This window comes from Oreochromis aureus, linkage group 13 (assembly GCF_013358895.1).
Source record: "Oreochromis aureus strain Israel breed Guangdong linkage group 13, ZZ_aureus, whole genome shotgun sequence".
NCBI lineage: Eukaryota > Metazoa > Chordata > Actinopteri > Cichliformes > Cichlidae > Oreochromis > Oreochromis aureus.
Genome location: NC_052954.1, coordinates 9,452,957 through 9,523,827, shown reverse-complemented (window position 1 = coordinate 9,523,827; position 70,871 = coordinate 9,452,957). Strand labels below are relative to the sequence as shown.

The 70,871-nt window shown below is 41.6% G+C and overlaps 4 protein-coding genes across 11 annotated transcripts; 3 read left to right on the top strand and 1 right to left on the bottom strand.

Annotated features, from left to right (window-relative positions):
• The first annotated feature begins 13,547 nt into the window (after positions 1-13,547).
• Positions 13,548-25,264, top strand: LOC120443274 (spermatogenesis-associated protein 48). 2 transcript variants are annotated; one of them, XR_005615300.1, is made up of 11 exons: positions 13,548-13,732; positions 13,851-13,910; positions 13,998-14,095; positions 16,905-16,972; positions 17,385-17,523; positions 18,639-18,706; positions 18,804-18,845; positions 19,141-19,248; positions 20,322-20,402; positions 22,071-22,316; positions 23,480-25,264. XR_005615300.1 is itself a non-coding variant. In XM_039621569.1 (10 exons), exons 2-10 carry the CDS (start codon positions 13,877-13,879, stop codon positions 22,207-22,209), a joined length of 777 nt encoding a protein of 258 aa, XP_039477503.1. In that variant the 5' UTR covers positions 13,548-13,732; positions 13,851-13,876; the 3' UTR covers positions 22,210-22,861. The 2 variants fall into 2 exon arrangements, 1 of the variants encoding a protein (XP_039477503.1); XM_039621569.1 differs by lacking the exon at positions 23,480-25,264 and having other exon boundaries at positions 22,071-22,861.
• Positions 25,265-26,517: 1,253 nt separating this feature from the next.
• ikzf1 (IKAROS family zinc finger 1 (Ikaros)) lies at positions 26,518-43,307 on the top strand. 5 transcript variants are annotated; one of them, XM_031737930.2, is made up of 8 exons: positions 26,518-26,834; positions 31,237-31,290; positions 31,465-31,578; positions 37,355-37,624; positions 39,121-39,288; positions 40,556-40,681; positions 41,113-41,244; positions 41,677-43,307. In XM_031737930.2, exons 1-8 carry the CDS (start codon positions 26,546-26,548, stop codon positions 42,378-42,380), a joined length of 1,857 nt encoding a protein of 618 aa, XP_031593790.1. In that variant the 5' UTR covers positions 26,518-26,545; the 3' UTR covers positions 42,381-43,307. The 5 variants fall into 5 exon arrangements, with proteins under 5 accessions (XP_031593790.1, XP_031593789.1, XP_031593794.1 ...); XM_031737929.2 differs by having other exon boundaries at positions 41,110-41,244; XM_031737934.2 differs by lacking the exon at positions 37,355-37,624.
• Positions 43,308-46,555: 3,248 nt separating this feature from the next.
• Positions 46,556-50,088, bottom strand: fignl1 (fidgetin-like 1). 3 transcript variants are annotated; one of them, XM_039621347.1, is made up of 2 exons: positions 50,029-50,088; positions 46,556-49,350 (listed from the first exon to the last, which is right to left on the bottom strand). In XM_039621347.1, exon 2 carries the CDS (start codon positions 49,331-49,333, stop codon positions 47,420-47,422), a length of 1,914 nt encoding a protein of 637 aa, XP_039477281.1. In that variant the 5' UTR covers positions 49,334-49,350; positions 50,029-50,088; the 3' UTR covers positions 46,556-47,419. The 3 variants fall into 3 exon arrangements, with proteins under 3 accessions (XP_039477281.1, XP_031593810.1, XP_031593811.1); XM_031737950.2 differs by having other exon boundaries at positions 49,943-50,083; XM_031737951.2 differs by lacking the exon at positions 50,029-50,088 and adding an exon at positions 49,607-49,834.
• Positions 50,089-50,786: 698 nt separating this feature from the next.
• Positions 50,787-57,003, top strand: ttl (tubulin tyrosine ligase). Its single transcript, XM_031737923.2, has 7 exons — positions 50,787-51,564; positions 51,765-51,843; positions 51,941-52,173; positions 52,336-52,471; positions 52,591-52,860; positions 54,120-54,263; positions 54,401-57,003. The coding sequence occupies exons 1-7, from the start codon at positions 51,396-51,398 to the stop codon at positions 54,600-54,602; spliced, it is 1,233 nt and encodes a 410-aa protein (XP_031593783.1). The 5' UTR covers positions 50,787-51,395; the 3' UTR covers positions 54,603-57,003.
• The last annotated feature ends 13,868 nt before the right edge of the window (positions 57,004-70,871 follow it).

Below are 70,871 nucleotides of genomic sequence, written 5' to 3'. Positions count from 1 at the left end.
TGTTACAACACACCAGAATAAAAAATCGTAGGTCGTTAGCAAGAATATAGAACTTGACTGCATGCTGAAGTGGCAACACTAACCCCACTCAAGTAAATTTAAGTAAATGTAAGTGTTTGGAAAATGATCTACTGAAAGTACATTTTTTGCACCATATTCATTCACTCATGAGCTGCTGTAACATGAACCAAATGGCTGAATTGCCACCTCAGCATGCAGTCAAGTTCTATAGAGTCTTGCTAATGACCTACTAATTGTATTCAGGTGTGTCGCAGAAGGGACACATGGAAAGGTTACAGGACACTGGCCCTCGAGGACTGGAGTTTGAGACCCCTGCTGTACAGTATGTTGAGCCATTAAAAAAAATTATTTAACAGGGGCAACACATGTTACCAAACATCAGTATACCAAACATATGAAGTGTAAACATGGCAAAACTGCCAATTTACATCTACATCGCCAAGGTGGGTTATGTAAACCTTATATAGATATAAAAACATAAATGACATATTAGAGAAGAAGGAGTTAAATATGGTCACAGACCCAGTTTGCTGTTTAAGATGTGCATTAAATGTCTTTAATAATGAAGATTATAGCTGTCCATTTTTTTGCCCACGACTATTGTGTATGATCTATAGGTACGACTCTTAATTTTTGACACACTCCTCTAAATGTATATCTCAGCCTACTATTTGCTTAAAACCACGTAAACTAGGGTGAAAACCCTTTGGAGCCTTTAAAACTGACAATAAGGCTCCTCCTGCTGTTTTGTGTAGAATCATTACGTCACATAGCAGAGCTAAACACGACATAAACACAGGTAGTTTCATTAATATGTCAAAACAATATGAATGTTTTTTTCACAGGCTGGCTCTTCTTCAAAGCTCAGTATAAAAGTGCAGTTTGATTGAAGCTTTAGATAAAACCTTTTCAGCACCATATTCCATCTAAAGTTTTAAAAGCACCAGTTTACTGTCATGATTTCTCTTAGACTCACATAAGCCTAAGTCAATGGGCCTATCTGTCTGCAGTCTTATCAAAGGCATTAAAAGCTTTGGGAGACAATGATTAGACAGATGTGAAAATGTTCTGTGAGAAAGAGGAGGAAGAAAAATAGGAAAGAAAAAAGAAGTTACCTGGCTGCATTCATGAAACTCAAGTGTTGGGAACTTTGATATAAGTGAGAAAAGCAGCTCATGATATCTCAGTTGGCTTTGCTTTCCCTTAACGCCCCACTCATCTACCTTCACACTTATTAGAAGTGAGTAATTACGCTGGATCATGTTTTTTGTTGCACGTTTGTCTTGAAACGGGGAAAAGCTAGATGACAGCTGAAGGTTATGAATATTTAATATCACATTTGCGGCATTTATTTCAATTTCAGAGGGAGCAGCGAGCTTTTAACTGGAATCGCTTTAAATAAAAGAAAGCTTGTTATCTGTAAGTGCATTTAGGCTTTCTGCTTAATGCGGGACTGTTATCAACAGTGCGGTTCATTAGTAGATTTCTGATTCTTCTTTCAGAGGGCCACGGCCCTTTGAATTTCTGCTGTGAGAATACTGAGTAAATTCCAGCCTTCTGTTTCTCTGACGGTGAATTTATTCCTCTGTTCTGCACATTAATTTCACCGGACAGCTGCTAAATGCCAGTAAAATGCTCTGAGGATTCTATTTGCACCTTCTGAAAGGATTTCTAAGCACATCACCTCAGATCCATTAAATCCAGCTTTGAATCTCTTGACACTTATGCGAGCCGTCTTTGGAGCCACATGTAACATTCCCATGTGATTACAACGCTCCTTGATCAATCTGAGTGAATCACTTCATGATTGAGCGCCCGAGTCTCAAGAGTGGAGGGCCTCAAATTGTCCTTTATAGATCTGGTATTATATCTCCAGCTCCCCTCTGCCATTAGCTGGATATTCACATTTTCAATTTCAACTCACTGCCTTGTCTTGCCTCCAAATGAGGTCACCGTTGCAGCGTTGACTCGCTTCCCATTCATACCGCTGTGCCACACAACTCAGCCGCTGACAAACACTGCACTTAAACGCTTTTTAAGAGCTGTTTTATTTTTTTCTTGTGAGATTTTTCTAAGTCGCGTAGTGTATGGGAAGCAACCCATAGCTCGGTTTTGTTTAAGAGTTAAGAAGTAATCTAAGCCTAGGAGCAAGCAAATCTATTTTCTCTAAATGACATGGGTTGGACAGGAGACTGCAGGTTCAATCTGGGCCTATCCATCACAGACTGTTATAGGCCAGGTAGGTGAGTGATAAGGCTTTAGAGTGTCTCGGAGCACAGTGTTTCAGCATTTTATCCACAACAGGCAGCCCACGCCAATGTGACCTGCTTGCTGAACAATTTCAAGGGGGTGGTGTGTGTGCGTGTGTGCATGTGGTGGGGGGTGATCCTCAGTACAGCAGAGCACTCCTGAGCCGTGCACATCTGCATAAGCTGCTGTTAGACTGGAGATGGCACAGTGAATTGTTAGGTTATCATAAAAGAAGCCGCTTTTGTCTCTGCCCTGCGGAATACTAAGTGTTTGTATTTGCAACACAACATTCATCCTGGGGTGTTCTCATTTTTTTTCTCAAGCCCTGCTATGGTAATTCATCATCCAGGTCTTGATTCATACTGGGAGAGTGGCCGGTGAATGTATTAGCCACCAGCTCACATGCTGCTGTTCACTCCCTTGGGATATTTTGATTATGAAAACTATAGGGATGTCAGACCGCAACAATGCATATTTTGTTTGCTGCCGCCCTAAAGAACACAAAAAGTCCTGCCGGGCAGTGAAGGCTGAGACTGTGGGTGACAACTCTGCGTCTCTTTTTCTTTCTTTTTATAATGTTTAAGGTTCAAAAGCAGGTAATTTCACCTTGGTCAGAAGGGATGGAAACAGTAGAGGCGGGCACTGTGCAGGTGGTTTAATAATGGAAACAGAGGTCTTGAGGGACAAGTCCATCTTACCGAGCAACAGAGGAAGTCCATTACCTTCGGTGTATCTTTGCCTAATGCAGTGTCTTATTTGTAATTGAAAATCACACGTGTTATTACGCAGAGATCAAAAGCAGAGATGCGGAGTGGTGTCTTCAGACACCTCGAGGCTGAGAAAAAAATATCTCTAAAAGCAGAAATGATACGAAACAGCCCAGCATCCTTAACAGATGAGCTAAAGTACCTTTTCCTCAATGTAACCTGTTATCTGTTCATTTCATTCTGAAGTCGATGTTAAGTAAAAGTGCATAAAGTGGATATTGTTACAATACCTTTATCATACGGTTCCTGTTTTTCTTTGTTTGGGGAGCTTTTAGTTATTTCACGTCTTTATTTTTCCTTTTTATTTTGATTTTAGTCTTAGAAATTGTGTCTTGAGCAGTTAACCTTGTGTATCTGGTAGGTCTGGAGACCTACAGTACGGTGCAAGTCTTGGGGAAATTTTATTTGTTTGTTTGTTAAGCCACTTAACCCTACAAATCCTTCAAGCATAAAAGGCAACTCACTCGAGTGATGAACCAGTGTCTACACATAATAAACAAAGTAAGGAACTGGTTATAAATTATATTATTACAGCAAACCATAGTCTTAATTTTTCAGAATGACAATGATCCCAAACACCAGGCATTCATTCCCAGTGTTAAAGTAATGCATTACTGTAATAACACAGTAATGTAATATGTTACTGTACTAAATTCAGTAATTACATTACAGTTACAAATATGTTGTTATTCCTGTTAGCATTTCCAACAATCAGCTGATTTCAACTCATGCTCGGGAGGAGAAAAATGGTGGCTCATGCAGCCATTTAAGGAGTGAAGATATGAACATCAATTTATTTTTATTTCACAAAAGGACAGTAGTGTGATGGTAAAGCGGAAACTGCATCCAGGACAGGGACAAGTGCATTATACTGCTAACACAACATCAGATCTTTGCAAGCTCTTACATCTGCATAGACAGTTTGCTAACACAAAACTAGCCAACAGCCCAAAGTGATTTTAAAGCTGAGTGCACGCTGACCCCAGCCCAACAGCCAGACCCTGCTCATCAACAAGTAGCAAAAAGAGTGATGAACACTCAGACTTGCAGCCTCCATTTCTACCTGTTCATGTTTCTAAAGTAGAAAGACTGTAGCGATTGCTTTGAAGAATTACCACGTGTATAGAGATGTGTGTTAGTGTGCACTGTAGCCTCAGATTTATATTGTTGACTATTTGTGACAGTCCCTTTCAGGTCATTTCATAGAGTAACGAGAAAGTAATGTAACGAGTTGTGTAACTAATTGCTTTTCCCCGCGAGTAACATGCTGCGCTGAGTTTTTTAACAAGGTAATGCATTACACATTACTTTTAAGAAAAACTAATGTTTGAGACATTACCTTTCCTGAGTAATGACCCCACCAATGTGCATACCTGGACATAAAAAATATACAGTGGAACACGATCAGTCCCCAGAGCTCGATATTCAACATTATTGAAGCAGTGTGAGCTCATTTTGATAGAGAACAGAAGAAAAGGAAGCCAAAAAGGAGTTTTGTATTTCCTTCCAGGAGCTTGGATAGCTATTCCTTAAGACGATTTAAAGACATGACAAGAAAGCTTGCCTAAGAGAGTTCAGGCTGCGTTGAGGAATAAAGGTGGTCATCCCAAATATTGACTTTCAAGCTAATTAAATTAAAACTATGTTTGCCTTCTATACTCAATTTCTATGTATGTTTTCACGATTCCCATTTTCCTAACAAAATATAAAGAAATGAGGGGTGGCTCAAGACTTTTGCACAATACTGTATAGATGTACTGAAGCATCCCATGTTTATTCCTAAACACAAATATGTGAATATGCAGTTTAAAAACAATTTCAGTTGATTAAAATCTGTCACAGATGTGCATGATTTACATAATTCAATATAATCCTTAGTTACTGCAAAGTGGACCTTTGTGCAGCTCCCAAGTCCATCCACTGTCTGAAAGATGCCATTTTAACTCCTCCCCCTTCGTGTAAGCCATTTGATTCGTTGCCCCTGAAAAAGGCAGATGGGTGAAGCATCACTCAGAAACAAACTATCTGAACTCTGAGCTTTTTCTAAACCACTATTTGAAGCCACATTGTAATCTAAACATCCACATTGTAACAGTAGCACATACCCTGTTTGTCCCTCAGTCAGCCCTCAGCATATATACAGTGCTGCCTTTCCTTTGTCCTTTGCCAAGACATCAGTTGTCCTTCCCTGTTTACTCTTGTGTTTTCCCCTTATGGCTCTCTGCTCCCCTTGTGTATTTTGGATCTCAGCTTTTGTTCCCTTTTGCATTTGCTATTTGGACTTTGTTCATTTGGACTTCATGTATCGGCCAAATAAAGGTTTGACTTTGTTATTTCTGTCTGCTTTGGTGTCTGCATTTGCATCCTCGTGTTTAACGCCTCTCCAGACAGAAATGTGGAAAAAGGAAAGATCTGTAGTCCTAATATAATTTATTTAGTTTGTATCAGTATCAGTGATGTATCAGTACCACCATCTTTGTTAGCATAATGTTTGACTATTTAGATCTACTGCGTGGGTATTTGTTTTCTTGTACGTTAAATGATTTTAAATAGTTCATTTAAAATAATTGCAAACATGCCAAGCCGGAATCATTTGCCTAATTATTTACTTGTTGATTATTCCTTGTGTTCGTTTGCGTTTATCTTTGAATACTTAATAGCCCTCCATTTTTGGAAGCTTATGGTTGCGCTTCCTGATAAACTAATTCATTACTGTAATGATGTGCCTGAGTCACCCATTCAAGTGACAGAATTGGCCACCAGTTTTTTTCCCCCTGTGCAGCTAAAGCGTTCTCTCAAAGGAGGGCAGACGCCACCGTTATCCCAACTTAGTCATGATATACAGCTGCTTGTATGTCTGCTGCAGTCACCATATTCATCACTGAAAGTGACATTGCGTTATGCTGACTCTCCCCTGGGGAATGTTAACATTAAACCATCATGCTCATGCGTCTCCATGATAGCTCGGAGAGGGCTTTGCGGGGGAAAGAGGGTGTGTGAAAACTTCCATATTAAAAGCATTATAAGGAGCAGATTTTTCACTCCCACCTCCCTCATGAAAAATGTACAGCGGCATATTCATTACTTCATTGAGCTAACTGAGTGTGACAAGCGGAGAGCTGCAGCAACCGAGGGCAGGGAAGCAGCGCTACAATAAAGCCTTCGGCCACTCTCTGAGGACATGGCTACCCCTGCTGCTCGTGGGAGCTACATCTATGCACTCTGTTTGGATTTTTCCAAATGGTTGAGGGTGCCACACACAGCATGACACAGACTACACTGCAGCCAATTTGCCCTCTAATCTAATGCATTCATGGTCAACGGGCAGTAATCAATTCAGTGCCTTTACAGTGTGATGAATTTGACCCACGAGTTATGACTTAGGGCCCTTGTGCTATAAATATGGTCATGCATTTTCAGCAGTTTACAAGACATACGGACGAAATCCCAGCCGCGGATGCTTTATGCAACAAACGTCGATGGGGCTCTGTTGTATGAACTCTATTGCATATCATGCATACAGAGATGGCTGGATAGAGGAATTACTTTTATGAGCTGTGGCCCCACAGGTATTGCTGCCTAATATATCAAAGCTTTATGCGGGAGTGATACGAACACTTGCAGACATTAATATCTGTCTTTCATCTCTTCCCGTTTATCTGTTTAATTTTCTTGCAGCTCCTTCTTACAGTGATAAACGATGCTGTCTGTCCCCATTCTAAAGCGTCCTCTCCGCCCCGTGATGATACGCTCCCCACGTGCCAGGTGGCCGCCTCACCTCCTAGCCCTGCCTGTATGATCCTGAGGTGTCATACCGACTCACCCTCAACCCTCTAATTAACAAAAATACTGGCTCTGCTGCCCCGGAGCAGCATCGGCCTATATTGTCTTCAGAAAGCCGGCGCTACATTTGGGAGTTTGCTTTGATGACCCTCTGCAGCGACAGCAGCATCGGGGACAACAGCGGCTCTTAATCCAGAGCAACAGTTATTTCTCAGATGAATGCAGACTGTGCAAATTAGTGGCTGCCGCACTATAGCATTGGACCTGGCACCACAGGCGAGATGTGAGATTTAAATTATTTCTGAGACTGTGGAGGAGTCTAGAGAATGGCAGACAAGCTGACTAATAACACAGGATTCAGTAACAAGGGCTGCTCCGATGGTAATGACTGCTTGCTCCAGAAATATCTGATTCCCTGCAAAAAAGAAAAAAAATAATACAGTCATCTCAAGCCTAGTCTGGTATTTAAAATCCTGCAGCAACAAAAAAAACCCTCTGAAATAATTGGGAGACAAAAGCATTGGAAGGAATACAGTGTGATGCAGTTATAACCTCTCATAAGGGAAGGATTAGTGGAATCCAACTCCAGTCATGTGGACCTCTAGACCCACATATAACCGAATTCCTACAAAATACTTGAAAATCCGCACACTTCAAGCCACAAGACTGTTGTGACAAATGGTGTGATTTAAAAAAAAAAAAAAAAAAAGTAATTTCAAAAAGAAAGCCACAGAAGATTTCACAAGTGTCATTCCTGCTCTCCTTTTGTGGAGGAGCACTGTGTGGGAGTTGGGCATATTCACCAGTCGGTTATCAGAATAACTCTAATTAGGCTATTTTTAACACATCCTTTTCAACAGCTCTTGGGTGTTTACATTTCCTAATGACAGCCCGAGTAAAAATCATCTATCAGCAAGCATCACCATCATCACCACCACTGACACATTAGCATCAGTTCTCTCCCAAGAAAAAAATGCCACCTAGCCAGGGTGCCTTCAGTATTCATTATAAAGCACGCACGCCGCATCGTGCCTGTAAATTTGTGGGGCATTTATTTACATTTGTACATTAAATTTCAGACAACTCGAGGAGGCTAATTAATAGGCAGCGAGGCACATAGTATTCCTGTGCTTTTTGGCTTCAGTGAATATGAGACAGCTCTTTCAAAGCCTGCACATTCACCAGATTACAGCCTTTGTAAAAACACTTTTTTGCTTTTGCTGTGTGATTTACATAATTTTCATTTAGTTTACTGTCGGCTTTAAAAAAAATAAAAAATAAAAACAAAAACAAAACAGAGCCTACATTTGAAGTCTCTCTGTCGGCTAAAAGCACTTCAGGCTTGGAAAACAACTTGTTTAGCCTTCATGAGCAAAAATAAATAAATTATTTAATTTAATAAATAATTTTAATATGTCTTCAGGGACTTTGGTCAAAGTCGGTGTTGGACTTGTGGTCACCTTGGTAGTTCTGAATTCATAATGCATCATCATGACAGTACAGCTGAGACTTTTATTTTTTGCTGTGATATTTGTGGACTGTCATTGAATTCAAAAGGGACTGTGTTGCTCTGCTTCATCTTACGTCTAGGCTCTACTGCTCCATCTTGTGGTTTCTTGGGGGAAAAGCGGGCAACTTTTAAAAAGGAGGGGGTTAAAACGGCTCCTTACCAATCACGAGAAGTAATGTGGCGTTCTCCGAGGAGGAGACACACAGTTCACTAACCCTGAGGCTGGGCCAAGTCTTCCCTTTATCATTTGCCACTAAAACAACATTTGTGTGGAGTATTTTTCCAGGGCATGACTGACTAAATGTTTTTATGTGGTCAGAGTGATAAATTAGTAGGCGTAGCTTGCCAAAATATAGCAGCTCAGAGGGAACATTATTAGTTATGAATGCTCCCCTGAAGTGAATCAGCGTGGTGTGGCATCCAGAATGGATACCAGGGGATGTTTATTAGACCTTTGCTCTATTATATTATTACAAATACAGAATATCGTGCTCAGGTATGTGGAGCTGCACCTCCACGCTCAGCACACAGGTCTACATGTCAGTAATTTGATCCGAGCAGGAAACGAACCCAGTCTCTGGGCAACGAGCGCTCACTGCACAAACTCACAGAAGCCTTCAAGGAATTTCCTCCCAGGCGGTAATGACTGCAGTTTTGGATCCCTTCGAGCCTTTTTCCTCAGAGCTTCACGTCATCAGACGGCTGAACTCCAGTTTGCGCCGAGATGGTGGGAGAGATAGACCGAAAACTGGACACGCAGGCTCTCTTAGACTTCAGCCCCCTGCTGAGCGTGTCACCCTGGCTCCTTTGCGAGATGATGTCCCCCTGTTGGACCCCTGCTGTGGTCAGCTGAGTGCTGGGGCTGAGGTAGTCCTGGGCCTCAAAGATCGAAAGAAATTCATAGATTTTGATCATGTGCCCTCTGCTCTGTGGGTCCCTCCCGGTTTCAGAGAGAGGCCTCAAACAACCCCAAACCTCTCAGTGGTATGTGTAGACCCGAGCGAGGACAAGGCCTGGAACTCCAGGAGGATCCCCCATGCGGCCCTGAGAGCAAGACTGAGTGGTAAAAAACAAACAAACTGAAGCCTATTTTAAATACTGTGCAAGTCAGAGCCTTTAAATTAGATAGTGCATCTATTGTTGAGTGGTAAAGGCTTGATTGCTAACAGGGCAACTACCCCTAGAGGCAAAAAAATAAGCTGAAATTTCATCAAATATGAAGACCTTTTGCTTTTCTGTATCTCATATGGGAGTAAATGCTCCTTTAAATTTGTGCTTCGATGTTTGGAATTACATAACGTTTGACTATATTATATATGGATATTGTCTCAGTTGTTTTTCACGATGCACCAAATGAATAACCAACAATTGAAAAAATTAAGTGTCAGTTTAATACGCTTGCCCCCCAAAGGAAAATCTGCTGAGCTGTTGCATTGTGAATACAAATTAAAAAATGTTTAAAGAGTAAATTATCCCTTGGCTGAAAAGCTGCAGTATCACCACGCTCTCTGGTCGAGTTTCAAGGTTGTTTCATCAATCTTCTTGTTTTTGTTGTAATGATTATGGATGATGGCTGCGGCAGGGTGACAGATCGAAACACTAGAGATTTTATTCTCATAAAAACAATTCTAAAAATAAGTTAAATAATGAATAAATGTATAAAATCTTAATATATTAGACTGTACAGAAACAGTAAGCAAACAAACAAAACATAAAGCACCCAAACGAATCAAGTTATTAGTTGTAGCTACCTGCTGTTGGGTGCTGCAGTGCCCCCTTCTGGTCACTTCATATTAGTGGTTTTCATGCAGGCACAGCGTGAAGTTCAGTGTGGAAGCCAATTTTGCTCGAAAAATGTTAGACACCTGTTCAACTGCTCATTAATGTAAGTCTTTAATTAGCCAATCAACACATTGACTATTGTATCATTACATCTAAAAATACATAGGAGCGCGTTTGTGTAGCTTTAAGTTGAAACTGAGCATAGGGAAGAAAGGTGATTTACTAGTGTCTGACAGGCTGGTCTGAGTATTTTAGAAAAATCTATAAGTTTTACAGAGAAACTGAAAAAATAAATATACAGTATTGCAGCATTCTTAACAAAAATTCCTTGTTTAAGTTACAGTGTGTAGAATCTCACCACTAGATGGCAGTAGATTGCAGTCAACTGAATTCTGTTTTCTTACCCCTTCCAATTCAAGCGCATGATCCAAACTGTGGTGGCCGCTGCAGAACAAATATGTTTTATTTCTTTAAATTGTCTTTTTTAAAATTATACTTTTCACAGTTTAGTCAGCCAAGAGTAATCAACAACATTATACTGCATCCCGTTACAGCCATAGCCAGCTGGTGAGCGCAAATGTTTGTGTAAAAAGACATTTTTACACACACTATAATTTAGCATATTAAAACAACATAAACACTTCGCAGTAAATCAGGAATTTAAAAAAAGAATATGTATCAATAAAAAAAAAAATCAATTTTACGTTTTTACCCCCGAGTTAACTACTGTTCATTTGTTGTGAGCGTTGGCTGTTAGTCCACGGTTTTCCTCAGCTGTCAGAGAAGTGTCTACGTTTATTTACTCTGGAGGAGGCTTTAACACTTTTTGAATGGGTCCATTGAGTGAGTGAAGCTTCTGTCCAGTGATAGTGATACTGAGGTGAAATGTTGAGGATATCTTGACCTTTTCTGTCGATAAGAGCTGCTGTGTTTGCTGCTGTTGGTGAAATCTAACTTCAAAGTTGATCTAACGTTGTCAGACTTGGACACTTAGTGAATAAGATCTTGTCGTAAATACCATGAAAGCATGAATCCCTACATTTTGTATCAACAGTTCAGGCTGCTGGTGTTTCTTGGCACACTTTGTGCCCCTTACATGAGGATTGTTGCTGACCATGCTCATCACTTTACAACTAAGATTGACTCATCTTCTGATGGCTGCTCTAGCAGGATAATGTGCCATGTCGCAAAGCTCAGATTATCTTGAACTGGTTCCTTGAACATTACATTGAGTTTACTGTAGACAAATGGTCTCAATAGTCACCAGATCTCAGTCCAATAGAGCACCTTTGGGGTGATTCACATCATTGATGTGCAGCTAACAAATCTCCAGCAACTGTCAACAAGGCCACCAAAAATGTTCCCAGCACCTTGCTCAATCTGTGCCGAAAAATTAAGGCAGCTCTAAAGGCAGAAGTCCTTCTTTCACCCCAACCGGTCGCAGCAGATGGCCGCCCCTCCCTGAGCCTGGTTCTGCCGGAGGTTTCTTCCTGTTAAAAGGGAGTTTTTCCTTCCCACTGTCGCCAAAGTGCTTGCTCATAGGGGTCATATGATTGTTGGGTTTTCTCTGTATTTATTATTGTGCGATCTATTGTACAATATAAAGCGCCTTGAGGCGACATTTGTTGTGATTTGGCGCTATATAAATAAAATTGAATTGAATTGAATTGAATTGAACTACTAGTAAAAGGTAACTAATGAAGTGGCCGGTGTCTGTATCTATTGTTACCCCTAAAAATGATTAGCTAGTAAGTTTTTTTTGTTTTATAAAATATTAAACAATACAGGGCAGCACGGTGGCACGGTGGTTAGCACTGTTGCCGCACAGCAAGAAGGTCCTGAGTTCAATTCCACCATCAGGCCGGGGTCTTTCTGTGTGGAGTTTGCATGTTCTCCCTGTGTTTGCGTGGGTTCCCTCCGGGTACTCCGGCTTCCTCCCACCGTCCAAAGACATGCAGCTTGTGGGGATAGGTTAATTGGATAATCCAAATTGCCACTAGATGTAAATGTGCGAGTGAATGTGAGTGCGAATGGTTGTCTGTCCCTGTGTGTTAGCCCTGCGACAGACTGGCGACCTGTCCAGGGCGTACCCTGCCTCTTGCCCTATGACAGCTGGGATAGGCTCCAGCGCCCCCCGTGACCCTGAAAAGGATAAGCGGAAGCGGATGGATGGATGGATTAAACAATACATTGCTTTAAGATAAATATTGCTGCCTTGTTTAGCTAGCATTGGCTAGTGCTAAACACAAATTGCTTGGCTCATCATTTTCTCAGCGCAGTACTTTTCCATTTCCACTTTTCCAAGTTAAATTTGTTTCATTCACTCTTTTTTTGACATTTAAGCTTTTGCTACATTTTTACAGTAAATACGCAAACATTAATGAAAGCCTTTTGTTTACTGACGCACTTAAAACTAGTGCGTCAGTAAACGCACTAGTATTGGATAGAACCTAAACGATCGTTTAGGTTTTATCCAATACCGGTGCCAAACCGGTACTTTTGAAACGGTGCCGGTGCTTAAACGGTGCTCAAACCGGTGCTTAAAGAATGGAGAACACAAAATTGGTCCAAAAACCTCTCATGTTTAGCTGTTTTTTTGTAAAAAGATAACAATGTTAGCCTTTTCTGCAGCTATAGGGGATTTATGGCATCACTCTTGGCTGGAAGCAGTGCTTAAACAATGGAAAAAACACAAACTTTGTCCAAAAACCTCTCATGTTTAACTGTTTTCCACTTTTTCTTTGGTCATTTTAGCCTTTTTGGCCAGGGTGAAGGGAGCATCTGCCATCAAACAAGAAGACAGCCGCATGTAACTACGACGGTGTTTGCTAGTTCACCTTACATGCATTAATGTAATAACGTGGTTAGCCTACTCAACATAAATTACACACGAACAACATGAAGCTACTCACGCAGAGGAGAACGGCTGCTGCTGCCATCATCATCCGTCATCATTTCTGCTAGGCTGACAGGGCTAGGGGCCAGGACTCTACTCTTCGGGTTTTTGGGGGATGTTGCTAACTCCAGGTCCGATAACAGGCACCACACCCGCAGTAGATGTGCACGGTGTGAGGTCTCGCAGCAAGCTATCAAACACAGCACATTTCTCGGCTTTTAAAAGAAACGCTATGCGTCGCCAGGTGTTTCATCAGATTTGAGGTGTTACCTCCTTTGACAGTATCACAGTATCAGCTTAAAGCACTTGTTGCAGGCTGCTGAGTTTGCATCTTTTGCTGTGAAGTACAGCCAGACTTTTGATCGCTTTGCCTTGGGCATTTTTAATCTGTAGCTCTGCTCTAAAAGAACGTACGTACCTGGCCCCGCCTACTATCCTCGGAAACGTAAAATGATTGGCTAGAATTGGCTCAGGGGAAAAAAAGCACCGAAATAAAGCACCGAAATGTGCGCTGCTTTTTGGTCTGGTTACTACCGTTTATGTCAGAACCGGTACCCATCCCAACTGCCAAAGTTAGCTTTTGAAACAACAGCTCAGCTCATTTCATGTCATAATATGGTTTTATAACATATATAAAGGTTATTCTGCAATTAAATTATTACAGCAACTGAAAGCATAAAATACCTGGAGCAGCTACTAAAGAGCATCGGTAATAGCTAGTTGGTATGTACATCTCCAGGCTAAATACTGTATAATTAAGCTTAAGCTGGCATTTGTAGGCTGTTGTGTGCTCTGTGCCTGATGGGTAATTAAAGGCACCACATTCATACTCAATTCACAGAGACTGGGAGCTGGTCAGCAGGGACCATGGCTGTTATTTGCTCCAGGGCCTGCTTGCAGGGTAATTTGACCTTGAGGGCAGATACTACTGTGCATAGTTATAGTTCACAATTTGTCAGAGTATGTATTGTTGTTGTGTCATCCTAAGGTTCAAGTGATCCTGTTAAAATTCAACCTCACTCACTGAGGACACCAACAACAGTGACGATCAGGAACAATCTGCCTGATACACATCCTGGAAATCAGGTGAGTGATGACTGACTGAACTGGTGTCCGTACTGAAGTGCGACGGTGTGACATCTTCAATTTGCTTGTTTTTGCCCAAATGAGAAATGAAAGACTTCACACATTAACAATTCATCAGTTTTCCCTCTTCAGTTTTTCCTCTGAGCACATTAAAGTTTTGTTGATTTATATACTAAATCTTACTACAGTGCAGATGCTGGAAACATTTTGGTTGAACTAATGCTGTTGGCTTGCTTACTATCATTACACTTCATCACATAACTGCTGAATTAATCACTTTCCTATCATAACACAAGCACATATTAAGTATTAAATCAGAAATGCGTGCCTCACTTACAGTCTCATCACACCTCACATAATACTGCTATTATGTGGGCAGGTTTTCACTTTGAGGACATAACCTTGCTTTATTATTTTGTTTCTGAAACTGCTAATTGAAATGTCCATAATTACCTTGACACACATTATTGTTGTTTAAGAGAGGTCTCGCAGTGCTCAGTTATAGCAGATAGGTATTTTGTTCAGTGAATAGAGACTTGATTAAAGCCTGTATTTAAGTAGTGTGAAGTTCAGGATTACAGTGGTGATAATACATTTTTAGTATGGAAGTTAACACATGCGCAGTGAAATCAATGGACCTTCTCAACTCTTTTCTGGCCGTACAGTGATTGATGGCCAGAATATAAAAAGCTCCAGGATGACAGATTCATGATGATAGTGTTTTATCAATGTTTTATTGAGTCATCTTCTCTTTTATGTATCTGCTAGTAGCAACGCTCAAGGTCATACATATTCACATATTAGGTTTCAATACGATCCCTGATATCTACAACAAAATAATTGGAACAGCGCAGAAAATACTGCAGGATGTGTAAAACAAATAATTATATCAGACAGCAGATTCCATACAGCCAATGTTATCTGCTTAGATCGGCAAACAGCCGATATTGGCTTATTAGTTATTTGCTGATCTAAGTCAGTTTACAGCAGATGATGATAGAAACACCCTGATGTCCACAAGAGGGCATGATGCAACTTCTCTATTGGGAACACAGGCTTTTGGAACGCTACAGACATCCCAATCAGCTGATCCGAGCAGTCAGCCAGAGCTGAATTCACTACGATAAGCCTTTTAGTCTTTTTTCCTCTCCTGTACTGCGTTGTGCTAGTTTTTTTTCCTCTTGCAAATATAGTAATGTAACATCCTCCACATACTTCTACTAGCTAAAACGATTATAATTAGTTCAAACAGTCCTTTATACTGGAAGCTTTCACCAGAAAGTTCAAGATACAATATTATCACAATACTTCCCTCATTATTCGATGTTATTGCATTTTTATTTATTTATTTTTTACATTTTGTGATATGCTAAGTATTACAACAGGTTTTGCAAGTTAGGTCCTCAGAGTTAAACTCTGTCAGTATCTGTTTTATCCAATAAGATAAACTTATCTCACTTCTGCCATATCACACTTGCCATAAATGTTGACATAAGATGAGCCAGTCTGCTATCAGTCCACTATCAGTCTGCTATCAGTCTGTGATAGGGTGGGGTCAAGTTGGCAGTTACATGCAGTCTGTTTCTGATAATACCGAAATTAAGTGTAATAAATTGTTGATATAACATAGCTTATGCTGTCTGCATAGAAATAAATACACATTGAACAGAAATGTATATTTAATATATGTTATATTTGCATCCTTCTTGTTCAAGAGGAAGATAACCAGAATACAACCAGACGGCAGCCAGTTGAGTCGAGTCCCTTGGAGTTGTGCTCATGCAGACTGATAACAGAAGTTGCCTTCTATCTGGTGATCTTTGCAATCGCCTTGCAATCAAAAGTCGTCATGAGTGTGCACGCCCTCAAGCTCTGAGCAATCATTTGGTCACCGCAAGTTGCATGTAAAACAATTTAATGTGGTCACCAGGCAGCCATCATTCTTTGTAGAAAGAAGGATGTTGTCCTATTTCTACACATGTGACTGAAATTAGTTGGCTTTGAATTAGGTGGTAGCTAGGATGGTTTTTTGGTGGAGTCTACTTTATACCCTTGTTTACTCTCCCTCTTTAACTAATGGAGGAAAAGCCAGTTTACCTTTGCTTTGCATTTGCTATTCCTCTGGTTTTGCTGTGTTTTCAGCATTGTGTCTACATGCCTCGTTCTTTTATGCACGAAGCTGCAAAACCAATAGAATCTGAATGCTGCCCGCTGATGTGTAAAAACGTCAAATACTGCGATTGACTCACTCGAACGCACTTTGGAGTGAATATAGGAATTTGCGTGTCTTTGTTTTGCATTAGTCATTTAGAGAACATCCTGATATTTTGTGCTTTTAGGCACACTCAGCTTTAGGGGTGGTAATTACAGCCTGTTTGTTGGTCACGACTGAAAGATCTCGAGCACTACTGGATGGATTTCCATAAATTTTGATTCAGACATCATTGACCCCCGTAGGATGAGCCTCATTATCCATTTATGTTTACTTGATGAATCTGAGCTCAGATGAATTTTCACAGATTGTGTCAGATTTTCTGCATTTATCAGGGGTAATTTGAAAGATCATTTGGCTGGTGCCATCGCTAATTAATGGTCTGATGCCAGGTGAGAATTTAAGTGAGAAATTATGGTTTTTAATAGCGTTTTTTAAAATAATGGTTTTCAATAATGTTGAGTATAATTATATTAATAATAACTGATAAAAAATAAAACATGCACTCATTATTAGATGTGTTAAAAATACATACGGGGGCCTCATGATTTCCAGTTGAACATGATACTGATAAATCTTCTGATATTGCTTTTTAAGGATCCAGGAGTCGGGCCAGATATCTCACCTGCAGTTCGACACTTCAGATACACTTCTGCAACACAGAGGTCAGAACACAGGCACCTTTAATTGGCTCCTTTCAATAACAATAACATTGAACAAAGCTTACCTCCTGATTACTGCTATGCGAAGTCCACACACGATGTGGTTGCTTTGAGGGTTATCGGGAGGGAATAGGTTTGATTTTGTGCTCCGTTGATGTCATCAGGGAACAATGCGTCCTCTTGTTGTGTTAATTACTCTTTAATGAAATCATGCAGATGAACTGTAGCCTTGCTTAAAGCCTCGGGGAAGAATCGGCTCCCCAGTTAATAAGCTGTCTAATATATTTTGTGCAACGAAGGAGGCTGGTTAAGAATTCAAATTAAAGCAAATAACTTTCGGGAATCAAGTTAATCAATTGCACTCAAGGCACTCGGTCCACGTGTCTAATGGCCAGAAGTCCTCATTTCTCTGCAGGAGTTATGAGGACGTTGGATGGATTACAAAGGTACCGCGGCACTTGAAGGCACCAGAAGCAACCCTGGAGAAACTGGCAGACCCAGTGAGTGAGCGTGCCTCACTGAGGCGCTACAACAGCCGACCTCAGCTGTGGCAGGTGAGCCATGGAGAGTGTTCGCATGTTGGCAAACACTGCCGAGGCATGAGCTCTGTTTTCTTGGCCCCAGCAGAGGGCTTCTGGGGGTTTAGATCATTCCCACAACTGAGGGAAATTGGATTTTGGATGCTTATTGTTTCTCAAAGGCAATTTTCATAATAACCCATGCATAGGTGTGCTAATATTTTGTATTTGGTTTTAATAAAAGCGATAAATGTGATGAAGAAATGCAGTTCATCACCTGTCAGTCTTGACCTTTTGGCATACAGTGTGTGCAGCAGGGAGAGTGAAAGAAGCAGATATGCAGAAAGATGCTTAATATTTCTTTCTTTTTGTATATCTTTGTCCTTTACGTGAAAAGGCCAAAATATATCTGGTCCTCCTCTCTGGCATTGATGCCGTGGATGCTGTTACATCCAGCAGCTACTTGAACTAACAAATTAATTTTATAGCATGCCTCAAATTTCTGACATTTCAGTTCTTTTACAGCCTATAAAACATGACATCCAAAGGAACAGAAATGCTGTGAGCGGGGCTGCAGAATACAGCTAGCCTCGCATCTGTTTAACTGCTACAGCACAGAAAAACTCCCTCGCTGTGTCTCACGTTCTCTGCAGTGTTTTGACATATATATATATATATATATATATGTGTGTGTGTGTGTGTGTGTGTGTGTGTGTGTGTGTGTGTGTGAGTGCATTTTCTTTTTTCCCACCGCATTGATCCAGTTTGTGTAGCACCCCGCCAGCAAAAATGACTGAACACACCCTGGTGAGCTACACTGTAGCACTGGGGTAACATGTTCCTTCATTACAGTGAACACATGCACTCCAGTTTATTTTTGAACCAGTTTCACATTGGACTGCTGTTTCACAGTAGCTGAAAACCCCATCATTAGTCTTTTTGTGGGATCAGTTAGAATCAGAAAAATATTCACAGGCCTATCCTTTAATTCTTCACATGAGTGCAGTAAAGATTTGAGTGTTTGATGCTTTAGTTTAGAGGTTAAAACATAAACACTGCTGCTCATGTGTTGTACCTATAGTGTTAAAATAAAGCTGATCTGTAGATTGGAAAATTGTGATGAAGCGGTGATTGTTTCTGTTCTTTCTAAGTCTGTAGGAGCCGAGTGGAACAGGCGACAGCTTCGACTGAGGAATGATGCCAAGAAACCAATATCTTTGTAAGCTTTAGTTCATCAGCAGGAGCTAATTTTCTCTTTTAGTCCCTTTTATGATGCAAATTTGTCACGCACCTTCCTGTTTTTTTGGTTTGCTCAGCTGCAGTACATATCCAAGATCAGGTCAGATCCCTCTGTACACGTGAGTATTTTACGTTTGATATTAACAGGTGCCACCAAACAGAGTACTGTGCAAAAACTTGGGGTCCTTTAGCTCTTTAGTCCCTGCCACATTTATTCTGCTGCATCATGACTTTAACCTGCAGCTACCATGAAACACTGAGCAACTTTAAACAGAAAATGTTTTAGGTGGTCATGTTTTGATCCAGCTATTTTCTTAGTTGTGCAGTATTTTATTTGAATCCAGCTACTCTGCATATTTTCTCTGAGCGCTGACCTTCGAGTTCATTACTGAGTGGGCTCTCATGTATGTGCAGTGGCACCGTCGGCTCTGAGAACATGGATAACATTGACAACATGGATGAAGACTTCCACCCACTGACAGTGAAGAGGAGCGTCGTTCCTCCACACACGCCGACAGCACGGTGAGACTCACCGTCATTGTACACATAAAGAGTGCGGCATGTGGAAAAAAGTAGAGGGTTTTTTAAATGGAAATTATTCTAAAACCACAGTGGACTTAGACTGTGAAGCCTGTTAGTGTGTTTCTTATTTATCGATGAACCAGTGTAACACTTTTAGAATAATTATGAACTTCATCTAAACCAGTCTGAAGCGTCAACAAATAACCACAAGAGCATTTAAAAAAAAAAAAAACGTCCACCTTGTTGACAGGTGTTTGCTTTGTTCTCTGCTTTCCTGTGAGCGAGTCATCTGCAGGACTCTGCCCGTCTTTAGCCATCATCTGTGAAAATGTCCACACAGACAGGGAGGAGAGCATGTCTTGTTATTCATGCTGTGCATGTCAAGTTAGGATTGATTTTTTTTTTCCAAGTCGAAGTGTGGCTCCTTCTCTGTGGAATCGTTGCTGCACCATCAGTTGGAAAGCCAACAAGCAGGGAGCGTCACATTTTTTCCGATATGCCTGCATGTTAAGGTGTTTCTCGTGGGGTCTCACAGGTAGCAGCCTCCGTGCAGGCTGCAGTTCAACAAGTGGAAATAAGACATTGCAGATCTCACCTTGTAGGGAATTCTAATCTAAATGATCAGTCATGTGCTCTGAATGCTTTTATTTTGCTCTTGTTTAGCTAGCTGTATTGTTTTCAGGCTGAAACAGCCTGTTGGGGCTTGGTAGAGTGCTGAAAAGTGATGCAAGGATCAAGGTAGCTTGGAAACAGGACCAAGATACTGTCATAATGTAAGTCTGCTTTCTGATTTTGTTGTTGAAATCTCAACTTTAAGGACTAAAGATCAGTATGGTGAGGTGGTGGGTGGTGGTTGTCCTCATTTGGGATTAAAACAAAAATGAACCAGAAGCAAAAACATGCAGACCTGATGGATGCCATTCATCCCCCCCAGAAAACTGCACCCAGTACACAGACACACATACACTGTTTGTTAAGCACAAAGCATATACATGTATATACATGTCGTCCCATTGAGATTCAGTGTCTCATTTACAAGACATAATGTCTGTAATATCTTTTCCTTGTGCCAGCCGAACCACCATCCCTGGCTACACAGGCATGGCTGCCTATGCTGACTCTGCTGCTCCTGCAACTTCTGCAGGTTCATCTGGGTGAGTCTGAATCAAACTCTGATAACTCAATATATTCACTTAATCATATTCCGTTGTTATTGCTGATTATGTCCTATAAAATATGACATTTAAAAAATATATAATATATAGTCTGTATTGTTTATCTTGACATCTTGTGAAATAAGTAAGTCATAAAATTGTGGGGTAACTGAGTTTATTATTTTACTATTTTGCACACCTTGATATTTCTTTCTCCCAGCATTTTATCCAGTTAGACAAAAAAAGCAAACATCACAATTTTCCACTAGAGGGCGGTCTAATGCAATCCATAGACATGAGGTTGCACTCTTAACTTCACCATACAGGTGCCCATTATTTACTGGTGTCTATGAAAATGTGACTACAACTCGCCACAGTGGCAGAAATACACACAAATGACAATACTTTCAGCTTACCTTATATATCAAAGTGTAGCCAGAGCAGATGCCTTTATTTGGGCTTGAGACTGGCACTGGGAGCATACTAACTTCTGAGGCTAAGTTTGTATCACCACTAAGAGTCAAACTGGGGACCTTTTAGATGTGGGGTGCACGTGTTAACCACTACACCACAGAGCCAAGCAAAATGCAAAAAATATGCATAAACATGTGTGCAGTCTGGAGAAAAATAAAACAAAGAGCATGGAATTAGTAAAACTAAAAGAGCGGACACTGTTTTAGGGAAATGGCCAGACAAGATAAAAACAGTGTCAACAAAACTGCTCAAAGAAATAATATAAGTCCTGAATAATCACTGTTTTCTAATGCTCCTACTTTTTAATTTGATTTGTTGTTGAACTTTATCTTTTTTTGGGTGCTGTACATATTTGAGTGGCATTGCTTAAAAGCTTAGTATACCTTATTTTTTGCATGAGTGGGCAGGTGAGGTGCAGGTTAATGGTCAGTTGGAAAAGGCTTCAGTAATTGGAAATGTTAAAAAACAGATTAAAAACAACGGGCTTCATTCCTAAAGACAGACAGGTAGGAATTTGAGAGATGTTATATGTGTTGTAGGGGAGGATTTTACCGATGATTTTCTAAAATTGAGCAAATTTCATCAAAAGAAACTGAAAAGGTTTATTTAAAAAGGAAATCTTAAGGTGTTTAATTGCCAGCGCAACACTGAAAATACGTGCGTTGACATGAGTGAGCCCCTTAACTGTGCAGAGCAAACATGGCTCCACTCTGGGAGTGTTGGCTGTCTGTTAAGGATGTGCAAACCTGTTTCCTAGTTGGGCCCCAGTTTAGCGAACTTTACCGGCTTTTGGAGCAGGCATCTCCAGATGGCTGAATCCAGAGCAGCTCGTGGTAATGGTGGTTTTTCACAACCCAGATCCATTTTCCTGGTGCCTGACACCCCCCTGCGATCTGTTTCCTCTGCTGATTAGGCTTGGCCTCCCATATTTTTTCCCCAAAACAGAAAAAAAAGACAAGCTCTTGGATTGATTAACTGTCTGCTACAACGGTCAGACATCCCCGGGATTTTTGCTTACTAATGCTCACTCATAACAGAAGTGCCTGAGGGTTTGTTTTTTTTTCTGTCAGCCTGCAGCAGCCTTAGCTGCTCAGTGTTTCACTACGAAGATTAGCGTTAGGTTCTTAGATTTTTGCGTCATCTAAAGCAATGTGTAATTCAGTGACTCATGGATATCATTACATCTTTTCACAGAGCATTCGAAGAACTTGGAACTTCTGTTTTCAGGCACACGGCGCCCCTGTCCAGAACGGTGACCGCCGTGCCTCCCTGCAACCCCTTCATGAGACCTGTGCTTCCTGTCTGGTGCACAAGCGCCACAGCAAGACTTTAGACAAACGAGATGAGAGAGAGCTCGAAGGTGTCAGCTTCCTATTCACGCCATCCAATCTGTTTATATGAATACATCTACGATGATGTGATGTCAGTGAGTTATTCAGAGTGAGTTAAAGAATAATGAGATGCCCCATTATCATAATTTCCCTGATTTAGATGAGTGGTTTTCTAACTCTGGGTAGTGAGTGCGTTGCATTGTCCTCTTAAATATTTGCTCTCTCTCACTGACTCGCTTGCTTGCTCGTTTACTCTATGTGTGTGCATGTGTGTGTGTGTCTGTCATGAAGGGCAAAGAGAGGGGCGAAATATTGAGGAAAGTCAGTATTTTTAGTGCTATCGTTACGTTTTTAATAGTATACAAATTACGGCAGCTTTACAGATCCATTATGACTAAACAGGCTAATCTGCATTGAAAATGCTGTCTGTAGGCTTCAGTATATACATTGCTTAGATTTCTGTAGATGTGACTGTAATGCACATTGACATTATTATGATGTGCCTGGCAGCAATAGCTTTATGTCTGCGGTTAGTGCAGCTTGACGCTTAGACAGGAAATAGGGATGAGATGGTTTTCCTGTTTCTCTTCATCTATACTTTGTTTAGATTTACATTTCATGAGGATTTTGTACTTGAGCACACAGTTGATACATGTGAGGACTTTAGGTTGTGTGATCACTAATACATGCATCTTTTCTTTTTAATTATTGTATATCTAGTGTCATTTGTGTTTTATTTATTTATTTATTATTGCATTTCCAAAAAGTGAGGAAACTCAAAAGAGATTTAAATAAAAAGTGATCAAATTTTTTCTTTTAAAAACTGAGAAGCTGAGAAAGTTCTAATTTTTGACATGAAGACTTTGGAGGCAAACGTTACTTATTGCTTTAATGCTGCTAACCTCACCACAGAACACCAGCAGCTCGCTGGCCCAAGCGAAAGCATGAAAAAACGTTGCCCTCACACGTAGGCCCCTGACCTCTGGACAGACACATTTGACTCCCAAATATAGACTGAAAAAAAATGTTAGCAAGTCTGCAAATATCATCCATTATGTCTTCTTTAATGACCCTAAACTGCCTTTGAACTCCGTCAGTCCTGTTTCATGTTGATATTTGTCCAAAGCACTCTTTACACAGCGAGCAATATGACATCAGCTCTCCATCAAACCCATCACAGACAGAGAACTGCACAACTTCCAACATAGTTGTCAAAGTAACAGAGCATTATTAAGTGCAGTAAGTGCTATCTCTCTCTCTTTTTTTTTAAAGATGTTACCAGTTAATGCATCGCTGAGAACATTGGTGAGTAAAGTGAATTATGTGCATGGAAAGGTTAAGATTTATCCCTTTTCCTTTATGCTGCTGTGACTCCAGTGAATCTAGAGGCAGCACCCTTCCTTTTGGCACGATATCAGCTCACGGCTCTGTTGGTGATTGATGTCTAACAGCCACAGATTATTATGCTAAACAACTAATGCTAAAAAACAGCTGTTAGTTTTGTTAAAGCGAGCCTTTTCAGTTGTAATTAGTGCTGTTTTGCATTGATTTTATGACTTTTGAAAGAGACTAGAAAGTTGAGGAATTAACTCCTTGGCTTTCTTGCACATTTAGATAGCAGGACTCTCTTAACAGCTTAGCTTAGCGTACAAATGCATGAAATTGCAGAGGACAACGCCAATTTTTAAAGCTCACTATTTAACCCCTAATAATGTGGCTGTCTGCAGCCATGTTTCTAGTATTTATTTCACCTGGTGGTACAATACATATTCAGCGTACAACACGACAGTGGTAATAATCTTGAGAGTGAGACGGCCTCACTGTATAGCACCCAATTTACTTTGTGTTTAAGACCAACAGGACTACGTAAGACTTCTCATAGCAATCATAACTCTATTTGCTAAAAACCTCCTCCTCCTCCTCCTCCAGCTTAGATTTTCCAGCCTGTGGTCTGAATCTCATCACCGGCTCCTTTTCAAAACAGGCTCACAAACACCATGATTGATTCAGCCACTATCCTCCAGGATCTCTCAATGCTTGCCCGGGCTGCAGATTAATTTCCTTTTCCTCATCTTAATTTTTACTCATCGCCGCTCCATAAAAAGGCTAAATGTCAAGCATGCCTGACTCCTTCTAGTGACACGTCTATTCCAGCAGATAATTACCATAAGGAAATTGATGCTTTAGTGTGCAGAGGGGAATTTAATTTACTCTGACATCCTCGCAGCATAATGCATTCCTAAAGAAAGAGAGTTTTTCACTTTGCAATTGACTTTTTAGATAAATTGGACTATTTAATGTGATTATCGGTCTTGAACGTCTTTGACTTATTAAGGTGTTGAAACCAATTAAGGGTTACATGCTGCTCATGCTTCCAAATGTGAAACAGTGAATACTGCTTAAAGATCCATGAAATAAGAACCGTCCGCAGCCTATTGTATGTTAGTCAGCCGGCTACATTGCCTGATGATGTTTTGAGGCTTGCTAGATAATGATATTAATTACAACAACATGGCTTGCTTCAGGTTGTGGATTAACCTGAGAGAGCAAAGGGTTCTGTGCAGTTTGAGTCACACTCCATGCATGTCACATGTGTCATTTTCGATGCTACAGAGTTATAATAACCTTATAAAACCTTGAAGTTCGAGAGCATTTCCAAACGACCAGTAAGAATTGAACAAGTCAGGCATTAGAGGGAAGATCTGAATATTGATCCCACTTCTGCTGGTACTTCTCTAAAGTTTCGGCTGAAGTGAAGCTGCTGTGTCACTGAACAGGACAGCATCTCTTATCGCAGGCGATCACAGCCATGAACCGACATCTTCGAGTTCGCCAGTAGCGCTGAGTCACATTTTTCGTCCCAGCCTTCCCTTTGCATGACCTCAGGAGTTAACCCATCTTGCAGCGTGTTCACACCTTTGCATGTCATGCGTTAAAACGGACCTTACAGAAGAAAAAAAAAAAGCAACACCGACTGTGAGGCTATGAGGAAGTCAGCGAGCGTTGCTGCAATCCATATTATGGCCATGAAGACACAGCAGGCCGCATTGCTCCTGCCCAAAGTTCCTCCTTTTGCAACCAACTGAATGCTGTGCTTCTTAGGAGATAAGGGCAGCCTCCCGCGAAAGGTGACTCAGCAATCCAGCCACACGGCCTCTCCTGAGATAAGAGCCCTCTTTGGGGCTTGTGGGACACTGGGAAAAAACAGCCACAAGGAGATGGTGAAAATAATTGGGTATAAACTACCACGTATTCTGTAAAATGAAGTATAAACTCTTCCAACTTAATGAGCTAGGTTCATTTATACATGTAAACACAGCTGATCAAGCAGGGGTTCAAACTGAACTGAACGGGACGTATCTCAAAGTGAGTTTTAAAGTCGACGGTGGTGTGTAATTCCTGTTTTATTTGGAATTTTCTTCATTTTCAGTCCAAAATGTATATTTGTTTGAACAAATTCAGACTCCATATGTGAGCAGTCCGCTCAAGAATCACCTATAGCACTGGTTTAGAAGCTGCCACACAGGTTAGCATTATAAAACAAACTGTAGGCCAGAAAACATCTTAGAAGTACAGTGTTGTATAATAGTGTTTGCGGCTGTCACCGGGCAGCAGTTGCGTGTGTTATCGTTGTACTGTAAGCAGATGTGATAGCTCGACTGAGAGCATGTGAGCTGTCACCGCGTTGGAACTTAGATGATTGACTTTAATGTGAATGCTGGTAGCAGTGGCAGCATCTGAAACTAACACATCTGATACACTTGGAGCCGGTGGCCCAGTGTTGGTTTGTAGATTCCTGCTCATGAAACCAGAGGGAAAACCACATTTCAGTAAATTAATGCATATCTGAATGATGATCTGCTGCAGGACTGAGAGAGGATGCACTTACTGTACACGCATTTTAAAACAGGAAGTAATAAAGGAGGCTAATGTTAAGAGATGCAACTGTTTGCTCAGGCTCAGACGTAATCCTGATTGTGTACGCTGCATTCGTGCTGTGTTAAGGTACAGGACAGGATGCTATGACGCTGGAGGTAGCACAGAGAGGTGGGGGTGGGGGGATGGGGGAAGCAAACTGGATGAAACATTAAATAGAAGAAGAAGAAGAAAAGCTCATTATATGGGAAACACTTGTGTTAATTTCATGGACTGCTTCAGAGTGCCAGAACAGGTGACAGAAGGGGAGCTGTCCAATATGCAAGTGAGGAGTAACCCCCCCACCCTCCAGCCCACACTACCCCCCCACCTCCCCCAACCCCAATCAGCTTCTTCGGTGTGAATGAAATAAATAAACAATGAATGGTCCACTCTCCTCGCTCGCCTCATCCCATCTCATGCATGGCTGCCAGTAATGGTCTACTGGGTGTCAGCTTTTATTGGCACGGCACAAAGCAAGTGCCAGGGGTTCGGTGGCTCGACTCCCCACTGCAGACTGTGGATAAAAGCAAGCAAAATGCCTCAGCCGAGCTGAGAGACATAGTCATGTTGGGCTGGAACGAGGAAGTGCAGTGGAGAGGGGAGGGACTCAGGGCGCAGCTCCATGGGGCCGCCGCGGCGCTGCGACCTTCTGCACATGGAGCCGGGGAGAGTTGGAAGAACTTCATACTGCAAACTCAAGGAATAGCAGGTAAAGTGACTTCAACCGCACATTTCAGCTCGGCTCTCACCTCAAAGGCTAGGTCAAGACCTCTAAAGTGATTTCGATGGCAGTGAAATGGTTTAGGAGACATTTGCGCCTGACTGGAAAAGACTCTCCTTATAGTTTCGGTGCAGGTGCGCCTCAGCATCAAGATCCCGTTTGATGCGCGTAGTTTTCTTCTGCCACAGAGTTTATAACGTATTAAATAACAAGACTGTATTTCAGTAATATATCGAGGGAAATATATTGTTTTTAAAGTGTTGTCTGTGTCTGTAAGCTACGAGCAGTAATTTAAGGGAAGTAGAGGGAAATCTTCCCCATTTTCCTTGCGTCTTTTTTTCTCTCTCTCTTTCGGGAAATATGGATAAATTATTTTCCAATTAATTCGACTTCTATATAAACCCGAATCACATTTTCTTTAAGAATTCATACAGATCGGCTCGGGGCTCGTTATCATTTTAACTCGTTTAACTGTTTTTCCCTCTTCGGCTACGGCACCTGTTGCAACAGATGTGCGCACTCTGTAAACTTTAGGGCCCTGTTTTAAAAGTGCCTCAAGTTTATTAAGATATTTAAAAGGAACTTTTTTTTTTCAGGAAATAATTTTCTTTAATTTGTTGAAAGCGCAAAATTGACCGGGGCCTAAACTAATGCGAACATGTTTTTGCTTAAACAGGAAATCAGTACGCACCGACTAAACGCGCTCTCCCAAGCGGCTCGAGTTTACACATAAATCAGTCGCTCTGAGCATTTCTCGTTCCGTTAATCTTTGTGTCGGCCTGTTCAGAATCGAACCGCAGTCTCGGTTAGCCGGTAAGGCGTCTGTGTGAAGGGAAGAAAACAGGCAGGACTGATGAAACTTTTCACGCTGCTGACGCTCAAAGGTGAAAAAGTTGCTCATCAACGCCCAGGCTGAAAACTGAAAGATTCACCGCCGAAGTGATGGGGGAAATGATCGGGTTTTTTTTCTTCTTTTTAAACGCGATAAAAAACAGAAGTCCAAGAAAGCTGAGTTTCCTCAAATATATATATTTAACCCTTCTCTAAATTATTATTTATTAACTATAATTAACTGCGTGTTTAAAAGTGGCGTTTGTGGGACGTAAAATAAATTGGCATTACTTAATTTTTTTTAAACTTGGAAAGCATCTTTCTCTAATGTGTCCTATTTTTTTTTATTAACACATTTCAAGTTTACTGTCAAGCAGAAAAAATATATTTCTCCGCAAATGTAAAGCAGTTATCTACTTTAACAATAAATGTAATAAATAAACTAAACGAAAAGTCAAATAAAATAGCAGAAAAGTCATTTTGATTTCTGAACTTGTAAACGGAGCTCAGTACCTGCGCACATAGGGCTTTTTTTCATTGCTCAGTTGGAAAGAGAAGTACTGAAAGTGCTGCAAATCTGTCTGCAGATACATCATCTTTCTTGTCAGTAGAAACAGAAGTAGGAGGGGGGTGTGAAAGGGGGAGGGGGGTGGAGGGGGTTAGAGGAAGACAGACAGTTATTAAAATGATTGTACTGTCTGAATAGCAGAGTAGTGAAGTGTGTCAGATGCAAATGAAGGAAACTTCTTCTTCAGCGCACCTTTGCTCTCCCATCACCGCCACCACCACCACCACCCTCCTCCAATGATAGACTCCCAGAACACATCTGCTAACACTGTCTGCCCACTTCCACCCATACATTTCATGAATTACTGATGAGCATCTCTGCATGCACACACGAACAGAGGTGTCCGCGCACCACGTTGCTTGGCAGTGTGGGATCATCTCTTTTCTTCGTGATTGATAAGAAGGCGCCCACGGCGGTGTTACTTATTGCAAAACTCACAGGACGGATCGTTATTATTTGAGATGTTTTTCGATAATTGTCACTCAGACTGTTCAGTTAAAAGTGGAAAGTCTGAGTGGAGCGTATGAGTAGAAATCACTCAAAGTGGGGCTCCTGATGTGAGGTGAAGTGTGATGAAGCTGCATTCACATAGCCGTGTCACAGCACTGCTGTTTATCTGCAGATATAGTTTAATTTATTTAAAATATTTAATTGCAGCCAAAAAATATAAGTATAAACTTGTTTAAAAAATACTGGGCCTTCAGTCATATTTTTGACGTTTAATCAGTAGAAAGTTCGAAGTGAAACTCTCAAGAAGTGTCTCTCTTAAAAAAAAACTTCATATTTTCAGTTTGTTTTAACTGTGCATTAATCTAAACACACACACGCCACTGTGTCAGCTTTCTCCAGGGTATCCAGACTTGGCTGGTGTGGTCCTCAGTATCTGTTAACGGTTTCGTGTGTTTCTCATCTCCACCCTGCTCCCTGGTGTAGCTTTGCACCTCACTACCCCCACCCCCAGCGACACACCGCCACAACCATCCACCAAACACACACACACACACACACACGCACACGCACGTACAAACACACAGGAGGAGGACCGAAAATTCTGTCAACCCACAAGCCTCTTCCTGCCTCTCCTCAGTTGACGTACTCCGACCAAAACTGTTCCAGTCCCCCCTTTGCGCTCTGTGTTAGAAGTCTTTTCTGTGACTCCTATTTCACCGCCTGAAAGATTCCACCTGCCCCCAGTTCGTACACTCATACACTTTGACACTCGTACGCCAACGCGCACACACACACACACACACACACACACACACACACACACACACAATAATTTCACTCTGATTTGAGAAGGAGAACCATTAATAAGTCTGGATAGTTAGATGGAAATGTTTTAGTCGTGCTCCGGCTTTTATCAAAAAGTTCTACTTTCAGTCTGAGTCTTAACTTGACGATCACCAAATGCCAGAAGTATGTTAAAGTAGAAGCACTTAAAGTAAAAACAGAGCTGTCGGTAAACAGAAGGAAAAAAGCGCCATGAGTGTAATACTACTGAGAGCTCTGAATGAAAAAAAATTATTTCCTGAATATTCTACATGCACTTTACTTTCCACATGCCTACGCAAGTGGGTTGTGGCTGAATGTAGGAACTCTCTCTCTTTTTTGTAAACTTCTGTCAAAGCCCCCCCGCCAACACATCCGTGTTTCCCCTCTCACCATCTGCCCAGAAAAAAAGGGCACATGAGAATACACCTCCCTCTGCCCCCGACCTGCAAACTCCAGATGCTGAGGAACGGCGCTGCCGAGTCGTCGCTCGGCGCAGTAACACGCAACACCCCCGTGTTATGCTGAACAAATCATCTGCACCAGTGACCTATGCCCTGCCCCCCCCCCCTCGCCACCCTTTCTCCCTCCTCTCGCACTTGCATCCTGGGCGTCTTGCAGGCCTTTGAGCTCCTGACTTGACTCCGCAGAATCTTGTGCGTTGCGACAGAGCGGCCCCGTTGCTTCCCACTATTTGTTCCAAATGTGTGGAGCCATCTGTCAGTAAAACAGGAAGGGCTAGGTTCCCCTTCTCCCCTGGGTTTGTTTCGCTATTTTCGGGAGCTTCACTTCTCCCTGTGTGGCTGCTTGGACTGGGCAGCGGCCCCACCGAGGGCTTCTTGAAGTGGCGGAGCTGGGGCTGAGGCTGTCGGGCCCATCTGCTGCAGGCTTGAGGGCCATCCATTATTAATGGGGCCACGAGCATTGGTGACTCCTCAGATATGCAGCCCTGGCCGGAGGAGCGCTTCTGGACTCGATTGCCTCTTCTTGCTAAAAAAAAAAAAAGGGGGGGGGGAGTGTAAAAATAAATAAATAAAGAGAAGTTCTCTGTCCTTCTGCCTGCTTTTCTGTCTCTTTTCTTTTTCTGCACCTTCCTCTGACTTTTTGCCCTTTCACAGCCATCTACTTCTCTCCATGCACATCTCGCAGCCTTTCTCTCATCTCCTTCTTCTCTCTCTTTTCCCTCCCTCTCTTTGTTTCTGATTGTGGCTTGCGTGTGTCTGCACTCAGGCCGCGGGCTCAGCGATGCATGCTCAGTAAATTAGAGAGAACACGAACGCCGATCAGCTGGGCACGGCAAACACCCGCATCCCCGGTGACCTGGGGCCAGTTAATTTTCTGCTTAATTTTGCGGCAGTCAGTTTGCATTTTGGGATGATTATGTGGCAGGAAATTAACAATAAATAACAAATGTGGTCTGAAAGCCTATTCCCGGCAACCCTGCGCTACCGGCAGGGCTCCCATCAGTCGGGGCCCGAGCTGCTCTCCGTGCTCCGTCTTTCTGTCAGACTTGTAATGAAAATGTCTGTAATTCTTTGTAATGTAATGTGAGGGAGAGTGGTGTATCTGCGGCTGTGACAAGAGCGATCTCAGCGAGGTTATGGAGTCACGCCGAGAAGTACACCCTTTTACTCCACTCTAGCTTTTTATAACGTTGTTTCCTGCGCCTGCACTTGATTAAACTTACACGCACCTACATCTCTATCTTTCTCCCATTAGAGTACTTGCACCGCATGGAGACAGAGGAGGCCCAGGAAATAGCCCAGATGCCAGGTAAAAGCTCGCCTACTGCATGATTGAGCCGTAGAATGCACAAAGTAGATACAATAGGCCCACAAACAGGCTCTTACAGGATGGAGAGGTAATTTTGCTACCCCTGAATGAGTCATGTCGCAGGGGTGCCGTGGTGAGTGATGGGTGTTTGCTGGTGTGTGTCTCTCCCCCCAGACAGGGACAGTCCCCCTGCCAATGAAGCGTCCGAGGAGGCAGAAGAGCCCATGGCTGTCCCTGAAGACCTGTCAGCCGGCTCCACCCAGCAGCAGAACAACCGAGGGGACAAAGGTAACTCAAGCGCAGCCTGACCGTCACCGCTGCTTCTGTGAATTAAAATGAAAGTAAAAAAATCAGTGTGTGATAGCAAAATTACGTTGATGTATTGAATATATCCCATGAAGCGGCAATCAAAAACAAGCCTAAACGACTGCAGTGGCCTTCCCAGCAGTAGTCAGACGTATCATTCCCAAAGCATCCAAATCAGAGTAGAGCGCTTAAGTGAAAGTAATGTGAGGATCAAAAGTGTGACATATATGTTAAAAAAAAAGCATAAAATTAATCAAATGAACATCCAGTGGGAGATATTTGCTGTTCCAAATCCCTTGGAAAAATTAATTTAAAGCTGCAAAGAGACACATTTAGGTCATTGGCAGGAAAGGTAAAAAAAAAAAAAATCCCTTTGATCCATGGCACGTCATTAATAAGCTGAATCTTAAGGAATAGCTAATGTGGCCTTGATTTGAGTTTGCAAACAGCAAGCCAGGGAATCTCATGGTGAAAATCAGGATGGAGAATGCAAGGGGGACTCACATCAGTGACATATGTTTATCTCAAGTCTCCTAACATGGGCGGTTTGTGAAACAGGAAATGTTTACTGGTCATTAAAGGCTGATCGGTTTTATATGACAGCAAGATAACCAGACATAGCATTCACCTTTCATAGGACAAACAGTATAGTTGTTTTGTGTGTATTGTGCCTTTTTAATGTCAAAAAAATTAGCTACTTTCATCTATTGAATGAATCACTTGAAATCTTTAAATATCACATGTAGGAGATAGAATGCAAAAAAAAAAAAAAGAAGAAAAAAATGGAATGGCTCAAAATTGACCATCTTATCAGTGTTTTTCCACTTACATCCAGATAACGGCAAAGATTAGCAGCGCACAGTCAAAAATAAGATGTGAGAGGAAACTGAAATAGGATGTGTAAGAGTTTCCTAAGAAGAACTTGCCATCAGGCAGTTTCAACACTCCTGGAGATAAAGAGTTCAGGAACGGGGCCAAGCTCGGAGAGCGCATCACCACACCACATAGGTCGCACACCTGCTTACTCACAAAGGCTCTCTCTTTCCTACTTTTGAGCTGTCAGGTGCTGAACCCGACACAGGCAGGAATCTGTGAGTCTAAACAATCAACACGTGTTCAGCCGAGTAACGGAGGATGTGTGTGGAACCACGTTTTACATCACACATGCATGTCTTAGTCAACCGAAAAAAATGGGAAATAGTCGGCGAGAGGATTATCTAAATGTTTGACTTTCATTGGCAGCCTGTAAAGAAGGGAAAGAAGGTGCAGCTGGGTGTATGACTTTATGTTCTGCGTGCGAGTTTCTTTTCAATCCCTTCACACGAGTGTGTGTCTATATATAAGGGACAGAAAGAAAGAAGGGAAGTGCAAGTATCTGGTACATCTATGCATCACTGCCTCAGTGATAAGAGCCCAAATGAGTTATAATTATCGCCTAGGATCATGTGCTGCTCAGTTCTCTTTAGTGAAAAAAGAGGGGGGACTATATGTGGGACATGGGACCTCAAAGTATCGAAAGCTTAAAACCTCGAAACCCAGGTTATTTCCTGTTGCAAGTGAGTCTTTATAGCCTGGGAACGTCATTGTTGGCGCACATTCGCTGTGGTAGAAGCTACACATGTATGACTACACGCACGAGGGAGGTTAATATGTGACGCGTATTTAACCATTTCGTGAAAGAAACGTTTTTACCGCCTTGTGTCTCTTACACCGAACATAAGCCCAGAGACAGAGGCTCGGTTAAAGTCACAAGACTGTAAGATGACCTTCACAACATCCCAGTGAAATGATTTCGCTTTCATTTTCAGTGATTCAGATAGGTCCTCGGCTATGTCAGAGACATGAGACTGAGAAGGAGACTGAGCAGTCTAGTTCCCGAAAGCATGGAGGCGAGTTTAAAAAAAAAAAAAAAAAAAAAAAAAAAAAAAAAAACTGTGTGAGGGCAAAAAGCAGGCTGTTTTTGGTGTTCCTGCAAGTTGTGTTCAGTGTGTTGCTGGCGTGGTTTAACACTTGTGGTTCCACTACTTTGCACACAGGGTTATTTTCAGGCAGTGAGAGCAGCACAACTCAGTAACAGGAACCTCCAGTGGCTCCTTGTGTTTCCACGCTGCAGAGCACAGTGCTGTGTTGCTTCCTACCCGCTATGCATCCTTGTCAATGCAACTAGTTTATTTCTTCTTTTTATGCCTTTCTAAAGCTCTAGCATTTTACTTGTTAATTATTTTTCCAGTCACTGCTCCAGGACGTGCTGTTTCTTTATCTGTAGTGTGAGGATTAGATCCGTATCAGGTTATAACCATTTTATTGAGACCTGTTTTGTTTGTCTACTGTGATCTGACACTTGCTTCCCAAAATGAGTAAATCAGGATGTGTGATGTTCATGACAAACACGATGTAAAGCAAAAGCTTTCTTCCTATTCCCAATTTAGTCACAACTTCCCCATATCCATGAGAAGTGGGTGTCAGCCCAGCGTTCATGGTTCCCTTCTGCTCCAGCTGGTTGATAATCTCAAAGCTTCACTGGTGTATTAGATGATAATAGATAAACACATTTTTTTCCACCCGCTTTGTTTCAACCATTTCCTGAAATTGTACACCTGCCTCACTGTTAAAAGGCGTTATTCTTGGATCAGTTCTGTATTTTTGGGGGGTTAGAGAATTCTTTCAAAAGCTAATGTGCACGTAATTTATGTACATTTTACAAAGTCCATCGACATTTAAAGATTAAGATTAAGATTTAATTATCCATTACGCTGTGGCAGTTGAAGGTTTTGCGGCTAAAACCATAAATTAAATTAGCAGGATTGAAGTGGTATAGCCACTTATGGAGTTTTGCTTTCGAGTTCTGTGATATGCAAATGCAAATTCATAACTTGTACTCAAAAAAATCCCTACAGCTAAGCTACACTAACACATAGTCATGTAAATGTTTTGTTTCAATGAGAAAAAAAACCTCAGTGGTTAAAGTGAGAACCTCATAGACGTACACTTTGCAATAAATGTAACGTAAAATCTTCAAAAAAAGATGACTCTGGCTACACATCTTGTGATTTCTGTTTGTATCTGTAAAGACAGTTAGCAACAACATTCCATAAATCAGTGACGAGGTAACTTTACCAGGGGAACTGCTGGATTTCTGCATTTGCATTCATGAATGTAGACACATTTTTCCAGTAGCAGAAGTAGATTATTTTTATTTTATCTTACTGAATTTTTTAATTTAATTAATTGTATCACATTGAATAACCTAAACATGACTTGCTGAGAGTGTACATGAATTGGAAGTGCTACACAGTTAGCTGTCACAGAAAGGTTAGCTTAAAAAGTAACAGAATCATTATTACGAATGTCAGAACCAACAGATAAACCCAAATATGTGGTAGTGGTTAATTGTTCAATTAGTAACCTAAATGTAATAGATAAATTATAGAACTATGTAGTGTTATCCAAAAGTAACAGATAAATGATCAAAAGTGCTAGCTAAATTTAAGGGACAAATGATTATAGTTAAAAGTAACCAGAAGGAGATCTTAAAGCTAATGCTAAATATAATGGTTAACAGTTTGATGGATAAAAACAATAGAGAAATGTCCAATATAATTTTGATAAAAACCCACAAATAAGTGGTTCTAATAGAGCAAGTTTGAGCAGGCTAATGGCTAAACACCTAGCTACTTAAACAAGGACAATTGTTATTTTAACCGATATAATGTGAAACAGCTGATTCGTGAAACTCAGAAAAATAGCAACAAGTAACAGATAAATGGTTGACATATTTGACTGAAGCTAATTTAAGTCACTGATCAAATTGAGGGTGAAACAGATTTTATAGTTTTTCTTTAATGTCTGTAAATAGTCGTTAAAACAAGTCGTAAACGTCTGTAAAAACAGAGAGCTCGTAACTGAAACTAAACACAATAACAGAGCAATCCCCACTTACATGCCATGCTCATCTGTGGTGCATTGTAAGGACATTTTGAATGCTGTGTAGCCCCTAATTCCTACTTGGTTATGTAACATAAATGATGGCCAATTTAGCATTCTAACCACACTTTTGTTTCTTATAGACGGCAAAACTGTTTCTTTCCTTTCTTGGCATGGTTGGTGTGTCTTTTATCTTATCTCCCCAGCAAAATACAAGTCTGTCCAATAAACGCAGCAGTTTAACAGATGAGATTATTTCCCATGTGAAAATAAATAAATAAATAAAACACATTTTTTTTCAAAAGTGTGGGTATGGACTGTCAGATTATGAGAAAAGGGATGATCACCAACATCTCGTGATCCTACTCAGTTCTCATGTTTCACTCTTCCCTCTGTGGAAAATGTACATTAGGGGATTTATGCCCCCTCAGTGACTCTCGGTGAAAACAACACTCCTGCCTTAGAAAAAAAAAAAAAAACTGTTTCAGTTACAGGCTGTTTTACAATTCCTTTCCCATGCTTCCCTTTCTGTCACTTCTCCATAATTCTTGGTATTTCAGTTAGACAGGCCCTCTTTGTGAAGCTTCCCCTTTTCCATGGATTCCTATATTTCATGATTTCCACTTCTTCCTCTTCAGTTGTACAAACAGAGGTAGAGGCATGGGGAAATCAGGCTGTCACTGTGACATGCAAACCACAGGTTGGTAGCTGCGGGACTTACATGATCTGTCAGTTCTCTTAAATATTTCTTAAGTCCTTTGGTGGGAAAATGAAGCGGCTGAGAGTTAATCACACAGGGCACTTCTATTTTCCTTGGAACACTGGACATCGAATACACGCTACAGTGTGTATTGTTTTTTTTTTAAAGCTTTTCTACAGATAAGAGCAGGCGCTGATCGCTCGGGTATAATTTTCTTTCTGCACTTTAAAAAGCTAGAAATGTACAAAATGACACGAAGACCTTTGCAAATGAATACGAGTGTGAAGAGGCCACATGGCTGTATATCTGTGTTGTTCGCTCGGTTGCTATGATAGATACCGCGCGTGTCCCTAGTTTCGCACTGCTTCCTGTGTCTCTGTTTCCTGTTTATCTTGCTGTTATTTGCTTCACCAAAGTGTGATGGTGTGAGATGATCGGCATGTTTCTTCATCTCCTCACTGACATCCTCAAAGAGTAGACACGATGTCCACCTGTGTGCCCTTACGAAGAGCTTTGCCTTTTAATTGTAAATTCAGAAAAAAATGTCTGAAATAGGAGGGAAAGTTTCTGAAGGGCTGATGCAGCATCCCTCTTCACAAGAAAACGTGCACTAAAGGAAGTTGCCATTACAAAGCTGTTGGTGCCCTAGTTAGGGCAGTTGCAGTTTCTGTGTTACAGCTTATGGTGGTTATTCCAACAGGAGTAAACAGAGAATGTGCAGAGCTCCACTGAAAACAATAAAAATAAATTCAAATAAAGCCAGGTATATTTTGTCACAAATTAAAAAATCAGTAAAGTTCAGTTTAATAGCTGGAAATCACAGTATGAGTTCAGCATCATGGTTCTTCATACAAAAAGCAAAAAACAAAAAACTTGAGGCGACTTCTGTTGTGATTTGGCGCTATATAAATAAAATTGAATTGAATAAAATTGAATTGAATTGAATTGAATGAAAAAAAGATTTCTGAAAGTAGGAATATTAAAACACAGTGTTAGGATAAACAGCTCTCTAACTTCTCATGCCACAGTATCAATATCACACTGATAAATTGCCCATCTTTAGTATTTAACATCATGCAAGAAACAAAAATGCTCGTATTCTAAACCGTGGCCCCCCCTTGCCCTCTTTTCCAGCCTGTAACATTAAAGTTGAGGCTCGCAGTGATGAGGAGAATGGGCTGGCCTGTGACATGAACGGTGTGGAGGAGGAGGAGTGCGCGGAAGACTTGCGCGTGATCGATGCCTCCGGGGCCAAGGTGAACGGCTCACAGCCGAGCCCCGAAGCCAAGGCCTTCTCCTCGGCCGGCGGTATCCGGCTGCCCAACGGGAAGCTCAAGTGCGATATCTGTGGGATAGTTTGCATTGGCCCCAATGTGTTGATGGTGCACAAGCGAAGCCACACTGGTAAGCCACGCCGTCTGCAACACTTCTTGCCCTTGCTTTGCACCCATGTTCACTGTTAGTATAAAGGAGATGGATTTAGGGGTAGAGAGGTGTGCGCTGTGGCTCCTCCGCCTGTTTAGCCAAACATAAATTCTTTTCAGGAACACAAGCAATGTCACCATGCACATACTGTAGCTCTGTGTCTTTGAATACACACTCTCTGAGATTAACTTCTTTTGCAGTGTTCCTCACACTCACTTGTAGCATGCTTGCATCTGGCTGTGTGCGTGCAGAGCCTAATATCGTGCATGAAACAGACTTCAAGGTTAGCATTAGCATTCGTGATTGTTTATCTAACAGTCTCTGAATTGCCACGTGACAAGCAACTGATCAGGTTATTGTGTGATAAAGTAGCGGAGACAAACTTGGTCCAAAGAAAACATACCCTCAGTTGAGAAACAGGATATATGCAGCAATTAAATGGGATCTCTGCAAAGTGACAATTATCTGGCTATTAAAAGTTTTTCAGAATTCAAAATTGATATTCTATTGTAATGGAGCCAAACCAGTGGTGGGGAACATTTGTGAAAAAGGCACTTAACTGTCAGGCTTTAGAAACTAATGAAACTCAAAATGGAAGAAAGGAACAGTAGACTAATGTAAATGCAAAAGAAAGTACAATAAAAGATATAATGAAGTGCCTCCTATTTAAATAGAAAATATTCTGTGGTGAGTCTTTGCTCCTGAAATGCATTTTTAATGAATTTCCTTTTTTATATATTTTTGCTGCTTCACTGGTGACTCTTATTTTACGTGGGTGGGGGGGCCTTTGAAAAAAAAAGAAAGCCATATTAAAACGTTCTCACAGAATGCCACAACACTCGGAGAGGATGGATATTGGTTTATTCCAGAAGCGCTGATCAGGAAGACTGGCTCTCAACACAAAGTGTTTCCTTCGCTTTATTCAAATGAGGCTGAATTTGCATTGTGATGTGCCGCTCTTATTTTAGAGACGAAGAAGAGGAAAAAATGAGATTTTCAGATCAAATTGACCTAGGCAATGGTGCATTACGGAGCTGGCAGGCTGAGTCTGAAAGGCTCTTGTTCGATCAGAGCGCCAGAAGTCGGTGGGGCAGGGGGAGCATGGAGAGATGGAGTGTCACTCTGCTGTGAAACCCTCCCCACAGGCTGCTGGATCGTTCTCCGCCCCGGAGACGCCGCATCATCCGGCTTGTAGTGCGGCGACCTCCCGCGTCCCTGCAGCTTTTCCATCCGCACAGAAAAGACGAAGACTTTTATCGCTGTCAGTGGAGGGAAGGAACAAACACAGTCAGATTAATGCACTCAAGGAAAAGCTTAAAAATGAAACAAACTGTCTGATCCGATCCATAAAATCCTAAAATTAGAAGCCAATAAAACATACAAGTTATTCTGTCCCCCCCCCCGTCCGCCCTTTCTTTCCTTGTGTTTACATCTTTGCAGTAACGTCTGTCTGCTCTGTCTGTTCTCGTCCTCAGGAGAACGTCCATTCCAGTGCACCCAGTGCGGCGCCTCCTTCACCCAGAAGGGCAACCTGCTGCGTCACATCAAGCTCCACTCAGGGGAGAAGCCCTTCAAGTGTCACCTGTGCAGCTACGCCTGTCGCAGGAGGGACGCCCTCACCGGCCATCTACGCACACACTCGGGTGAGCATGCAAAGGTCACCCCCGCTGAAAACTTGTGCACTTTTATGTTGGATGATTTTTACAAAAGGCACAACAACTTCTGCAGCACATGCAGCGTGAGCTGGGACTATGTAAAGGGAAGTTGACAGGGTGTAGATATGGTGTCACTTTTTTTTTTCAAATGCTTTGCAGAAGTACGTGTTAGTGTAATTTGGGTGTAAACAGAATTCTCCTTCTGAAGAGTTTGTCAGAAAAATGAAGGGATAACAATCGCGATTGTGTCATTTTACAACGTAAATGTAACAGCACCTACAAAAAAATAAGTTAGAAAGATTAAAGCATCTGATATATGTTGGTTATTGAGCTGAATTTTAATCATATAAATTCAGCCTGGAGAGCTTTCAAACTGGAGACAACTGCACTTATAATATTAAAGACATAGAATACTATTATCATAGTAATGTCACTCCTAATATACAAAAGGAATGTATTTAAATATAAATTTATGTTAAAAAAAAAGGCTAATTATTTTCCATAAAAAAACAAACAAAACGCTAGCCACTTATTTTTACCATGCAAAAATAAAAAGCTGTTTCAGCTGTTTTTATGAGCATTCACGAAACCAGGATTGAGTTTGTTTTGTTTGTCTGTCCAGGTATGGGCAGAAAAATCCTCCCTTTGCCCAGAATTTTTCATATTTTGGATTTAATCTTCAGCACTTTTCAATTTAGGTTTATGCTTTTTTTTCTCTGTATTTAAAAATATTGCAAAATCATCAGTATTTGTCTGCATATATTTTCTTAGTGAAAGATAAAAAATGTTGCTCTCCATCATAAGGTTTCAGTTTGCACTGTGTTTGCTCTACACTAAGTTGTTACCTGAGTTACCCATAAATACAGAGGACATGAGCTCAGCACTATCTGCAGCAGCAGAGCTTATTGCATCCTAAGACATAAACTTCTACTTGTGAGCTCTTGCACAGGGCCTCCCAGAAATTGTTTTGGGTTTTTTTTGTCATTTGTATTTTTGTAGGTGGTGCTCTTTTCTTCCCCTTTTACTACTGGTTGTGCCAGATCCCTAATCAGCCCTTATCTTGTACTTAATCTGATCAAAATGCATTCGTAACATCAATTCCTTCCTGTGTTCTTTCAAGAAGAAGCAACCAAATGGCCATTTAACTCACTTTAGTGTTAATTATTTTTTTAAAAAAGTTTTAATATCAGACTTTAAATAAAATATTGCACTGCTCTGCTTTCACTGATGTAATTTTTTTTTTTTTTTTTTGCAGTTGGAAAACCCCACAAGTGTGCTTACTGTGGGCGGAGCTATAAGCAGCGCAGCTCTCTAGAAGAGCACAAAGAGAGGTGTCACAACTACCTCCAGTGTATGGGACTGCAAAACACCATCTACACAGGTTGGTGCCTCACGAGGCGTGCGCTTTAACTTTCACCCAGATCTAATGACCTACTTTATCCTGAGCACGGGACGCAGGAAACTGTGCACAGAACAGCAGCCTATCACAGTCACTGTCTTTGTTGCTAAAAAACAAGACAGGCTACATTTCCATTTAAATATAGGCTCGTGTAGGTATCCGAGCTAATTAAGTCAGTTTCTTTGTCTATATAAGTTCAGACACGTCATACTTAGTGTTCTGTACAGCTCTACACTAAAACCTGGAAACAGATCATTATGAGCAAATGTTATATTTGTAAACCAAGTGCTTCACGTGTGTCAGAATAGTCCGCTCTGTGCTCTGTGAGAAAACCACCATCAGGCTTGTGCCAGCAGGACAAACTCCAGTTACTTTGACGCTAAAATCTACTTTTCTGTCTTGCTTTCCAGTAGTAAAGGAAGAAAGCAACCAGAATGAGCAGAGGGAAGACTTGAGCCAGACGGGATCTGACAGAGCCTTGGTGCTAGACAGACTAGCTAATAATGTAGCTAAACGTAAGAGCACTATGCCACAGAAGTTTGTGGGTAAGGGCTGAAATCTGCTTCTTTTGTGTCAATACAATTTCGCTGCTTTTTGCTGAAAGAAAAAAAAGTGTAACTGTGACTGTTTGTGTTCATTGGGGTTGCATTTTTCTCTGCAAGCCTGGTTCTATGCAGTGCAGCCTGATCACAGACTGCACCTTTTATTTGCTTAATCGTCACTGGAAAAGACTACATTGAATTATTTACATTGATTCTGCATAGACCTGTTACATTTAAGCGATTTATCTCCACACAAAAAAAGAAACAACATAAAAAGAGGGAGAAAAATAGAAGATCAAGAGGTAGACTGAAGTGACTCATTTTAAGATTCAGCCAGAGGCTCAGTGTCAAGATGGTGAGATGATAGGATGCAGGTGAAAGTGTGTCAGTGTAGTACGAACCTCACCCTGCCCTTCTGTCTCTCTTTCTCTTCAGGTGACAAACGTCTGTCGGACCTCTCTTATGACGGAGGAGCGGGCGAGCTGATCCAGCCTCACGTCATCGACCAGGCCATCAACAGTGCCATCAGCTACCTAGGCGCCGAGTCGCTCCGGCCTCTGGTCCAGACCTCCCCGGCCTCCTCTTCCGATGTGGGCCTCAGCTCCATCTACCCCCTCCACAAGCCGGCGACAGAGGCCCACGCGGGGACGGGCTTGTCAGCCAAAGACAGTGCGGCCGAGAACCTGCTGCTGCTCTCCAACTCCAAGTCTGCCTCCAGCGAGAAGGACGGCTCGCCCAGCCACAGCGGCCAGGACTCCACGGACACCGAGAGCAACAACGAGGATCGCCCGACCGGAGCAGCCCCCGGCCTCATCTACCTGACCAACCACATCACTCAGGGGGTTAGGAACGGCGTGCTTCCCCTGGTGAAGGAAGAACACCAGAGGCAGTTCGACGCCCTCCGGGCCGGCATGGAGATGGCCTCCGACGGCTTCAAAGTAGTGACAGCGGACGGGGAGCAGGTGAGGGCGTACAGGTGCGAACACTGCCGCGTCCTCTTCCTGGACCACGTCATGTACACCATTCACATGGGCTGCCACGGCTTCAGAGACCCCTTCGAGTGCAACCTCTGCGGTCACCGGAGTCAAGATCGTTACGAGTTCTCCTCTCACATAACACGAGGAGAGCATCGCTACTGAGCCACGTCGACCAGAGAACACACACACACACTTTCACAGGATAGAACACACACACACACATCGACACACACACACACACACACACACACACACACACACACAGGCAAGCACATGCAATAAATTAATATAAATACATCATGTAAAATACACTGTTAATGTCTGTGTGTTTTTTATAAGGTATGCATGTTTGTTGACACACAAATAAATATACAACTATTAAAAACATTGATTTTCATCTCTGATACGAACTATTCTGTTTTTTTAGGTTTTTTTTAAGAAAACAAAGTAAATAAAGACTGTTCTTCATTCCTCACAGAAATGAAGAACAGTACTTCTTAAATACACATCACCTGTGTATGTAAATATACAAAGGTCTTATTTTTCCTCCTTTTTTTTCAAGATTTAAAGTAATAGGATTTACATCCTTTTTGCTTTGACACCTTTCTGTATTGAATAACAGAAAAAAAATGTCAATTCCTTCTGCGGGTGTTTCCAGTGCAGGCAAACCCAGTGTAACATAAATACAATCAGTAACGTAACAATCAGTGTAGATAGACCCACAGCTCCCCTGTAAGGTTTTAACCTGCTCGTGTTTGTAATAACCTTCACGTTATTTATACATTTACATGCCTGTCTGTTTTTTGTATTTATTACAGTGATCGATGTTTGTCTCTTAGAGTAGCCAAAGCTGCATTTTTTCTTTTTCAGTTCGGCTGTACTAAATGTGTATGATGTTATCTGATCCATGACTGCTGCTGGAAGCTATTTTTAGTGTTATCAGAGGGAAATGTTGTCCTGGACTTTTCTGTTTTATACCTGATGGCTAAGAATTGTTTGACCTGTGAGACGAAAACGAAGTTGACCTCAGTTGAAGGGAGCTTAATGCTTGCAAAAATATCAATAAAGGATATTTTATATATGCAAATAGTGTGGGAAGATTGTTTTTTTTCTGCTTTTAAAGATGGCTGTAGAAGTAAGAAGAAAGCATACCTCCTGGATATCCGTGTGCCAAAGGAAATGTGAAAATCTACAAATTGGGGTCGGGCTCGGCAAAATTAACTCGGGAGTTAACGGAAAGTTTCCCTCAGATTTGTTCCCACATTTCGCTCTCTTCACACGCTCCTCAAAGTCTGTGAAATAATTAAGTTTACATGTCATTCATGCTGGCAGCTCTAGCTGTCAAAGGGTAACAAACAGTGAATGACTGGCATTTGGGCAAAGAAACAAACAAACACAAAAAAAGCAGACGGTGAGAAAATTAAGAGGGAGTGAAGAGTAAACAAACACACCCACACTGCAGACTTGTTTTGCAGGGAAAAAAAGGCGAATACCAACTCAATTAAAATTTAATTTTGCTACATTAGATAATAAATCACCAAAGGGACAATATGAGACTGAAATATTGCAGGGTACATACTCACACACACACATACTCATATAAAAGCATGTCGACATGTGCCGTGCGTCCAGGACCTGAAGAGTCTGGATGGTGCTCTGAGCGGCAGAGAGCTGGGACAGGGAGGATCAGCCACCGGAGCAGAAGGCAGGGGCCAGGGCTCTGAGGGCCAGGTCTGTCTGGAGATGCTCATTCGGGGCCGGCAGAGGAGCTCGGCAGCGTCGAGCGCTGAGACAGCCTTGTCCAGATGGCTGCTGTGTGATTTAGCAGAAACGGGAAGCAGCTGTGGCCAGCGCTGAACCCCCCTACGCTTGACTAGGACCCAACAGGGGAGGGAGGGCATTTGCATGAGAGGGATAATCTGGCCAACCAACTCTGGCCCTGCCAGAATCCCAGATCTCACTTCCCCTTTCAGCCCTGGACAGAAATACTCCTTCAAGAAGCAGACTAAACCAGAGTGGTGGCTTTAACATGTTCCAACAAGAAGTTTGAAATGACCATTTTTCACACTTTTGCTGGGCTGCGGTTCATTAGTGGAAGACCATAATAGAACATTTACTGCAAACTTCGCAAATGGGAGCGCTGTTTTTACCGGTGTTTCTCAACAAGTGCAGATTACATTTGATTGCCTGTCTTGGCATTTCTTCACATGGATTTCACTACTTAGGAATGCAGTTTGATCATGTAAAGATATGTCTCAATAAATGAGCAATGGGGACATTAAGGGCATGTTTGCATGTTCTTCAGGAAGAGAATACTCAGTAGCAGAAATGAACTCAGCATATTTGATCAAAAGGCTGAAAAAAAAACAAACCCAAAACAGAACATATTATGTTCTTTTACTCTCACATTTATCTACCTTTCAGACTGAGAATGTTACATTTAATTGTTACAATTTAAACAGTGCTGCAAGCTGTCTCACACAGCACGCCATAGTATTATTCAGATAACCTATTAAAATACTCTAAAATGCCTCAGCAGCAGAGGCAGATCAAAGGGATTCACCTTAATAACTCAAAGCAGTGGATAAGGTCCAGCAGACCCAGATCATCTCTGGCTGCTTGCATCAATATACCTGTCAATGAATATGACCACAAACTTAAACAATCCAGGTGAATTAATTATTTTTTAAAAAGTTCACCCAGCTCACTGTTACGTAGTAAAACTACCCATAGAGTCCAGACTGCTTTTTGACCAGGCTGTAAATATGTTATTTAACATTGTAAAGTTGGACATTATAACACAGTGTCTGTGGACTGTTGGTTTTGGAGCCAGCCTCAAGTGGCCATTAGAGGAACTGCAGTTATGGAAGACTTCTTCACAATTTTTCCACTGTGTAGACTGCGCTGTGGTAAAACAGAGCAAAGAAACCCCCTTTTTCATTAATAAGCAGCAAACACAGTCTAATTTCATGGTTGGTGGCACAGAATGTTTTTCTTTAAATAAAATATTTGTGACATACAACAGCAGGATGTACTCTTTCCTATTAGCCAATTTGAAGCCAGTATGGAATTAGTGGACCCTGCAACAAACAATGCAGATGGAAACTGCACAATATGGATACATTGGAAAGAACTGAATAAATATAGTAACAATTTTACCTGTAAGACTTCTATATTACAAATAACATAAGATTTCAAATACTGGAATTTTATTCCTATTACTTATTACATTTAAACTTTTACTTGAGCACAGCTTGTGTAGTTCTTCCACAACTGTATATACGTGAACACAGGGAACAAAGCAACACCAAGCGCTTATACTTATTTCTACCTCAGTTTGAATCCGTATTAAGGATAAAAATACTCTTTCAAAATGATTCAGTAAAATGACCTTATTTTCTTCCCTGTAAATGTACTGTGTGATGTGTTTGTTTGTGACCACGCTGCCCCAGATGTGACCACTTGCTTCACAGCCACAGTCAAATTGAGCTACAAGCTTAGACCATATGGCACAGTTTTCAGTCCATACTCAACGGGCTCTATAGATCCCGTCAGCACCAGAGGAATTCTGTGCATCTGTCCTGTTCCAGCTGTGAGGAGTCCCCGCGATCGGAGAAGCCCACCCGTTGGGGGGGTGGGGTGCGTGTGTGACTACTTTCACTGCTGGCTAATTCAACAAAGTTTCTATACAGTGGCCAACAACACAAGTGTGAAATATTTATCAGGGACCTGACAAAAAAAGATGAAAAATAAATGAAAGCCCCGTTTTCATGGTCTTCCAGATTCTCAAAGATTTCTTGATGAAATTTACATGAGATTTTGTTTCATGTGTGCACAATCTATAATGGCCCCCTTCAGTGGTAGTGCATGTGTGACCAGTGAGGCATTTAACTTGAAAAACATAATGTTAAAAATCCTCACACCACTTGTGTGAGGGACGTCTTCACTGAGAAAACAGCTGCAAACACTTTGACCAGGCACAAACTCCATGGATCAGAACTAACATAGAGGCCCTGCAAAAGGGATGTATTGCAGTAACACTGCTGTCTTAATCACTAACAGGAAGACAGGCAAAGTTTTTCTTTTTTTTCTCTTTTTAAACACAAGACCCAGGATACTCTCCGTGTTGCCCAACTTCCGCGGATATGATTAACACATCCAGCCTCAGGAACATTTCAGGACAGTGAGACTTCAGGCAAACCGTGGTTGTGGTGCTCAAACAAACGTGATCACACTGCCCTCTGTGGATCACATGGGATCGGATATGTCACCACAGTCTAGAGATAAACTTATTGCTTACTGTCACACTCTGAGACAAAAACTTGTGGAGATGTGTGTGTGTGATATATACATTTATTAAGGACAAAAACAATTTCGACCATGCAGTTAACTGAAAAAGACCAAACAGATGACAAGGATTAAGTCATAATTCGACTGTGAATGTTTATCCTTGATGTGAAATACTAGATGGAATTTAAATGGAAATCAGGGCTTCAACTGGAAAATGGTTTATGTATAATACACACTACCTAACACCGAATCACAAAGCAACAGAACTGGTATTGGAACAAAATCAGCCTGACCGGCACAAACACCTGAAAATGACCAAAAAGCTGAACGCAGATGGCAAATTCTCTCAGTACAAAGTGGGAACAAGGTAAGGTTTTCTTCATTTTTTCTTCATGTTACGACACCCTGACCTCTACAAGTAGTGTTGAAAAACCTCAAAACAACGGACCACTAGCACAGAGACTAACACATTAGACTTGCACTCATAAAAGAGGCACCTGTTCACCTGTGCAATCCAATATGACTGGACTAAGCTGATACAGAGGCTTAAAATAACTATTTAACTGGTAGCCAATAAAAATGTCCGTTTCTCTTCTCTAATTCTGTTTTCCTTGTCATTTATGGAAGCCCTGTTTTTCATAGGCAAACAAAAAAAAACTGAATTCAGCTCTTCATCACACAGATAAGGCCAACTTCCCATCATAGGGGTATTTGGCAATATATGGGAAAAAAAACAGAAAGACTGCATTAAAGAGACTTGTCTTCAGCTTTTTCATGAGACTGTCATTCTTCGTTTTTAGTACTGGGTCCTCCCACTTTGTCGAGTTTGTGCAGAACAAAGAAAGCATTTAACGTCTTTACATTTTCCATTTCTTTCAACACCCAGAACCTGAACGGAGACGAAGAAAAGTTTAACGCCCACATCCAAAGGTTTTATTCCACTCTTCATACAGCTCCAAGTCCTTTGATGATACACTGGGACGTACAGTCTTCAGGGCCTCGTGGAAGTCACTGTAGATGATGGGTCGGACCTGAGCCGCGGTGATGGTGGCGATGTCACTGAGCTGGATACTGCGTATGGGCCCCAGTGCTGCCTCTCGACACAGCTGAGTCATATCGGCTCCGGAGAAGCCCTCCGTGGCTGTCACCACCCTCTCCACCTCGCTTTCTCCCAGCTGGTTTTTCTCCTGAGCCATGAGGTTTGTCACTATCTGCCGTCGGGCAGTGGCTTCGGGCAGGGGGATGTATAACCGCTTCGCCAGGCGTCGTCGCGCTGCCTCGTCGATCTCCTGGGGCCGGTTGGTGGCACCCACCACCAGGATGCGATCCTCTGCTGCAGTGGCTGCTCCATCTAGCTGGACCAGAAACTCTGTTTTTATCCTGCGCGAGGAGTCGTGCTCACCGTCCGTCCGCTGGGACAGCAGGGAGTCGATTTCATCGATGAAAATGACAGCAGGCTGGTGGCAGCGGGCAATGGCAAACAGAGCTCGCACCATTTTCTCTCCTTCACCCACCCACTTGGATGTGAGTGATGAGGCGCTGATGCTAAAGAAAGTGGCACCTGATTGACAGGCAATACATTTACCTATCAGAGTTTTTCCAGTTCCCGGCGGTCCAAACAGCAGGATGCCTTTGGGCGGGCCACGGAGTCCAGTAAAGATGTCAGGTCGCAGCATGGGCCAAACCACAATCTCCTTTATGGTAGTCTTGGCGAACTCCAGACCTGCTATGTCGTCCCAGCCCACCGGAGGCCCATGGTCCATGATCTCACTCATGATCAGCTCGATTATCTTTGGCTCAAAGTTTTTCAGACGCTCGTCCAGGATTTGAGGATCCTGATTGGAATTACGGCTCGCCACATTTCCCTCCTCTTCCTGTCGTGGAATGGGAGACACAAATTTTGAAAATGCACCTCGAGGCCTGTTGGCGCCCAGAGATTTCTTCACAGTTGCTGCCATCCCAGGGGCCTGACCTCTCTGAGGGTGATGGGAGTGCTTTCGCTGCTGGTCAACGACGAACTGCTCACGAGCTGTTTTGAAGGTGGTAACAGCCCGCGGGTCTGATGACACTTGACAGCCATTTGGCTCCCTGCCAACATCACCGCCGTCTGTGTTGTAAAAATTTTTCCGCTTCGATGTGTTGGAGGTGGGAAAGAAGGAGGACTGATAGTGCTGCGTGACCCCTGCGGGGCCAGGGTTTACATGTGGGAGAGCTGGAGAAGGACGACTAAACACAGACTGTGGCTGAGCTGGAGGTCGGGGGAATGAGGGTGGATTGACTGAAATCCCTTCGTGACTGCTGGGCCTTTCCACAGAAACCTTAGCAGGGATACTGGCTGCGATTTTAACCTCTGATTTAAGCTGCGGTGGTTGCACAGTTTTAAAGGGAGGAGTGAGAGAGCTACCTTTACCCTCTTGCCCCACAGTTATGTTAACATCAGCTGGTGCCACCACAAAGCTCTCACCTCCTGTCTTTGCCTGAATTGTTTTCTGAACGCTGGGCAACTCCAGCACGCTCTCTGCAGTGAGGGATGACTCCCATTTGTCGCTGTAGTTCCTCTGACTGCGGGCCAGATGGAGCGCGCTTTCTGCATAGTTGTTGAGCCCGGTGCGCGGGTCATCCGAGTCCAGCACTGCAGCATAGCGCTCCGAGTAGGTCCTGAGCAGGCTGGCCATGCCGGCCTGAGAGAGCTGGGAGCTTGCCCATGCATACTGAATGGAGAGGATGTGGGCCCGGTAGGCATCGGCCGTCTGTTCAGGTGTACAGCTGCCAGATGAAATGTCAAAGGACCTCTTCTGCCATTCGTCCAGGTGTGCGCCACTCATGCCTGGCCTGCTCCAGCCTGGTGAAGAAGAAGGGACAAGAGTTATTAAAAATACATGACACCAGTAAATGCCAAGGCACAAATCTCCCCAAAACCCATACAGAAAAAAAGTTGCCACTTAATTACGTTACACACTTAAATAACCATGTATGCAGTAACATCGAGTTACAGTGATTTTGATATAAATGAAAGGAATAAAAAACAAATAAACACGTGATTTGAATCCAGCTTTAAAAATGGTAGGCCACACTCATTAGCATCGAAACTGAACAACCTTCATTAAAATCCTTCCTTCCTGTTAAAAGCCCATGTCTTTGATACTCCACATGTCCCAGCTGAGATAAACTCTAAATACATGTTGTTTTTCAGACTTAAGTAAAAGTCCTTCATCCCCACATAAAGCAACATACAACTGCCTCCCTGAGCATGACCGCCAACGATGAATAGTCAGCGACAAGGCTAAAAGTCATCTAAATCTCTGTATATGTAGCTGAACCACGGAGAGCTGCAATAAAAACAGGTTATCAGTCTCGATGCACTCAACTTGTCTGAACGGTTATCTGAAAATGCGCCACAACAAACAACAGTATTCATAATGGACGTCACTTACTATTACTGATATCTTGTCAAAAAATGATAAAAATATATGAATACACTCGTAACAACTTTTATAATGCACTTTAATTCGATATTTACAGTAGCGGTAATTCCCGCCTCTAGTTTGTTCTCCCTCCCGATAATAGGACTTCCTGTCTCGTTCCAATTCGCTCTCAAAAAAATCTACAACTGTGGCGGTGGCATAAATTTTCACCTAATACAGGGAGCTAGCGCAAAGAAGCAACGATTTTAGTTTTTGAATACATAAAACATTGAATAATGATGACGAGACTGGGACATTAAAGTAAACGAAATGAAACAACTAAGTTTTTTACATATTGGAACGAGACCCATAAGTTGTCACAAGTAGGGAGTGCTTCATTTATCCTCCAGTTCCGCCCAGTCCAGGCTACAAAAGCTAATATACCTCGTTATCAAATTTCACGAAAAGTTTCGTGATTGATGTTAGTTATTTTAAAAGTAAGAGGAACTTTAATATAAAACGTGGAGCGATTTTTCTTCAGTTTAAAGACTTTTTTCTGCGGACTATGTTGCCAACAGTACACGGGTCTGCTAATTTTAGTGAGGTCTACGACGCCATCTCGTGGCTACAATACGCATATGGCATTGCCGCTTTAGAGGGTTTCATTCTGGGAAATGTAGTACTCTTGTCGTTGAACTTCATCCAGATTTTGAATTAAATCAAAATCGAGTTAAAATAAAGTAGATTTTTTAATACATATCTAATTCATTTTGTGTTAAATTGCTTTAAAAATATAAAATAAACATTTAAACATATATTATCCTGGACATCAGTCTGTGCGTAAACTACACTAACCACAACGGTTGCGCGGTGGTGTTTATGCTGTCGACGGTGGATGACAGGGTTTGCTGCTGATTTTCAGAGAATAAAGCGCACGCCGGCGGTGGGAGAATAGCCCGTGTTTGTGATGTTGTGCAGCAAACTATCCACTTAGTTAATGTTTCCGCTCCTTGTGACTTTTGCCTTTGCATTTGAGGACAAATACCGGAAGTGTCTCGTAGATAACTGTTAGCAATTGTCGCAGCCCGTTAGCTATAACGTTAGCTAATCCGGAGACGGGATGTAAATTTATCCAGACGGGACCAGCCCCAGTAGCCGGTGTCAGTCACACCCTTGTCTGGTGCTTCTGAAATAACCCTGTGCCGACTTATGTGAAATTGCTTTACGTGGCATGGTGTTTTATATATAATACATGTTAGCCACAGAGTGCTGAAATTAATTTTCCGAGCACCAGTTTGAGTTAACTGGGAAGTGTGGAGGGGATATGACTGACTCATCATCATGGCACGGACAGAGGAGATAACCCCAACCGTTCTGTCTGCTGCAGTGCCAGCCCGACAGCCGCACAACTAGCCAGACAGCTAAGTTACTCACACACTAAACCGTTTTTATTAAACCCCTGACCCCCTATCGCAGCGGCATCATGAACGCCCCTATGTACACCTTTGTTTCCCGTGACGACAACAGTACTGTTTATGCTGAAGTTTCCAAAATCCTCCTCTCAACCGGGCAATGGAAGAGGCTGAAAAGAGACAATCCCAGATTCAACTTGATGCTGGGTGAGCGGAACAGATTACCCTTTGGGCGTTTAGGTAAGTCAGACTTTCTTTCTTGTTTCTTAAGAATTGTTTTCGGGCTATTTTTGGTGTCCACCCTTTCAGGATGAGAAAGCAGCTGTGACTGTGCAGGGCTGCATCCTGTGGAAAGATTGTCTCTCTTATTGAGAGTTTCTGTGCACTGTGCATGCGGATTTATGAACAGACGGTAAAGCATCCTCACTGTGACCTTACAGGCCATGAACCCGGACTGGTGCAGCTGGTGAATTACTACAGGGGGGCAGACAAGCTTTGCAGAAAGGCATCCTTGGTCAAGTGTGTGCAAATCTCTCATTCCTGCCATCATTTATGTTACTGACACTGCAGTTTATTACATGACCACTTTCCTTCTGACTCCTTTCTTAAACACTAGGCTAATAAAGACCAGCCCAGAGCTGTCTGACTCCAGTAACTGGTTTCCAGAGTCCTACATCATCTATCCCACTAACCTCAACACACCTGTTGCTCCTGCTATGAATGGCATCAGCCATCTGAAGAGCAATCCGAAGACAGATGAGCGGGAAGTTTTCTTGGCCTCCTATAACGCTAAGAAAGAAAGCACAGAGGGTACAGTGTGGATAGCCAAGTCCTCTGCTGGAGCTAAAGGTGATATCTATATTTAGTATTTAATTGGTTAAAAACAAGACACTATTTGGAAGCTTCATATATATATATATATATAAATATGTCTGTAAATGTGTGTGTGTGTGTGTGTGTGTGTGTGTGTGTGTGTGTGTGTTTATTTCTTCTTGTTTTGTATTACTACAGGTGCTGGTATTTTGATATCCCACGATGCTAATGAGTTGCTGGACTATATTGACAATCAGGGACAGGTTCATGTTATTCAGAAGTACTTGGAGAAGCCTCTGCTTCTTGAGCCGGGACATCGGAAATTTGACATCAGGCAGGTTTTTTTTTTCTTTTTCTTTTTCTTTTTTTTTTTTTTGCCAAACTTAAACCCACAGAGAAAGCACTGCTGTGTCCCAATTTAACAGCTTAGCTTTATGTTTATGCTATTGCTAGGAGCTGGGTGCTAGTGGACCATCAGTATAACATCTACTTATACCGCGAGGGCGTGCTGCGAACCTCCTCGGAGCCCTACAACAGCTCAGACCTGCAGGACATGACCAGCCACCTGACTAACCACTGCATCCAGAAAGAGCACTCCCAGAACTACGGCCGATACGAGGAGGGGAACGAGATGTTCTTCGACGAGTTCAGGCTGTACCTGCTGAACACTCACAACGTCACGCTGGAGACCACCATATTACCTCAGATAAAGCAGATCATAAAGTAGGCACCTATTTTGCTATTGTTTTTATTATTAGTTCTTAGATAAAGAGCCAAGCTTAGCTTTTTTTATGCCACGCTAAAAGGCAAAATATATATTTTTTTTTTTAAATTAGAAATCAGACATAATGTCACATAGCTGCATAAGATAGAGTTAAATCAGAATACTTTATTGATCCCTAGGGGAAATTATTTAAGGCTGCTGATTTTAGCTAGAGACAAGTCTTTATTAATCTGATGAAAAATAAACAAAGAAGCTTTCTGTAGTGATATTTTTGCCAGGTGATTATTATTCCCGTTTTCTTCCTGAGTCCTGCTGGTTTTTACCTCTTTAACAGATGAAACTTCCGAGACATCACCTGACCAAGCTACAATCTAAGTTAAAGCACACTCTATCAGCTCACTAATACGAAGTCTGCATGATGATTGAGTCCATGTGAGAGTAATTGTCCAGAGAATGCATAGAGAGGGTGGGTATCATGTGTCCTACCTCTTTAGTGCTCCAGTCTGAGAGCTCTCTTGTCCAAACTGCACAGAGTATTTCTAGCTGAGAACATGTCTGATGTGGACTTTCTCCTGTTGTGCTACAACGTGCGAAATAGGAACTTTGAATAATTCCTGGACCTGATCCTCCCAACATTATCATGGGGTTCATGTTTGCGCTCTCGTTTATCTAGTTACCCTTCTTGCGTCCTGTGTGAACAAACACAGCTTTAAACATATTCTGTGGTTTTGTACAGGAAAAGGAAGATTGTGGTTTTTAGCAGAACCTCTTTTCATAACTGTTTTTTAACAGATATATCAGTGGTTTTACACCACTTTGCATATAATTATTAGTGATTATTAATTTGTGAATCTCTTCCAAAGCATGTCTTTGTTTTTTCTTCATTCACTCACCCCCAACCGGTCGCAGCAGATGGCCGCCCCTCCCTGAGCCTGGTTCTGCTGGAGGTTTCTTCCTGTTAAAAGGGAGTTTTTCCTTCCCACTGTCACCACGTGCTTGCTCATAGGGGGTCATCTGATTGGTGGGGTTTTCTTTGTATTATTGTAAGGCCTTTACCTTACAATTTATATAGCGCCCAATCACAACTCTTAAAGACTGTTTGTGTGTGATTAAACCTTGTATTTAGTGTTAATAACATCAGTATACAATCATTACTGTTGTGAAAACGCGACTGATGTTTGGCAAATGCTGGCTGCTCTCAAAGGGACTTTGTTATAAAAGGATGATCAGTGATGATTTTGGGTGTCTGGTTTCACAGGAGCTGTCTGACATGCATCGAGTCCGCAATCAGCACCAAGCACCTGTCCTACCAGAGCTTCCAGCTTTTTGGATTTGATTTCATGGTGGACAAGAACTTCAAAGTGTGGCTCATTGAAATCAACGGCGCACCAGCCTGTGCACAGTCAGTACCTTCCATGTTACAGTGTCCTTTAGCAATGTTTTTCCATCTGAAAATATTACAAATTTCACATCTGTTTAAAATTTGAAATGTTTGTTATTATTTTTATCATTGTTATTATTTATCCTTTCCTACTGCAGGAAATTATATCCAGAGTTATGTCAAGGCATTGTGGACGTGGCCATTTCCAGTGTCTTCACCCTAAACAGCGGCGACTCCTCGTCTGCGTCCTCTTCACCTTACTCGTCCTCCCCATCTTCCTCCTCCCTGTTCACCACCAACTCCTGTTCCTCTCCCAAACTGAGAGGACCTCTCCACGTGGGTCCTTTCACTCGCCTGTAAGCACACGCATAAATATGCCCCCCCACTTTTTCTTTTGTGCTAGAAGCTTCTTCCATCCCCCCATCCTCATTGGTCGCACGTGCTGCCTCTCTGCACCCGAGATGCTGCACATGCGAGCAAGCTGCCGAGCCGCTCCTTCGTACTTTTGCACACGTTGGCCCGAGGGAGACTTTCTCTTTAGGGACTTCTCTGAACTGCAGGAAAGATCCGTGCGCTCCTGATTATGCATATTTTGAATGCGAGGATGGCAATGAACTGGTCAGTAAATGTTCTCGGAGTTTCTGAACGATGACGGGCATCCCCAAGCAGATTGGTCGAAGTGGTGAAAGACGCAGAGACGCTCCAACTGAGACTGTAGTGCCTTACATTTCCAACCACTCTCCCTTAAAAAAAAAAAGCCTGCCAGTTAGCTTGCTCTGTTACAGTGACCTGTACTTGTTCTTTAAGCTTTTGCACTGTTGCTCAATAAAGTCATGTTAAGTCCACAAGAAAATAGCATTAAACAGGCATTTGACATTTTAGTGAGCTTATGGAAGTTTGAGTGCTATTTAATCATCAGACACTTCTTGTTTTTTTGTTTATTGTTTTTAATCACTTTTTATAGCTGACTTATATTAGAAATGATCAAGAAGCTCTAGAGACTGAAGGATGAAGGCTCTGGTGTGTTACGCTAACACTATTTGTCTGATTGAGCTAAACATTCAAGTCGCCAAGGATGGCCTTGAAACTGAACATTCCTCCTGACTTGACCATGTGGACACTACATCAGGGCGGCTGGGTGGCATAAGTGAGCAGGGAGACTGTGCTTCAGCTGTAAACCCGGGAGCGAGTCTGCTGCAGGGACCTCTCAGTGGCAAAAAGAGAAAAGGGAAAAATCCTCATCAGTTATTCTGTAATCAATTTGTTTTATGTGATCTGAAGAGAGCATGTTTGTGTGAAAGCATGTAGCATACAAGCCCTAACCCACAGCTCTGTTTGCTGTAAAGAACTGTCTGTGTTTTCTTTCTGATAGACTGTTATTGTAAAGTGTAAAGTGGGTTTTTGTTATTGAGCTGGTGAAGTGAGCGTAGAGTAGCTTGTACAGAGTGTCTTACTGCTTCTTAAAAATGTTTAACGACTCCATTAAAGGAAACTTGGAAAACATAGCAAAGCTGATAAAATGCTTGTTTCCCCGTGTGTTGAAAAACACACTGTGGTAAGCATTACCACATCGTCATTACCAAAGAAAAGTCAGCGGCGTTAAGGAAGTCCCAATACTCTCAGTGGTTAATTTCATAATAACTTGGACTTGTTTTTGCTTTGTGGGGTCTTTAGATATTTGACCTTTTCATTCGAACTAAATCTTTGTGAGTAGACAAGATTTTAGAGGTGTTCCCGTCCAAGACGACTTGTGTCAAATCTGTTTTGTGTTACTGCTTGTTAGAAATGATTTTCAGATTGTTCAGTTGTTGTCTTTTATTAGACTGAAATAGTTGACAGTTGCACATTCGTGTGTTTCTAGGGGCTCATTTGATTCCCTTAAAAAAAGGAAAAGAAACAAAAACACCCTTTTGTTGAAATATGTGAGGTTTTGTGTCCCAATAATTAAGGTGAATCATCAAAACATTTCTTTCTTTCTTTCTTTTACTCTGTGTTTTCAAGAAGACTCGAGAATGAAGGATGTGTAAGAGACTGAAGTTAATACGAAGAGAAAACAAAATCTTAGTATTGTTTTTAAATCTGTAGGGACATTTCCATCAAAGGGAAGGGTGCCTTAGAGGGAACTGTATATTGGTTAAAAAAAAAAAAGGCGTTTAAATGCACCTTTATTTTTTTGTACCGGGGTAAATTTGCCTCTTTCATTAGAAAACCTCAGTGATGTCATTTCCTCTTACTTAGAGTTTTTTTGCACATGTGACTCATTTTCTCATGTTTTTCCTTTTGTGTTTTATATCTCTATTTTCTCATCTTTACCAAAGATAATCCTGCTGCATTTTCAGTGTTACACCTTTTGTAGTGAACAGATTATCGTCACAGACCTGATTCGAAAGCAAGTATCATGATCAGAGGAATGTGTGCTGTTTTTTTTTCTTGTTTTTTGTTGTTGTTGTTGTTGTTGGGTTATGATTTATTGGAAATCTGCATGAACGTTTGTCTTTATCAGAGACAATATTATTAGAATAAAACATGTTACTGCTTCTGTCATGCAAACGTTTCTGCACATCTACATGTTGGACTGCATTTCTGATGTGCATTTCGGGCTTCTGAGCAACACTGAAGAAGATGAGGGAAGCAGAGTGGTGCTTGTCTGTGAACGCAGCTTGCAGACGAGCTACAGAGTGTTCAGAAATGACCCAGACCTTTGGTAGGTGGATGGTGAAATAATACGACACTAATAAAAGTTCCCGTTTTTGTTTCTAAATTTTGCCTCTCTGCTGTGAGACTGGTTATTAACGAATGTTTTTTGATTTGTCTTTGAACACCTCACAAATTAGTTAAAAAGAGAAAATGTGTCTAATCCATTTGTTAGGTGTGGCTTCTTTTATCGTGGGAAAAGTCCACATGAGTAGGTTATCATGCAGATAAACCACACACCCGCACGTAGTTATCTGATATTTCTTCCTTCTTTTATTACTCATGGTTTTCTTATGAAATGTGGCTTCTCTCTGACATAATTCGACCTCATTTGCCCCCAGGAGGTGTAGCCACATGATCTTAAACAGGGACATTCAACCAGCTTTGCATGAAGAAATTCCTTTTAAACTAGTTAACCAGGAAATGAAACTAAAAATTATTAAAATTTTGTCTAATAATCTCAGCCAAGATAGCGACGAAAGAACTGATGTGTGGCACAGCTGCATCATCTGTCCGTCGTTTTGTTCTAACCCACTGAGATATTTGTATGATCATGTGATCTTAGATGCTATATAAACATACAATACATACATAAACTTATGTGGGGGTACTTTTACTAAAAAAGCACTATTCACAATGTGAAAAAACACAACGAGGGAAATAATTATTTGATCCCCTGATTGAATTTGCAAGATTGCTCACTTCCAAAGAAGTGAGCAATCTTTTAGACTAGTTTCATTTTGATGGAGGAAACAGAATATCAACCAAACTTCCAAGAAAAAAGATGACATGAATGTTATAAATTGGTCTGCATGTCACTGAGTGAACTAAGTATTTGATCCCCAAAGCAGAACATGACTTGGTGGCGAAATCTTTGTTGGCAAGCACCAACAGCGCCAAGCAGTAAGACATTTCATGTAGTTGGTCACCAGGTTCGGCCACATCTCAGGAGGGATTTTGGGCCACTCTTCTTCAGAGAAACTAAGAATCATTTTGGTTTCTTGGCTGCTGCTTCGAAACTCAAAGCTTCAGCTCCCTCCACAAATTCTCTCTAGGACTGAGGTCTGAAGACAACTCCATGATCAGAGAGAAAGGAGGAGCTCTGCACACTTTTACTTGTATGTGTTGATCTTTGCGTATTTTTATGATTTAACATAAAAACACTGAAACATCCTGTAGTGTGTTGCACAGAAATCACAGCCTCAGCATTTACACTCTGTTTCGACCACAAACCTTGGTCCAAACCTTCTCCTGAACATCCAGCTCAGGTGAATTCGGAGCCCACATTAATTCCTTCCATGTGAACATTTCAGAGATCGAGTTCAAGCCCTGCATTCACCATCCCACGAGCTTCCTTCCAAGTATGTTGAATGTGAAAAATGCTAACAGTTCACTTAATTATTCAAATTTCACACAAACTAGCACTTTCTTCTGCTCTTAAAAAACAAGAATGTCCTTGTCCAGTTTAGAGCTGGGGCTTTGTAACAAACAGAAAGAGTGGGACAGACTGGATTGTCCCATGACTGAGACATCAGCCAGCAAAGACAGGCAGGGAGAAGACACCTAGAAACAGAGCTGCAATCACTAATTTTATGGTGTGTGTTCTTCATGCATAGGTGGGCTTCAGACTCACAGATGGGTCAGTCTATTATTCACGTTTCAACTGAAGGAGGAAGAAGAACACGAAACCAGGGAGTTTCCAGATATTGTGATGGCCTGCTCTTTTGTTTCTGCAGTACAGAAAGATAACTTACAGGCCAGTCAGGCAAGCAGGCCATCGCATTGCCACATGTTACAACTTGAGACCTCTCTGAAGGAATTTTCCCTCTTTTTGTCTTGTACGTATATCAAAGTTTATTACATGGGAAGGCAGTGAAGTCACTGCCTGTATCAGATATACAAAAAAGACTTGTCACATAAGTAATGTCGTCAGAGCGAGGCATGGAGAGGATTACATGTATGGATTGTGTGTGTAAATGTATGCCCTTAAAAGAGTAACATCAGAATCACAATGACATTGCGTGTGTTTTGAATCTCTACCTGTTTCATCTGGGTCTTCTTCCTGCACAGTCATCTCAACAAAATTACACAACAAACCCCAAATGTGCACTCTACCACAGGCTCCCAGATGACTGATAGATTCCCCTATTAAAAGCATTATTATCACGCCATGAATGTAAGTGTGTGATCTTTCACCTTTATTATAAAAATGGAATTGCTTACCGAACCAACAGTAACACTAGAGACAGCTTTGACCATGAAGCACTGTATATGACTCATAAGCTGTTTTTCAGCAGTTTCCACTAAAAAAACTAAAAAAACTTTCCATAATTACAGGTTTATTCTTCAGTAACTGAATGACGTTGTGAGGGAGAACACAAACTCAACAACAAAACACTTTATGTAGGGTTAAGCGTGTTAACCTGTCACGTTTTTACTGTCACTAATGTCAGGTCATTATTGCTGAAAGATAATATTGTTAACGGCTTTCTGCACTGTTTCCAGATGACGTCACGTGTAGACACCTTAAAGCCTGCATAAACGACAGCACCTCTCGCTGGGTGCGGTGGCGCGCGCCTGTAATCCAAGCTACCGGGAGGCTGAGGCTGGCGGATCGTTTGAGCTCAGGAGCTCTGAGCTGCAGCGGACTATGCCGATCGGGTGTCCGCACTAAGTTCGGCATCGATATGGTGCTCCTGGGGGAGCTCGGGACCACCAGGTCGCCTAAGGAGGGGTGCACCGGCCCAGGTCGGAAACGAAGCAGGTCAAAGCCCCCGTGCCGCTCAGTAGTGGGATCGCGCCTGTGAATAGACGCTGTAGTGCAGCCTGAGTAATACAGCGGGACCCAGTCTTTTTATACTATTTCTTCTCTCCACAGAAATATACACCCAGCACACAACCTCATACATCACGTTTTTTACAGCTTATAACACCATCAACACAGTTTTTCTCTCCGTCCTTTCCATTAAAAAACACTGGTTTGTTGGTCCCACAGCGCCTCCAACTGGAGAAGAGTGGCAATTACATCACTCATTGCAACTTCACAGAAACTGTTCACCAATACGTTTTTTCTTCTTTCTACAAGCTTAAGTTGGCTAAAATGTAGATGGATTGTTACACATCTGTCCAAACTAACAGAATTGGATTTTTTTTTCTTTGAAATAAATTTTTCTAAAGAAGGAAAAATCAAGAGACTATGAAAACTAAGTCACATTTACTTAAACTGCTTGTCTTGACTTCATAATAAATTTTACTGCAGTGCACATCACATGTACAAACATTTCGACTTTATTCATCCTACCTAAGGACTAAATACTTCCACAGACTGATAACAGCCATAAAGACTGAAATTCTGCCATGTCTTTGTCTGGATTTTACTTTTAGCCCTCAAATTTGTCTCTTGTGTAATTACCAGAATCTCAAATGAACAACAACTGATGCCCACTGTCATTACTGGACTGTAGTCTACTGCCTCCAATCATCCAAGAAACGACATAAAATAATATTAACTGTATCTTTTGCTGAGGATATTGTAAAGGTTGGCTGAGAACACATTAAATTCACTTCCTTTTCACTTTACAGCTGTGGGGTCAGTGCTGGATATTTAGAGTGCTGATGTGTTTGGCCACAACTGAAGAAAAACTCAGGCTAACAAACAACATCAAACAAAAGGAAAATAAATCAAAACAGGGAAAATCCACATTAACAATTAAAAAGGTGACTGATGAAACAACTCTGCACAGACATACTCCCCCGATATTACATCCACCTTGGCCTGCTGGCCACCAGTGTCTTGAAAGACAGTAGGTTCTAAAGCTCTAGCACACAGAGCCTGTAATTCATTACTTAACCCATTTAATCCCAAATTTTCCCCTGTAAAATAAGTGCATGCATTTTAGTCCTTAGACTTCCCCTACACACAATATGTTTACAGTTTTTTAATGTAATGGGGTTAAACGGCAACAATTGTTGTCGGTGGGATTAAATGGGTTGACCAAGATGTAGCAGTGCTTTATGTGCTGTCAAACAGAAGTCTGTTAAAAGTGAGGAAACATTAGCCAAATAGATTGAATATGGCACATTCCTCTGGGAACGTGACTACAAATGCAGATCAGAAGCTGGGGCCATTCTGGGTTCAAACTTTTAGGGCGGCTCAGCTCCCAATCATAATGTCTTGCATGCAGTGCCTGGTAATTAATATTAAAGGAATATGCTGTTTGCAAATGTTATTTAAGTTTTAATATTTGCAGACTTCAATTCAGTATAATAAACATCACAATGTTACATTGAAAAGCAGCCTAATTAGTTGGATGACCTGTTATAGTGTCTAAGAATAATTTGGAGTGAATAATCATAGATTTTAATATAATCCACCCATTTTAGAGTGGAGACTTTAGTCATCAAACCCAAGGCAAAGGCACAGTCGTTAAAGAAGGTTTAAAGAACCGTTTATTGCAAAGCAGATAAGATGAGAAACATGCACAACATTATTTCAGTCTGTTAATCACATAGAGGCAGTCTACCAAATCATCAAGCACTTAAAGTAGCATCATTCAGTACAGACACTGGATATTCAAACTGCCACTCCCTGTGCACGAAGCAAACTGGTAATAGAGTTGTTTTATATGAAAGTTTTTGCATTCATACAAACCCTCCTGTCATTATGCAGACTCAGCACAGAGCAGTTTTATTAACAACTCCTCAGCTCAAGGAGACTATTGTTGTTTTTCTTTACTAAATGTTGTAGCGTAAAATGATTGCTGCAACCAAAGTGTAATAAGTGGAGTTGTGGATTATGTGTCAAGGTAACCAGTACAGATTGATTTTACAAACTGGAGCTCACAAAGGTCAGGAAGACAAAGAATTGGAGGGGAAAATGTTTTTCAGTTTGATCTGTGGACGTGTCCAATAAGATTTAGCCTTGAAAAGTAAAATGGTTGAATTTGGTGGGACTTTTAGTGGAATTTTCAATCCACTTTTATTACATTACAATATGTCATTTTCTTGTATTCTTCTATTATTGTAGCGTGTTTACCTTACAATATGAAGCGCCTCGAGACATTTGTTGTTATGATGTGGCGCTATATAAAAAAAAATTGAATTTGAATTTGTAATGTGAAACATTGTGATGTAATCTTTACCTTTAGCCTTTTTATTTATGGAATAATAATAATGTTATTTTAAATGAGCAGGTGCCGCGAGGATAGAGCGTCCCTCTCTGATGACGTCACGTGTAGACGCCTTAAAGCCTGCATAAACGAGGGCGCCTCTTGCCGGGTGCGGTGGCGCGCGCCTGTAATCCAAGCTACCGGGAGGCTGAGGCTGGCGGATCGTTTGAGCTCAGGAGCTCTGAGCTGCAGCGGACTATGCCGATCGGGTGTCCGCACTAAGTTCGGCATCGATATGGTGCTCCTGGGGGAGCTCGGGACCACCAGGTCGCCTAAGGAGGGGTGCACCGGCCCAGGTCGGAAACGAAGCAGGTCAAAGCCCCCGTGCCGCTCAGTAGTGGGATCGCGCCTGTGAATAGACGCTGTAGTGCAGCCTGAGTAATACAGCGGGACCCAGTCTTTTTATACTATTTCTTCTCTCCACAGAAATATACACCCAGCACACAACCTCATACATCGTTTTTTACAGCTTATAACACCATCAACACAGTTTCTCTGTCCTCTCTTTCCATTGAAAACCATCGCTGTTTGTTGGTCCCACAGCGCCTCCAGCTGGAGAGGAGTCGCAATTACTAACACACTGCAACTTCACAGAAACGTTTATTTTTTCTTTCAGTGACTGAAATTGATAAATGTAAAAACAAACAAAAGCAATCTAAAGCAAAGCAAGAGTTTTTTTTTTTAAATACATGGAGCACGAATACTTTCAGCTATTATTATTAATGCTACAGTGCATCAGTATGAGAGAAGCTGTTATTGCATGTTTACAGGCAAAGTGATGTCTGAAGATTTGAAAGATATTAATTTAGTAAATTAAATAAAAAATGTTGGACCTTGGTCTGCTGGCCACCAGTGTCTTGGAAGACATTAGGTTCTATCCCTCTAGCAAACAGAGCCTGTAATTCATTCCTTATTAACCAAGATGTAGCAGTGCTTTATGTGCTATCAAACCGAAATCTGTTAAAAGTGAGGAAACATTAACTAAATAGAATGAATATGGCACATTCCTCTGAGAACGTGACTAGAAATGAAGATCTGAGGCAGGAGCAATTTTGGGTTCAAACTTTAGGGGGGCTCAGCTCGTAAATCATAATGTCATGCATACGGTGCCTTGTAATTAATATTAATGAAATATGCTGTTTGCAAATGTAATTTAAACTTTTAATATTTGCAAACCTCTATTCAGTTTTGTTGTTAAGGACCAAAAAGCTCTTCAGAGATTGATCCGTACAGCAGAACTCTGCAGCAGGATTGCTCTCCCACCTCTTCAGGACATCTACACCAGGAGATGCTGGACTAGAGCAGCTCAGATACTGAAGGACCCGCCCCATCCTGGCAGCAAACTGTTCCAACTTCTGCAAGCAGGCAGAAGGTTCTGCACCATCCGGGCAAGGAGAGAGAGACTCAAGAGGAGCTTCTATCCCCAAGCCATCCGGGCCCTAAACCATAACATGTCCCCCACCAACCTACCCACCCACACCCGCCCTCTCGCAGCATCCATAAGTGACTGAGACAGGACTCTCTTCTAGACACTTTAACACCCACCGGTACAATGTACATTTCAGATTTTTAATTTAAAATTTTCAGATTGTGTATTTTATTTAATTCATTTAATGTACAAAATTCACCTACTTGCTGCATACAATGCCACTTACTGCTCATAATGTCCCCCATGTATATATTCACTTAATGTATATAATGTTCTTCTCTCCCCTTTTGCACAGTCGAAGAGCATGTCAGGATACATTTCACTGCATGTTGTACTTGTATAACTATGCATGTGACAAATAAAGAATCTTGAATCTTCAGTATAATAAACATCACAATGTTACATTGAAAAGCAGCCTAAATAGCTGGATGACCTATTATATTGTCTAAGAATAATTTGGAGTGAATAATCATAGATTTTAATATAATCCACCTGTTTTAGAGTGGAGACTTTAGTCATCAAACCCGAGGCAAAGGCTCAGTCATTAAAGAACCCCCAAAAGTTGATTCTGTTCATCTGGACGTAGCGTTTTCAGTGGGAGAAATGTTTCGTCACTCATCCAAGTGACTTCTTCAGTCTCAGCTGACTGCAGGTTTCCCCAATCTTATAAACTGTACATTTGCATAATGACTGAAACCAGCCCACTGAAGGAACAGTGGGCTGGGAGGTCAGTTCCTTAATCATAATTATGCAAATTCTCACGACCATTGATCAACAACCATTGATCAAAGACCAGTGATCAAGGGCCATGAGTACCATTCACAGAGAGATGGGGAATGGCTGCAATCACAGCACTGTAAGATGGTGACAGATGTACCCTTAGGCCCCCTCCTCGATTCAGAGATGGTCTTTCCCTTTTCATGTAAATGGCCTCCTTGACTCCGCGCTCAAACCAGCGTTCTTCCCTGTCCAGGATGTGTACATCCTCATCATTGAAAGAGTGTCCACTGGCCTGTAGGTGTAAATAGACTGCAGAGTCCTGGCCTGATGAGGTAGCTCTTCTGTGCTGTGCCAGCCACTTTGCCAGACGTTGTTTAGTTTCCCCGATGTATAAATCATAGCAATCCCCCTGGCACTTAACAGCATACATATGTTACTCTGTTTCTGTCTGGGGTCCAGCGTGTTTTGGGGCTTAAAAGCCACAGAGACGTGGTGTTTAGAAAAAATGCGTCTCAACTGTTCCGATACTCCTGACACATACGGGATCACTACAGGTTTTCGCTTAGTCAGCGGTTGTCCATCTCGGCTGGATTGCCTGGAGCTTCCGTTAGGCGCCTTCCCAGCTTTGACAAATGTCCAGCTGGGATAACCACATTTAGTCAGGGCCTTCTTGATGTGATGTTCTTCTGCCTCCCTGGCCGCAATGCAATCCCTGTTTATAAGATTGGGCAAGCCTGCAGTTAGCTGAGACTGAAGAAGTCACTTAGATGAGTGACGAAACGTTTCTCCCACTGAAAACACTACGTCCAGATGAACAAAATAAGCTTTTGGAGATTTACTTACCTGGATGATTGAGAATGCATCAAGAAGTCGTTAAAGAAGTTTTAAAGAACCATTTATTGCAAAGCAGGTAAGATGAGAAACATGCACAACATTATTTCAGTCTGTTAATCACATAGAGGCAGTCTACCAAATCATCAAGCACTTAAAGTAGCATCATTCAGTACAGACACTGGATATTCAAACTGCCACTCCCTGTGCACGAAGCAAACTGGTAATAGAGTTGTTTTATATGAAAGTTTTTGCATTCATACAAACCCTCCTGTCATTATGCAGACTCAGCACAGAGCAGTTTTATAAACAACTCCTCAGCTCAAGGAGACTGTTGTTGTTTTTCTTTACTAAATATTGTAGCGTAAAATGATTGCTGCAACCAAAGTGTAATAAGTGGAGTTGTGGATTATGTGTCACTGTGTCATTGATTTTACAAACTGGAGCTGACAAAGGTCAGGAAGACAAAGAATTGTCTTCACGAAAGTGATTTGGAGGGGAAAATGTTTTTCAGTTTGATCTGTGGACGTGTCCTACTAACATTTAGCCTTGAAAAGTAAAATGGTTGAACTTGGTGAGACTTTGAATCATATTTTCAATCCACTTTTATTACATTACAATATGTCATTTTCTTGTATTCTTCTATTATTGTAGCGTGTTTACCTTACAATATGAAGCGCCTCGAGACATTGGTTGTTATGACGTGGCGCTATATAAAAAAAAATTGAATTGAATTTGTAATGTGAAACATTATGATTTAATCTTTACCTTTAGCCTTTTTATTTATGGAATAATAATAATGTTATTTTAAATGAGCAGGTGCCGCGAGGACAGAGCGTCCCTCTCTGATGACGTCACGTGTAGACACCTTAAAGCCTGCATAAACGAGAGCACCTCTCGCTGGGTGCGGTGGCGCGCGCCTGTAATCCAAGCTACCGGGAGGCTGAGGCTGGCGGATCGTTTGAGCTCAGGAGCTCTGAGCTGCAGCGGACTATGCCGATCGGGTGTCCGCACTAAGTTCGGCATCGATATGGTGCTCCTGGGGGAGCTCGGGACCACCAGGTCGCCTAAGGAGGGGTGCACCGGCCCAGGTCGGAAACGGAGCAGGTCAAAGCCCCCGTACCGCTCAGTAGTGGGATCGCGCCTGTGAATAGACGCTGTAGTGCAGCCTGAGTAATACAGCGGGACCCAGTCTTTTTATACTATTTTTCCTCTCCACAGAAATATACACCCAGCACACAACCTCATACATCACGTTTTTTACAGCTTATAACACTATCAACACAGTTTTTCTCTCCGTCCTTTCCACTAAAAAACACTGGTTTGTTGGTCCCACAGCACCTCCAACTGGAGAAGAGTGGCAATTACATCACTCATTGCAACTTCACAGAAACTGTTCACCAATACGTTTTTTTCTTCTTTCTGGCTAAAATGTAGATGGATTGTTACACATCTGTCCAAACTAACAGAATTGGATTTTTTTTTCTTTGAAATAAATTTTTCTATAGAAGGAAAAATCAAGAGACTATGAAAACTAAGTCACATTTACTTAAACTGCTTGTCTTGACTTCATAATAAATTTTACTGCAGTGCACATCACATGTACAAACATTTCGACTTTATTCATCCTACCTAAGGACTAAATACTTCCACAGACTGATAACAGCCATAAAGACTGAAATTCTGCCATGTCTTTGTCTGGATTTTACTTTTAGCCCTCAAATTTGTCTCTTGTGTAATTACCAGAATCTCAAATGAACAACAACTGATGCCCACTGTCATTACTGGACTGTAGTCTACTGCCTCCAATCATCCAAGAAACGACATAAAATAATATTAACTGTATCTTTTTTGCTGAGGATATTGTAAAGGTTGGCTGAGAACACATTAAATTCACTTCCTTTTCACTTTACAGCTGTGGGTCAGTGCTGGATATTTAGAGTGCTGATGTGTTTGGCCACAACTGAAGAAAAACTCAGACTAACAAACAACATCAAACTAAAGGAAAAAAACAAACAAACAGGGAAAATCCACATTAACAATTAAAAAGGTGACTGATGAAACAACTCTGCACAGACATACTCCCCCGATATTACATCCACCTTGGCCTGCTGGCCACCAGTGTCTTGAAAGACAGTAGGTTCTAAAGCTCTAGCACACAGAGCCTGTAATTCATTACTTAACCCATTTAATCCCAAATTTTCCCCTGTAAAATAAGTGCATGCATTTTAGTCCTTAGACTTCCCCTACACACAATATGTTTACAGTTTTTTTTAATGTAATGGGGGTTAAAACGGCAACAATTGTTGTCGGTGGGATTAAATGGGTTGACCAAGATGTAGCAGTGCTTTATGTGCTGTCAAACAAAAGTATGTTAAAAGTGAGGAAACATTAGCCAAATAGATTGAATATGGCACATTCCTCTGGGAACATGACTACAAATGCAGATCAGAAGCTGGGGCCATTCTGGGTTCAAACTTTTAGGGCGGCTCAGCTCCCAATCATAATGTCTTGCATGCAGTGCCTGGTAATTAATATTAAAGGAATATGCTGTTTGCAAATGTTATTTAAGTTTTAATATTTGCAGACTTCAATTCAGTATAATAAACATCACAATGTTACATTGAAAAGCAGCCTAATTAGTTGGATGACCTGTTATAGTGTCTAAAAATAATTTGGAGTGAATAATCACAGATTTTAATATAATCCACCCGTTTTAGAGTGGAGACTTTAGTCATCAAACCCAAGGCAAAGGCACAGTCGTTAAAGAAGTTTTAAAGAACCGTTTATTGCCAAGGAGATAAGATGAGAAACATGCACAGCATTATTTCAGTCTGTTAATCACATAGAGGCAGTCTACCAAATCATCAAGCACTTAAAGTAGCATCATTCAGTACAGACACTGGATATTCAAACTGCCACTCCCTGTGCACGAAGCAAACTGGTAATAGAGTTGTTTTATATGAATGTTTTTGCATTCATACAAACCCTCCTGTCATTATGCAGACTCAGCACAGAGCAGTTTTATAAACAACTCCTCAGCTCAAGGAGACTATTGTTGTTTTTCTTTACTAAATATTGTAGCGTAAAATGATTGCTGCAACCAAAGTGTAATAAGTGGAGTTGTGGATTATGTGTCACGATAACCAGTACAGATTGATTTTACAAACTGGAGCTGACAAAGGTCAGGAAGACAAAGAATTGACTTCACCAAAGTGATTTGGAGGGGAAAATGTTTTTCAGTTTGATCTGTGGACGTGTCCTACTAACATTTAGCCTTGAAAAGTAAAATGGTTGAACTTGGTGAGACTTTGAATCATATTTTCAATCCACTTTTATTACATTACAATATGTCATTTTCTTGTAGTCTTCTATTATTGTAGCGTGTTTACCTTACAATATGAAGCGCCTTGAGACATTGGTTGTTATGACGTGGCGCTATATAAATAAAATTGAATTGAATGCGTAATGTGAAACATTGTGATGTAATCTTTACCTTTAGCCTTTTTATTTATGTAATAATAATAATAATGTTATTTTAAATGAGCAGGTGCCGCGAGGATAGAGCGTCCCTCTCTGATGACGTCACGTGTAGACACCTTAAAGCCTGCATAAACGAGGGCGCCTCTCGCCGGGTGCGGTGGCGCGCGCCTGTAATCCAAGCTACCGGGAGGCTGAGGCTGGCGGATCGTTTGAGCTCAGGAGCTCTGAGCTGCAGCGGACTATGCCGATCGGGTGTCCGCACTAAGTTCGGCATCGATATGGTGCTCCTGGGGGAGCTCGGGACCACCAGGTCGCCTAAGGAGGGGTGCACCGGCCCAGGTCGGAAACGGAGCAGGTCAAAGCCCCCGTGCCGCTCAGTAGTGGGATCGCGCCTGTGAATAGACGCTGTAGTGCAGCCTGAGTAATACAGCGGGACCCAGTCTTTTTATACTATTTCTTCTCTCCACAGAAATATACACCCAGCACACAACCTCATACATCATGTTTTTACAGCTTATAACACCATCAACACAGTTTTTCTCTCCGTCCTTTCCATTAAAAAACACTGGTTTGTTGGTCCCACAGCACCTCCACCTGGAGAAGAGTGGCAATTACATCACTCATTGCAACTTCACAGAAACTATTCACCTATACGTTTTAATCTTAAGTTGGCTAAAAGAAATGGATGGATGTAGATGGATTGTTACACATCTGTCCAAACTAACAGAATTGGATTTTTTTTACTTCTTTGAAATAATTTTTTTTAAAGAAGGAAAAATCAAGAGACTATGAAAACTAAGTCACATTTACTTAAACTGCTTGTCTTGACTTCATAATAAATTTTACTGCAGTGCACATCACATGTACAAACATTTTGACTTAATTCATCCTACCTAAGGACTAAATACTTCCACAGACTGATAACAGCCATAAAGACTGAAATTCTGCCATGTCTTTGTCTGGATTTTACTTTTAGCCCTCAAATTTGTCTCTTGTGTAATTACCAGAATCTCAAATGAACAACAACTGATGCCCACTGTCATTACTGGACTGTAGTCTACTGCCTCCAATCATCCAAGAAACGACATAAAATAATATTAACTGTATCTTTTTGCTGAGGATATTGTAAAGGTTGGCTGAGAACACATTAAATTCACTTCCTTTTCACTTTACAGCTGTGGGTCAGTGCTGGATATTTAGAGTGCTGATGTGTTTGGCCACAACTGAAGAAAAACTCAGGCTAACAAACAACATCAAACAAAAGGAAAATAAATCAAAACAGGGAAAATCCACATTAACAATTAAAAAGGTGACTGATGAAACAACTCTGCACAGACATACTCCCCCGATATTACATCCACCTTGGCCTGCTGGCCACCAGTGTCTTGAAAGACAGTAGGTTCTAAAGCTCTAGCACACAGAGCCTGTAATTCATTACTTAACCCATTTAATCCCAAATTTTCCCCTGTAAAATAAGTGCATGCATTTTAGTCCTTAGACTTCCCCTACACACAATATGTTTACAGTTTTTTTTAATGTAATGGGGGTTAAAACGGCAACAATTGTTGTCGGTGGGATTAAATGGGTTGACCAAGATGTAGCAGTGCTTTATGTGCTGTCAAACAGAAGTCTGTTAAAAGTGAGGAAACATTAGCCAAATAGATTGAATATGGCACATTCCTCTGGGAACGTGACTACAAATGCAGATCAGAAGCTGGGGCCATTCTGGGTTCAAACTTTTAGGGCGGCTCAGCTCCCAATCATAATGTCTTGCATGCAGTGCCTGGTAATTAATATTAAAGGAATATGCTGTTTGCAAATGTTATTTAAGTTTTAATATTTGCAGACTTCAATTCAGTATAATAAACATCACAATGTTACATTGAAAAGCAGCCTAATTAGTTGGATGACCTGTTATAGTGTCTAAGAATAATTTGGAGTGAATAATCACAGATTTTAATATAATCCACCCATTTTAGAGTGGAGACTTTAGTCATCAAACCCAAGGCAAAGGCACAGTCGTTAAAGAAGTTTTAAAGAACCATTTATTGCAAAGCAGATAAGATGAGAAACATGCACAACATTATTTCAGTCCGTTAATCACATAGAGGCAGTCTACCAAATCACCAAGCACTTAAAGTAGCATCATTCAGTACAGACACTGGATATTCAAACTGCCACTCCCTGTGCACGAGCAAACTGTGAGGTCACAGGGCTGTGTCTCTGATACGCTGATCTGCAGTACGGGGGCCCCACAGGGAACTGTGCTGGCACCGTTCCTCTTCACCCTCTACACTGCAGACT

What these genes read in the sequence shown, in the direction of transcription:
- LOC120443274 (XM_039621569.1), top strand. Translation starts at nt 13,877, where the DNA reads ATGGCTGTTATTTGCTCCAGGGCCTGCTTGCAGG. An exon ending in CTCCAGGGCCTGCTTGCAGG is followed by an intron (nt 13,911 to 13,997) that starts GTAATTTGACCT and finishes TGTCATCCTAAG; the next exon opens with GTTCAAGTGATCCTGTTAAA. An exon ending in GGTCAGATCCCTCTGTACAC is followed by an intron (nt 18,846 to 19,140) that starts GTGAGTATTTTA and finishes ATGTATGTGCAG; the next exon opens with TGGCACCGTCGGCTCTGAGA.
- ikzf1 (XM_031737929.2), top strand. Translation starts at nt 26,546, where the DNA reads ATGGCTGCCAGTAATGGTCTACTGGGTGTCAGCTTTTATTGGCACGGC. An exon ending in GCAAACTCAAGGAATAGCAG is followed by an intron (nt 26,835 to 31,236) that starts GTAAAGTGACTT and finishes TTCTCCCATTAG; the next exon opens with AGTACTTGCACCGCATGGAG. An exon ending in TATGCCACAGAAGTTTGTGG is followed by an intron (nt 41,245 to 41,676) that starts GTAAGGGCTGAA and finishes CTTTCTCTTCAG; the next exon opens with GTGACAAACGTCTGTCGGAC.
- fignl1 (XM_039621347.1), bottom strand. Translation starts at nt 49,333, where the DNA reads ATGAGTGGCGCACACCTGGACGAATGGCAGAAGAGGTCCTTTGACATT.
- ttl (XM_031737923.2), top strand. Translation starts at nt 51,396, where the DNA reads ATGAACGCCCCTATGTACACCTTTGTTTCCCGTGACGACAACAGTACT. An exon ending in GTCCTCTGCTGGAGCTAAAG is followed by an intron (nt 52,174 to 52,335) that starts GTGATATCTATA and finishes GTATTACTACAG; the next exon opens with GTGCTGGTATTTTGATATCC. An exon ending in GGCGCACCAGCCTGTGCACA is followed by an intron (nt 54,264 to 54,400) that starts GTCAGTACCTTC and finishes TTCCTACTGCAG; the next exon opens with GAAATTATATCCAGAGTTAT.